Source organism: Juglans regia, chromosome 13 (assembly GCF_001411555.2).
Source record: "Juglans regia cultivar Chandler chromosome 13, Walnut 2.0, whole genome shotgun sequence".
Classification (NCBI taxonomy): Eukaryota; Viridiplantae; Streptophyta; class Magnoliopsida; order Fagales; family Juglandaceae; genus Juglans; species Juglans regia.
This window is the reverse complement of record NC_049913.1, coordinates 19053509-19125597: the sequence shown is the minus strand read 5'-3', so window position 1 is coordinate 19125597 and position 72089 is coordinate 19053509. Positions and strand designations below refer to the sequence as shown.

The window sequence follows — 72089 nt, the reverse complement described above, 5'->3', positions numbered from 1 at the left end:
AGATTATAAAATAATTGATGCAATACGAGCTGAAAATTGAAAAGCCGCAAAATCACTATTCTAGGGTTCAACCTTGTATTCAAATCACAAATTCTCAAAATCAATCCATAACCATTGTAATACCTATCTAATGGAAGCTTAAAGGAGCAAGAAAAACAGCTAACATCAAGTTAAACAAGCCTGAAATAAAATGCCCAAACCGAATAGTTCTAAGCCAAAGATCTAAAAAATACACCAAAAACGTCAAACTAAAATTAAATAACAAGTTAGGGAATGGAAAGAGCAAGCTAAACAGTTGGAGATGGAGGTGTCAAGTAGTGGAGGGGGGCTAAGCAGCGGTAGTTGGACCCCTCAAGGTTCTTCAAGTTGTGGTATTGGAGCTTCCCTTTCCGAAAAACCCTTCTTTTCTCGGTCTAAGAGCACTAGTAGTGGGCTCAACAAAGTTAAATTTTGGCCAAGGAATAGCTAAGGTGCAAAATTAAGTGCAACAATGGACTCAACAAATAAACAATGATTTTAGCCACACATTATATATTGGCCAAATTTGTTGAGCCCAAGGGGCTGGCCAAATATTATTTTTAGACTAAAAACTTATCTTCCTGCTGCTTCTCGCCTCACTTTTCCCCCGTGCATGTTCAGTCGTTTAAAATTCTTTTACGTATGTGAGGAGATTAGTCCACAATTTGCCATTGACGTTGAAAAGTCACGTCTGTCGAAGGAACCATTTTTCTTTTTCTTTTTTTAATCTTTTCAAAACTTATCAAAAGAAACAAATGAGAAAAAACATGATCAAAAGCAACTTGTACTGCTTTAGCTAGGTGCTAAACAGTCCAGAATATCTGTAAAGAGTAATGATACTACTTTAATACAACAATAAACTTTAATACAACCATAAATTTTAATAAAACCATATATCAGTTGAAAAAATATGACTGTTGTAAGAAAATGACCGTTAGAAAATTTTATCCGTTGAAATAATATGAACGTTAGAAAATTAATGTATAGTTTTTTAATAACGAATAAATATTCAAATTACAATTAGAATTAAAATAAATGAAAAGTTTAAAATCAATATTTTAATTGAATAATGACAGATTTGTTGAGCCTGTTATTTGATGTTGTTGAAAAGTGGCTAGTTAAATTTGTAAAATGAATTTTCTAGTCAAATTTAAGCCAAAATTTGTCGAGCCCACTATCAATGCTCTATCGTCATCAAAACCCAAGAAGCTCCCTGTTCTTGGGCTTCTCTCTTTGGAGATGGAACTTTAAGATCTCCAAAACATAGAATATCAAGATTAACATCTTAGAGGTTCAAAAAAGCACACCCGAAACTTTTGACAAGAAAAACTTCATACTCAACATCAAATCTTATCATCAAACACACACAAGAACAAACCCTTAAAAGCTTGAAACATGAAGAACATATGAGAGTAGGGTCATACCTTCAAGGCCCAAACTGAGAGTCCCAAGTCTAGAGAAAGATGAGAGGTTCTTGGGGTGATGATGTTCTAAGTGTGTTTGTGTATGTAAGCTCTAGAGATTGACAGAAAGTGTTTGATAAAGATGAACTTGTGAGTGGGCAAGCAATGGAGAGAGCTTGAGAGTGTGAGAGCTTGTGAGAGAAAATGTGAAGAGGGAAATGAAGTGGACAACGGGCAAGAGAGAATTTGAGAAGCATGGATTAAGGGAGCTTTGAGGCATGAAAGATAAAACAAATAGGGATGTTTTTTTTTTTTTTAAGAGCCGGAAGCCACTAAATCCGAAGCCCCGTCCCAATTTTATTGAAGAACAACCTCACTTATGGCGGAGGAATACCGTGGAACAAACAAAAAAATATCCAACACCAAAAAACAACAAAACACAAGCCCAACCCCCAAAAACCATGGAAAACTAAAGATAACTTTGAAACCATTACTTTCTTAAGAAAAGGACATCCCAAAGCATCTAACCTGATAATGCCCCTCAATAGCCTCGGTATGCACTCACCAGGTAAGAAAATCCTAGTGAGACCCTTCTCACCTTTCCTTGCCAAAAAATCCACTGCTTTGTTACCTTCTCTAAATTGATGCACCACTAAGAATTGAACTCCATCTAATTCTTGAAGGAGAGAATCCCAATAATCCCAAAGATACCATAAATTACAACCTCCCTTCTTCACCCAATCAACCACTACCTTAGAATCACACTCGAAAATAACATTTAGACAATTCAACTCTTTACAAAGCTGGACCCCTTGAAGTAAGGCTCTTAACTCAGCCTCATTGTTCGTTCCATAACCGTAGTGAGCAGAAAATCCTGCTATCATCCGCCCCCTATGGTCCCACAACACACCACCCCCACCACAATTCCCTGGATTACCACGACAACTTCCATCCACATTTAATTTCCACCATCCCATAGGTGGTTTTAACCAAACAACTTGCAGTGGATTACGTGCTACCTGTTCTGGACTATTCATATCCAAAGCCTTCAAGACCTGTGCATCAACTTTGGAGACCTTTGCATGCAAACCATTAACCAAAATACCCAGCCATATCTAAACAGCTCTCCAAATTTCCATAGCACTAGAATGAACTCCCTCCATCCTAGCTTGAGAGCGTCGACGCTATAATTTCCAAGTAATAACACTTGGTAACAAGCCCACTAAAATGCCCTTCTGCGTTCCTCCTTTAGCACACGCCATCCAAGCCTCCACCCGATGCGCCCAGGTCCTGGTTTGTACACCAATGCCTAGCGCTAGTGAAGCGCAACACCAAACCTGCTCTGCAATCTCCCTAGTAGCAAGCACATGGTCTAGAGTTTCGGTCTGTGGAAGATGACAGCAGTTACACTTTGAAGCCATAACAACTCCACGGGTCTGCAGCTTAGTGTTCGTTGCTAATAAATTAACCCGTGCCCTCCACATGCAAACTGATATTTTCTTTGGCAAATATTTACTCCATATCCAATCCATCCAACCATGATAAACTCCTCTCACACGGATTAACTCCCATGCGCTAGCTATTGTAAACTCTCCCCCCAAAGCAGGTTTCCAGATCAAGATATCTTACCCAGTGCGCCCTGCACCAATTTCCCTCATCACCTCCTCTGCCAACTCCTCACCAATTAGCTGCTGAAGCATGTCACCGTCCCAAGTATTCCCAACCCATACATCTTTAATTTTTAATGAAGGTGTATCAACAACCCCCACCAAATTGCATAAAGTGCCATTCGAAAACCACCTATCAAACCAGAAAGACAAATTCCCCTTTCTCACTCTAACCTTGGAAGCTTCACATACATCCTGCATAACAGAGACAATAGAGCTCCAAATTCTTGAACTGTTGTTTTGAGCTACCATCAACGAAGCATGCTATCCTCTTATGTACTTCGAAGCCATGAACCGAGTCCACAATGAATCCACTGACAAAATACGCCAAGCCAATTTCATATGCATCGCTTTTTAAATTTCCAGAAAATTTCTCAAACCTAACCCACCCTCTTCTGTTGGCTTGCTGATCCGAGACCACGCACACCACTTCATTTTTGCTTTCCCATTCTTCTCTACCTAAAAAAAGGTGGCTAGAATTGAATTAATTTTTTTAAGCACAACTTGAGGGACATTCATCACAGCCAAACAATGGGACGCCATACTAGTAAGAACATGTTTAAGTAGAACCAAACGCCCCCCTTGCGACAGAAGCCTTGCCTTCCACCCCGCCACCTTAGCCCGAAATTTTGCAACCAAGTGATCAAGGTGAACAGCTTTTAAACGGGAAATTTCCCAGATGCAAACCCCATAAGATGTACCAACCCACGCTGCCTCGCAACACTAATTTTTGGCGAGAAAAAAATTGCCGACTTCTCTTTGCTAACCCGTTGGCCAGACCAACGCTCGTAACATGATAAAGTATACCCCAGTCGTCTTAGAGATCTTTTTTCGCCATTCAAAAAAATCAGAATATCATCCGCATATAACAGATGAGACACCAACGGTGCCCCTCTAGGATGATAACACTTCCCAATACGACCCTCATCAAATTCTTTCCGAAGAAGCCTTGAGAACACTTCTTGCATCACAATAAATAAATAAGGCGACAAAGGGTCACCTTGCCGTAGGCCTCTCTTGGACTTGAAAAACCTTATTAAGCCCCATTCATCATCACCGAATACCAAGGGGACGATACACATTCCTTCACCAAGCTACATAATTTTTCTGAAAAACCAAAGCTAGACAGAACATTTAATAAAAAATCCCAATGCACCCTATCATATGCCTTTGCCATATCCAATTTTACCATCACATTGCCTCCAACTGTCTTCCTCTTCAACGCATGAACCATTTCTTGAGTAAGAGTTATGTTTTCAAAAATACTATGACCCGGAATAAATGCCCCCTGTTCAGCCGAAATTAGTCTAGGCAGAAAACCCGTCAACCGCTTCACCAAGATTTTCGAAAAAATCTTGTAAGCCACAGAACATAGACTTATTGGCCTGAATTTCTCAAAACTCTTGGGATCCAACACTTTCGGAATTAAAACAATATATGACGAAGTATAGTACCTTGGTAACAGAGAACCCGCAAAAAAATCCCTTGCAGCCTCGACCACCTCTTCTTTTACAATATGCCAACAAGAAATATAAAAAGAGGAACCATACCCATCCGGACCAGGGCTACTATGTTTTGGAATCGAAAAAACGGCCTACTTCACTTCCTCTTCCGAAGGCCTGCGGCACAAACTGGAGTTATCTTCCTCAGAGATTTCCAATCCCACAAGAGGAGAAAGATCTACATGTTCAATCTGCAGCATATCTGTAAGAAAATTAGTGAAATATTCCACCGCCCCCAAGTGCACCTTCTCTGCTGAATCCAACATAGTCCCATCTGCCAACCTCATCTGCGAAATAACCGAACCACGCCTACGCTGCGATACAACCGCATGGAAAAACTTGGAGGTCTGATCACCTTCTTTTAACCACTTATTCTTTGTTAATTGGGCTAGACAACTCTCCTCCCATTTCTCCCAAATATCAATCTCCAATTTAGTGACAATATAATTGGCTTCAATTTCTTCTGAGAAACCAGACTGCAATTGGGCTTCCAAGACTGCCATCCTCGCTTCTAGCTCCTGTATATTAGTATCCACTCTCCCAAACACAGATTTATTCCATATCCTCAGCTCCATCTTAAGTCGCTTCAATTTAGCAGCCAGCTTAACCATTCCCGATCCCAACGTAGGCTGTTTCCATGTTTCCTCTACCAACTTTTGAAATGAACCATGAGAGCACCACATTTTTTGGAACCGGAACGGAGAAGGCCCGTACCTAGTATTAACAAGGGTTAAACGAATCACCATGGGACTATGGTCCGAAGTCCTTCGTTTAATATACTCCATCTATGCCAAGTTAAAACGATCCGAGAAGGCCACATTCATAAGAATGCGGTCAAGCCTCGCCCACTTTCGTGCAACCCCCTCCTGCCCATTATACCATGAAAGAGGATTTCCATGATAATTCAGCTCCACTAGACCACAGTGATCAATACACAAGTTAAAATCATCCATAGCTTGAGCAGCTCGGGGACAACCCCCCTCACGTTCCCGGTCCTCTTGTATAATGTTAAAATCCCCCATAACAATCCATGGAGCTCCAATAGCCCTACAACCAACCAGATTCTCCCATAACTCTCTTTGATCCAGTTGAGTACATTTAGCGTAAACGAAAGAAACCAGCGTTCGTGTCCCATCTAACACAAACCACCCCGTAACCATCTGCATTGACACACTAACAACCTCAAAATCATATGGAGCTCTCCACAAAATCAAGATTTTTCCCCTTGCACCCTCGTTTGAATAATAACCATCAAATCCCAACGAACTAACTAAACGTTAAAGTTTATCTAATCTCGCAAAAGGCTCGAAAAGAGCAACAATATATCCATTATTTTTCCGAACCAAACTACGCAGCACACGCCGAGAACTGCCCAACCCCCTTATATTCCATGCAATGATGGACTCAGTCATAGATTAAGTTTATTGAGACGGGAAGACACCCGCTGAGATTGCCGAAGCACAATATTTTTTTTTTTCTCTACCTTCACCCTGTTGCGAAACAGAGTTAGAATCATATCCTTTATTTTTGGCCAAATCAAGAACATTCTCTTCCTCTTCCATATCAGTACCATACGAATATGGTGGCTCTTCTATTGTGACCGGCTGTAGATGACACTCCATATCAAGCACTGCAAAGACCATCGCAGCTTGACCACGACCCCCACTACGCGGCGATTTATAAGCATCAACTAGAATCAAGTCCATATCAGAACCATCCCCTCGAGCAGCCTCAACCACCCGCAACATTTGGATTGAAGGTTGCTCGACCACCTCCTCTTCCTCACATGGCTCCTCCACCATTTTCATCTCAATATTCACTGGCTCTCCTCTAGAAACTGTCTCTGTTTCCTCCCTAGGAATTGCTACCTCTTTCCCATTCACTACTTCCACTGCAACCCCATCTTCCTTCTGGACTTCCTTCAACCCATCTCCTGGAACCACCTGCAAACTCTTCTGTTTAGGAATCTCTTGCCATATTTTTCTCCCCACCCCTTTTGCCACATCACGTCCCTTACGCACAACCTCTTCACTAGATCGACATACAAATGACGTATGACCCTGATGGCAGCACTTGTTGCAATAGAATCCAGGTCTTTCATACCGAACCTCCTGCCTAATTTTTTTCTTAGCCATTACAATAGGAAAACTCTGAACCGGTTCTCTGTCAACTCTATTTCCACACACATTCGAGCCCCCAAAGCTCTTGTTCTATGTAGCGTAGCATTATCAATCCCCAAAAACCGTCCAAACGTTGTTGCTAGAATTTGTAGGAAATCCGCCCAATACATATGAAGAGGCAAGCCTGGCAGAAAGATCCACTGGGGCGCTAGCGTTGATTCTTTCCGCAAATCAAAATCCTTTGTCCATCGAAATAATCGGAAAACCGATCCAGCAATCAACCGACCCTCTCGTGCCCAACCATGCACGAAATCCCTTTCAATCTGCATCTTCACCAAAACGTGATAGTCATCCATCACACTCATCGTCGGAATCTCCAGTAAACCCCATGACTTAATAATCGCCAATCGTATATCATCAATCGTAGGCCTCATCCGCACAAACTTCAGAACAATAGCAAAACAAAAATCCTCTCCAGCCTTCGACATCTCTGGCTCCGTAAAAATGAAACCAGGCTCCCCGTCCACATCCACAGGGTATCTCATAAGGACCTTGAACACTGAAGGTGTAGCCACCTTCGAAACAATCTAAACATATGACAAAGCCCCTCCATCAACTCCGGCATGCCCTTCCGATAAAGGAAGGGCAGAGGGCGCCGCCATGGGCTCGCCCTAGGCCAACCCCAAAAGCAGGTAATGTGAATCGCTACAAACTCTCTCCAATAGGGATGTTGTGTGAGTGGCAAGCCCAGCCAAAGATGAGCTATATGAGTTTTAGTGGTGGGCTGTCTTTTATGGCCAACCATCTCTTAGTGTGCAACACTTGTCCAAAAGTTTCTTGAGCTTGACTAAGGGTTGTTAGAGGTTGAGTTTTTGGGTGGTTATGGCTATGAACAGTTACTGCTCATGCTAAAGTGGATGATGACATGGCAAGGCCATGGTGAGGTGGTAGCTCCCTATTGGTACGCGTAGCGTATCAGAACACAAGTAGCATGTTTAAAAGTTAAGGGTTTCTAAAAGCTTGTACAGATGACCTTTATTTCCTAATGTGAGCATTGTAATTCATTGGTTATCATGATTGGCCTAAAGAGGAGGACATTCACGGGCGAGGGAAGTAGTTAGGGTTCCCTTAAGAAGCTTGTACGCTACTGCTAGGGTATGCATGGGAGGAAAGACACCAATGTGCAATATTTGTCATAGTGTGCATGAGAGAAAGTGTCGCCAGACCCAACTCTCATGCTACAGGTGCAAGCAGTCAGGACATTACGCCAAGGATTGCCCTCAGGCAGTGCCAGTGAAGTGAACCAGCCTTGGTGGAGGATAGGGAGACCAAAGGCAGGTAGTACAAGCAAGAGTATACACCCTTACTCCAGAAGAAGTGTACAAGGATGCCCCAAAAATTGAGGAAGCAGATGTCATCACAGGTACGGAACCTGACTTTGGTTAATTAGTTAATAATTTTGGGAGTGTAGTGTAAATAGCGAGTCGTTCGATCATTCCAGGTTGACTTAGAATATTGTGGTACCGTGCGAATGCCTTATTTACTCGGGTGCATCACTTGTCTACTACGTTCGCTAGGATAACCGATCTTCAGGAAAGACCTATGGAACAAAAGGTTTTGGTAGTGTTACCTAACGGACATATGGTATTTTGCACAAAAATGATTGTAGAGTGTCCTTTGGAGATAGACGTTGTTATATTGGAAGCAGATATGTTAGTTTTTGGGTTGTTGGATTTCGATGTTATTTTAGGCATGTATTCGTTATTTAGGGGTTTTGTGAGTATACATTGCCAGGAAAGGAATGTGACATTCGAAGTGCATAGGACGAAAGATAGAATATTCCGTAATAGTAGGTTGCGATCAATGTCAGGAATAATTACCTCAATATAAGCCAAGAAGGAGTTGGTGAGCGGGACTTAAGCCTATTTAGTAAACCTGGTACTTAAGGAGAAAGAACCTATGGAGTTATGAGGTATACTAGTAGTAAAAGAGTTCCCATAAGTGTTTGGAGAATTGGACTCACCTTCTAGGAAAGTTGAGCTTCCGATTGAGCTAGAACTTGGAATAGTTACAGTACATAAGGCACCCTATATAAAGGAATAGTTAATCGAAAGTTGAGCTTTCGATGGCCCCAACCAAGTTGAAAGAGCTAAAGAGTCAATCACAGGAGTTGTTAACAAAGGAATTTATTTGGCCAAGTATATCACATTGGGGAGCGCAAGTGTTATTTGATAGGAAGAATGATGGGACCCTTATGATGTACCACTCGGGGAAGGCTAATTTAGTCACTGATGCACTAAGTCGTAAGTTGAAGTTGAAGGGCGTGAAAGGTTCCATGGATAAGGATTCACTTCTTGAGGGAATTAGGCACCTGTTGGTGATGGACTCACCACAAGAGGAGATTCTCGCTATAATGCAACAATTGAGAGTGTGTGATTTCAATGAACTGAAGATCTAGTAGAGGAAGGATCCAAAGCTACTAGAGATCTGGTGAAGAGTCCAAAGAAGGAAATGACTTTTATAGTTCAGCTTGGGCAAGAATGGAACCTTGTTGTTTAGAGGGCAAAGCATACTTCAGGTAGATTTGAAAATTCTAGAACAAATATTAGCCAATGCCCATTCATTGCCATATTCGATACATTTTGGAGGCACCAAGATGTATCATCATCTCAAGAAAGGCTTATGGTGGAAAGGGATGAAGCGAGACGTCGTCAACTTCATTAAGAGTTGTGCTACGTGTCAAAGGGTGAAGGTTGTGCATCAGAGACCAGCTGAAAATTTACAACACTTACCCATTCTCGTGTGGAAGTGGGAAGACGTAGTGATAGACTTTGTGGTTGGGTTACCCAGAACCCCCATGCTAAAGATGCCATTTGGGGAATCATATATAGATTAACTAAGAGTGCCCACCTTTTATTGGTCATTACTACGGACACATTAAGTAAGCTCACTTGGTTGTACATAAGAGAAGTAGTTGAGAGATCCGAGATTTTCGTCTTATTTTTGAAAGAGTCTACAAGTGGCAATGGGGACTAAGTTGAAATTCAATAGTGCTTACCATTCCTAGACCAACAGACAGTCGGAAAGGACAACTCAAACATTGGAAGACATGCTAACAACATGTGTGTTGGACTTTAAGGGTCCATGGTAAAGCCACATCCTACTCATCAAATTTTCCTACAACAATAGTTACCAGACGACCATTCAGATGACCCTTACAAGCCTTGATATGGAAGGAAATGTAGATTGTTGATATGTTTGGATGATGTGGGAAAGGCATAAGTGATTTGACTAGAGTGGAAGATATTAAATTGTATTACTGGCAGAATATGAAGGGATTCATAACATGTTCCAAGGAAAAAGTTCGGAAACCAACCCCGAGTGGTTAACCCAAATCTAGTTCCATTGTAATTGAATCTCACCTATGAAGAGAGAACAATGCAAATCGTAGACTGGAAGGAGTAGATATTAGGATTTAAAATCATACCATTGGTGAAGGTGCAGTAGGGAGATGCGGGAAAAAGAGTTTATGTGGAAAAGTCCTCATATATCAAGTCCTAATAAGTGCATGTAACCCACGAGGCAAGGGTGAATTGGATAAATTGAGGGCAAAAACAAGTCTATAAAATTAAAAATAAGCCTTCGATTTACCCCTTCAAACTACAACACTTGGGGTCCGTTTGTCAAACACAAAATACTTTTCAATTATAAATCTTCAATTTTTTCATCAAATCATTACAACGTTCTCAAACTCAAAAAAAAAAAAAAAAAAACAATACTACTTTTTCAAATTTCAAAACAAAAATAATTTAAAAAATTATATTCAAATAATTTTTTACTATATAATATTTTTATTCAATTTGTTCTCTCTAATCTCTCAAAACTCAATAAAGAACCTTAACTCAAACCATTTAACTACTATTCACATATATACTGAAATATTTTGGATGTCCAAACGGGCCTTTAGGGTAAGGACCCGTTTGGATACCTAGAATATCTCAGAATATTTGTGAATAGTAGTTTTTTTTTTATAGGAAAAAACTTGATTTCATCAAGGTATAAAAACCTTAAGACAGGGTACAAGAGTGTTGATCAATGAAAATTACATTCTCAATGAAAAGAGGAACACTATTCCACCAAATATTCATGTCTTCAATGGACCATTCATGTCTAGCAAGTCGATGGGCAGCCTCATTAGTTGATATGTTGCTATGTTGTTGCCTGCACTGAGGAAGTCTTTGCATCAAACTTTTAATATCAGCAACCACTATTCTAATTGCAGCACATGATTCAGCTACATTATTGACTTCCTCCACCAAGAACAAGCAATCACTTTCAATAAGCAAATTAGGTATACCAATATTCAAGCAAAACTATAATCCTCTCAGTAAAGCCATTGCTTCTACTTGCTCTGGTTCTAAATGTACAGATTTTGCTCTACTTACTGTCGTAAAAACTTCTCCCACATGATTCCTTAATATATAACCCAAACCCGATTTATCAAATCAAAGAAGAGGGCATCATCAATATTAAGTTTGAGGAAATCCTCAGGAGGTGGTGACCACGTATACAGTAGGTTTTTAGTAATAAGAAGTCCCTTCTATTGCAATACAAAATCTATCTTCAATTTCTTCGAGAAAGCAAATCCAATAACTTGTTGTGGTGGTAAAGAAATCTAATCATGAACCATCTTATTCATTCTAAACCAAAAACCCCAAGTCATTGAGAAGCAATTTGTCAACTCATCAGTTGAACCCTTAAAGAAGATTTCCATTGTAGGACATGAAGGAACTGATATGAAAATCATGTTGCAAGACAGTAAATTTTCAAACCCAAATCTCATAAACAGGAGGGCATAGCAGCAAAGCATGAGTTAAATCCTCCATCTAGTATTGAAAAAAGCAGCATTGCTCGCTAATATCCAGGTTTCTATTAATGAGATTGGCCTTAGTAAGTAAACTTTCCTTGCATGCTCTCCAAGCAAAAACTTTGACCTTATGAGGAAGTTTTAATCTCCAAAGAGCATTCCATAGTTTTTTCATCATAGCAACATTTGAAAACTCACCACAATCAGATTCTAAGCAAGTTTTCAAGAATCTATAGGTACTTTTAATAGAGAAAATACCTAATTTTTCATGCTCCCACATCCACTTATCCATGTCACCTGAGGCACTAGGATGCAATCTTAGAACAACATCTGCAATTTTTTGATTGAATAGTGCTCTTACTTTTGATAAATTCCACCTGTTAGTTCTAGGATCAATTAATAATGACACCTGATCCTCCAATTGACAGACTTGTTCCTCACTTTGATTGATAATTCCAGTTCATATCTCAGATTTCGAATCCCAAGACTCCAGGCATCTCTTAAGGTATGAATAGATCTCCTGTTTCCCACATTCCACCTACCACATTTCACAAGCAAGTTCTTGGCATCCCATATTCCTCTCCAAGTATATGAGGGGTTACCACCAATAGGAGCTTCCAATAGGTTTCCATTAAAAAAGTACCTAGCAGCATACATCTTATGGAATAAGCTCTCTTTGTTATGCAATAATCTCCAAGCTTGTTTTGCCAGCATAGCCATATTGAAAGTCTTTAGATCCTTAAAACCCATCCTCCAATAGATTTTGATCGGCACATTTTCTTCTAGCTTATCCAATGCACTTTCTTTTCCTCATTCTTTTGTCCCCACCAATATCTGGTCATCATACTCTCAATCTTAGTACTAAGCTTGGATGGAAGCTTGAAGTAACTCATAGCATAAGATGGTATTGCCAAAGCTACAGCCTTGAGAAGAATCTCCCTTCCTCCTTGAGAAAACATATTTCCTTTCCACCTTTGCAATTTTTGCCAAACTCTAGGTTTAATATTAGTAAATGCATTAGATTTTGACCTGCCTACTAATGGAGGCAGCCCTAGGTATTTTTCATATTGCTGCACTTGAGATGAGCTCCACAGATTCATAATAGTCTGCCTCTTTCCCATGTCCACGTTTGCACTAAAAACCATTGATGTTTTATCTTTGTTTAACTGTTGCCCTGAAGCCACTTCATACTGATTCAACAAAGTTTGTAATCTAGCATTAGTATCCACATCTATAGCAGAAAAAATAAGCCATCATCTGTAAATAGTAGATAATTTAGTTTAGGAGCCCCATGACATATCTGGATACCAGGAACAGATTTTGATCACTTAGCTTCTTTCAAAAGGCTAACCAATCCTTCAGTGCACAAGAGGAGTCGGTAAAGAGAGATGGGGTCTCCTTGCCTTAAGCCTCTTGAAGGAACTATATATCCAGTTGGTGAGCCATTAATCAAAACAGAAAAAGGTGTCATAACACACTTCATCACAAGCTGGATTATTTTCTCATGAAAACCCAGCTTTCTCATAATAGATTTAAGAAAGCTTCATTCCACCCTATCATAAACTTTACTCATGTCAAACTTAAGGGACATAAAACCTTTCTTTCCATTATTTTTCCTCTTTAAAAAATGTAGCACTTCATAGGCCACAATCACATTGTCTGTGATAAGTCTCCCGAGTAAAAAGGCTAACTGAGAATTTGAGATTATAACAGGTAACACTTGCTTGATTCTATTAGCAATAACCTTAGATATTAGCTTATATATTACAATACATAAGCTAATAGGTCTAAAGTCATTAACTTTTTTAGGACATTTCTTTTTAGGAACTAGAGTGATGAATATGTGATTGACAAACTATGGAAAGTCACAATAATTCAAAGCATTTAACACAGTAGAAGTGATAGAACTACCAATCTCAGGCAAGAATTTTTGAAAGAATAGAGGTGGCATGCCATCAGGCCCTGGGGCTTTAGTAGTGTGTATCTCTTTTATAGCTTGGAGTACTTCATCAGCTATGTAGTCTTTAATAAGGCCTCATTCATTTCAGCTGAGACCTTCCTCTCCATTTTATCAAGAATAACTTCTGGATCTCGAGAACCTGCAAAGGTAAACAAGGAAGAGAAGTGGTTAATAATTAATCTATCATAGTGTTCCCCTTCCCTCCAACAGCCCCCATCATCCATCAACTTTGAAATTAAATTCCTTTTCTTTCTTTGGGAAGCTTTAACATGGAAGAGTTTTGTATTTTGGTCTCCTTCAATTAACCAAAGTGCTCTCAATCTTTGTTTCCACATTATCTCTTCTCTATCCATCCATTTCTGTACTTCTTCGGTAGTAGCACAAACCTCACTAGAATTTAAAATTGTTGGATCTTTCTTTTGTTTCAATGAAAGCTTATCTCTAGCCTCTTGTAGCTTGACATGTACCTTACCAAAATATGACTTATTCCACCTTTGTAATCTGGAACTACAACCAGAAATACAATTCATGACACCTTGCAAGCCACTGAGAGAATCAACATTGGTCCACTCAGCCTTGATTATTTTTTAACATTCAACTTCCCCAAGCCACATTGCCTCAATTCTGAAGGGCTTAGAATCTCCCCTTCTAATGTTTGCACCCTCTAACTCGATCCAAATTGGGAGATGGTTAGAGCAAGAAATAGAACCATGAGTGACTGAGGCCCTATTAAACAAATTGCACCAAGAACTATTTCCATCAAATCTCTGAAATTTGAGCTTCATCATGTCTTCCATTGCACCAAGTATTGCTTGGACCACAGAATCCAAGATCCTTTAACTCACAATCTAGAAACATTTGTTAAAATTCAAGCATTTTTTGGTTTGGTCTATCTCTTCCCCCCCCCAAATTTCTCCTCTAATGTTAGAATTTCATTGAAGTCACCAAAGATTAACCAAGCATCAGCAGGATCCTTTTTCAATATTCTTAACAAATTCCAAGTTTGCATTCTTTGTGCAGTTTCAGGTTGGCCATAAATACCTGTTAAGAACCATTGACTTGAATTTTCAGTTACATTAGCATTAATGTGAGAAGCTAAGTAACTAAGGATAGATAATTGCACTTCCATAGCAGTGCTAGCCCCCCACTTCTACCGATAGCTTCAACTGTTAGACAACAATTAAACCTTAAGCGAACTCTACATAATTCCATCTTTGCAGCATTAAGTTTTGTCTCTTGCAAGAACAAAACATCGGGATCTTCTCTTTTGATAAGATTAGAAAGAGTACGAATACCACAGGGGTTCCCAAGCCCTTGTGTATTCCAGCTTAAGACCTTCATTGATCTTGGTGGGGCTGTGTACCAGCCACCACCGATAACTGTTGGTTGTTTTCCTCACTCTCCCCATGCGTTTTTGCTTTACTTTTTAGTCTCTTGAAAGCTCTAGCCACTTCTAAAGCAGAATCAGAACAAAGAGCCTTTTTAGACCCACATTGTTCATTGATAGATAGAGAATTATGAACCTAAGGCCTTAAAACAACTTTCCATTTACATGTGAGAGTTGGGTTGTTGAAGCCCTCTGATTTTGCCTGCAGTAACTCCTTCCCACCAGTTTCTTTTGCAAAAGGCTCCCCAAAAGAAATGACAAAATTATCCCTCTGTTGATCACTATCCATACTGAGTCTAGTGTACCTTCGCTAGTTAACTCTCCCAATTTATCTCCTGGAATCTTGCAACACAACTGTTGGCCCGAGATATTTTCCACATTACTGCTCCCCTGTAATGGAAACTTAGGATCATTATCACAATTTTGAAAGTTAACCAATATCTACGCCCAAACATCCTTCTCACAGACGTTATCTGCATTAACTACCTTATTCATATGCACCAGAGAGTCGTCGGTGACCTGAACTGTCTCATGAACTGCCAGAATATTGCTATCTTTCTGGTGAAATTTTTTATCACGCACTGGACCCCCATAATCACCAAAGTTACCTGCACGGAGCCAGGGTCCACATGGAAATTCAGGAATTGATAACTTCTCCATCATTGGCTTCCAATGATTGCAATCCTTATGACTATGTCCAAGAGTACTGCATATGTAGCATAAATTAGGGAGATGTTCATATGAGAAACGAACCCATATAGGGTTAGATGATCCCACATAAATATTTTTACCACACAACAATGGCTTAGTCACATCCAAACCAACTCTGATACGCATGAATTCCCCCCAGGCTAATTCATCTTTCTCCAAATCCACCTCCACCACCCATCCTACTTCCTTACCAATAATATGCCCCATCTTCTAGTTCCTAGCTATAATTGAAAGATCATGAATTCTAACCCAAAAGAGTGCCTATGAAAATGACACTTGATGTACTTATTGAAGCCCTTCTACATCACTTGTCAACACCAAGTGTTTATCAAACGCCCAATGACCCTCTCGTTAAACATGTTGTTTATCCCATGGATCATCAAATTTAGCAATGAACAAAGTACACTTACATCCCTAATAGACATTGGCTTACCAGGATGTCATAGTCTCCTCATAGTACTCTTAAACGCTTCCTTGTTGAAGTGTTTAACAGTGAGAAGTTTAAACAACAAACACTTTCACCTCTATCCAGAGCACCATCTAAAGATGCTTCATCTACCACCAAGACTTCCTCTTCCTTTTCGATTAACGACAGTCACTCACACATCTTCTCCAAATTAACATACATAGCATGCACACACAAAAGGAGCACTCAGGCCTACCTGCAGCAGGTAGGGGAACCTCTACTCACCTCTGCTCAGGGGAGCCCTCGAGAGGAAAATATAGGATCATCTCTACCTAACTCTTAGTTACATATGTCAATAGTAGTTAAATTGTTTGTAAATAGTAATAAAATTTTTTAAATTAAGATATTTTATTGGATCTTGACTTACTATTTGCATATGACTTTTTTTTTTTGTGAAATCGGATGAGTTTACTTGGAGTATGCGATAACTATTAGTTTATATTCTAAGTGGTAAATTATATGGACTTGGATTTCGTTATTTGGATAAAAGCTTTGATGATAAATTGGTGCGCCTTGTACTATATTATTATTATTTTATTTGAAAAAAACTTCATTAATTTATTATTATTATTTTATTTGAAGACAACTTCATTATTAACAGAGGGATTGCAAAGAGTTCTTATCAACCCAGACAGCCTAGGAAATTGGCATTAGTTGCCCCCCACATTACAATATCTTCCATATTCTAAGCATAACGGGCAAGTCTATGGGCTGCCTCATTTCCTAACTTGTGAACATGTTGAATTTTGTACACACTAAACAGCTTAATTAGCCTTTGTGTTTCCTGAACCAGATTCCTTAGAATTGAAAAAGATCATGCAGCAGCTTCTTGTAGCTCTTTAATCATCACCAAACAATCACTTTCAAGAATACTTGAGAGATACCACTATGAATGCAAAATTGGAGGCCTCTGAACATGGCTAAGAGTTCAATTGTTTCAGGATCGGAAACTTCATTTTCAGCTTTACTTACTACCATAACAACCTCGCTTTTGTCATCTTTGAGTAGCACCCCCACCCTACTTTGTGTTGGTTGAAAGAGGTGGCTCCATCGACATTCAATTTAAGTAAACCAGGAGAAGAAGGTTTCCAACTACAGTGGGTCTTATGGACTGAACTTGACATAGGCACCAACTCCTTGTGAAGTTTCTACGATGTATTACATATTTTGATTCTGAGAGGAACTCTACTTCGATTTTACCATGTATTAAATTTGTTGCTATGGGCCTGGACGTTTTTTTTCCCCATTTTGACACTTTTTCAATACTTTTGGGCTGGCTTTAAGTGTTTTTCTTTTAATCTTCTTCTAGGCTTCATTTAATGCCCACGTCCATTTGTTGAGCATTTTTACCTTGTGCTTAAGTTTTCGGGCCTTTGAAGCCTTTTTCTGAATATAAACCACCTAATCTTGGGCCTTGTATATCAAGAAGTCGGAATTGTCTTTTTCTCTTATAAATCAGCTTATATTAACAAGGCTAATGTCCCATTTGGACAGTAAAAATATTTTATATTATTTTATCTTATTATTATAATTTTTTAAAATTTTTATATAAAAATATAATAAATAATTCAAAATTTTCTATTCTCAAAACAATAATAATATTAAAAAAATAATATTATAATAATATTGTATTCAACTTTCATTTCAACTCATCTCATCTCAACTCACTATCCAAACCATACCTAAGTGTCTATTTGAGATCACAGTAGAAAGTAAATATTTTTTATAGTAGAGCTTATAATTATAGAGTCTTACAAAAATATTTTACTATTAAGAAGTTATTTACTGGTTAATAAACATGCACTTAAAGCTCCTTTAAAATTAGTTATGATAACTTTTTTAATGTGTAGCATTATCTGCATAAGTTTTTCAGCAAAATTTTCTATTTGGCTTTTAAAATAGTGGACTTTTAGTTTATTCTAGGTGCTTAAATCACTTTTATAAATTTACCAAATATACAACTTTTTAAAAGAACTTTTATGATGTTTAAAACTCCTTTTATGCTTATAAAAATTAGTAATTCGATCAAATATATTATTTTTATTTAATAACTTCCACTTTAAAAGTTCAAATAAAACTCAAGATATAATTTTGAAATATGAGGAGGGGCTTGCGTATTTTAGCTAGTTAGTAAGGCAAAAAAGCAGGCATGAGGAAATTTAAAAAGCTTACAAAAATTAGTAGTTTAATCTACTATATTATTTTTATTTTATACTTTTCACTTCACATATTTTATTTTGAAATATTACTTTTTTTTTTTAATTTTCTAAGCGAGATATGTATATATATTATACAACACAAAGAAACATCATCTTTTTAACAATCATTCTTCATCAACCCTTAATTTGGCATAAATTGATTAATGGATAAATAAAAAGTAACGAATAATTATCCTGTCATTTTACGCCATGCCATGGGATAATGAAAAAATGAGCCAGAAGAACCCTATTCAAATTCGAAACAAACTTATTCATTAGATTTATAATCCTAATTTTCATTTAATAGTAATATAGTGAGGTAGTCGATGATATATCTTCATAGACATAAAGCTCCATACTTTGGGAATTATATAGCTATATTTACATATAAATTCTTTTCTAGTAACAATAAGCAATAACTTGAAAAGTAATAAGAACCAAACGGATTTGTTCGAGAGAGTCACTCTCCAGAAGATTAGGGATTAGAGAGAGAATAGAAGTCGAGAGAGAAGAGAGAGTTTAGTTGCATGAATGAATTCCAGTTGAGGACTTTCCCTATAATTGACTTTATGTATACTAAATGTTTACAAAATGCAGTGTTTTAACAAAGATCAACTAACAATTTAAAACTAACCAAAACGAACACGTTGCATTTAATAAGAAAGAAAAAATATTAAACAACAACGTTCTATTAAAACATGACCAATTAAAACTCTGTATCAACACGACATAGTTCCAAGCTTTCCTCTTGAGTGTAACTGCTAACAACGACCCTTCCCTTTCTGTTCTTTAGGCACCAACACAACAGCTGCCTCAACATTGCAGCACCTTGCCCACTGCAATCCTTCCACTCCAGCATCTTCTCAACCCATAACATATTACTTCTAAATCCCATTTTTAAGCATCATCTGCATGACCGCTGGTATATGCACAAAATCCCATTTTAATCATTTGATTGAACATTGTTGCACTATGTAGTGTTCACTAGCGAATAAGCTTAATCTAGATCAATACTTTCTTTGTCAAGTCTTCAATAGTGTATATGCCTAACATGCATGCCAAATAGCTAAATTCCATGTATTACTCTTAGGAAATTTAAAGATATATACATAATTTTGAAGGGTTTTGCTACACATCATTCTACACCACACGTCACATATATTTTAATTTTTTTTATTTTATTTATGCTAAACTAATTGAGTTCTTCTACTTATCATCCATATACCACACATTTGGAAAAAAAGCATCATGTATAATATGTGGCATAGGGATGATGATTAGAATTTTTCAATTTTGAATTGAATAACTTTCAATATTCAATCATTTAGATTTTGTGAATATTATCAACCCAATATTGTTCCTAAACGTGTATTAATGTAAGAAAATGTAATCACATAATCCCAATAAAATTAGTCAAAATCACAATTGAAGCTTCCTGAAATGATTTATGAGCCTAATTTCTTCTATGAAAATCAATTGTAAAGTAGATTTAACATGCCACATCAAGTCACGCCAATACATCGAGTTTATTTTCATAGAATCTCTTTATGACTAAAGCATTTTTCAAATTGAATCCCATACAATGCCTAGTACTTCTCCATGTTATCACAAATTCAAAGGTGGATTCAACAAAAATGATTAAAAAATAACAATTGAATAGTACCAATGAACAAGGATCACTATGACTGAGCTTCCCGCATCAACTAGATCAAAGAAAGACCAAGCTTCTTTTTATATACATTCAGAACTGGTTGCAGAAATTTCCCCAATTAATAATCATCTGACCACTCGTTGAAATCTACGAACTTGCCAAATAAGTCCATCAATCAATAGAAGCAGTCATTCCTTCTCATTAAGGAAGGCAATGTACAAAAAAGTGATGCTATAATGCGTGCAAAACAAAGCTCGTTAAATAAATAGGGAAACACAGCGAAAGTCATTCCTTCTCATATACACACACCGAAGCAAAGTGCATTTGAGATTTGCCATCAATGATAGCTTTTGTAGACAAGTACAAAGAATACCAAAACTTATTTAACACAAGGTCACAAGTCGAACGATTGGCACATGTTCAAAAAGCATAGGGAATATATTCCACACCCATTGTGGTGGTCTGGCATTTTTTAGACTCTAGATCCAAAAGCAAACATATGAGACACCAGCTTTGGAACTTTTGCTTTCAAAGGATTCTAATAGTATTTTAACAAAAAAAGAATGGAAATCAAGTTTATACCTTCCAAAAAGAAATGGATACTCAACCGTTCATGGTGGGCAGCTGGCAGAGGACTTTGAACACCTTGAGTGAGAATTTAACGTAATTGAACTAGAATAACATCAACTGATTTCTCTGCTGAAGATCGACCCATCTGGTGGCAAAATTTGCATGATGAGACAACAAAGGACTTTGAACAGAATACCAATAAGTTCTTATATATAAAAAAAAAAAAAAAAAAAAGAGAAACAGAATATCAGTAAGTATCAGCACCAGCCTATTTATCTAATCACGAACCATCAAATATCACTTTGCAACATCATCCCATCCAGTAAGAAACAAGTGAGGAATTATGTATACCTTGGGTTCTCATATTCCCATTTAGGAAAGGTAAACTGTGTTGTGTTTCTGATCCAAACACTGAACACAGCTCCGTCGAACTAAGGCTGGAAATATATTTCTCTCAAGTTTGTAAAGTAGGAACTGCGAGATCATCACTGCAAGTAATTAGACGCTTTTTGACCATCTCATTTTGCAATTCAATGGCTTCATCCACTTTTCCCAGCTCATAAAACTTCCTCAATAGACATATACACAGAATCTCATCAGGAAGGAGACCCCTCTGAATCATCTCATCAAACAGCTCTTTTGCTCGTTGCACCTCGCCACACCGAGAAAAACCCCAAATCAAAGAAGTATATGCCGGCAGATCAAACTCCATACCCAAATCAATCATTATGTCTCGCAAATTCAAAGCTTCCTGAAGATTCCCATGCTTTAAGTTCCCATCAATTAAAGCAGTGTAAGAACTTCTATCAGGAATCACACCCTTGTCCAGCATTTCATCAAACAGCTTCTTGGCTGCTTCAATACTATTATTTTTACAAAGACCATCAATTAACGCTGTATAAACTGCAACATTAGGTTGCATACCAATGTCGTCCATGCTATTAAAATGCTTGATTGCCTCTTCAACCAATCCCATTTTGCACAAACCATCAATTAGTGCACAATAAGTAACAACGCTGACCTCGATATTCAAGTCCTGTAACTCCCGCAGCAGATTGAGAGCCTCTGCAGTTTTTCCAGCCTTGAAATAAGCATCCATAAGGGTTGTGTATATAAAATGGTCAGGAATTACTCCAGCTTTCAGCATTGCCTGGAAGACTTCTTCTGCTGCCTTTATCCTCCCACCTTTACAAAGACCATCCACTAGAGCTGTGTAGGTGACAATGTTCAAGTGAACTCCAGCCTGCATCATCTCATTAGCCAGCTCCAAAGCATCATTTAGATTGCCTAATTTACAACTTGCATCAATAAGAGAATTATATGTGACAACATCGGGCATAAGGCCAGCTTGTTTCATTTTTTCGAACAATCTTCTAGCAGTTCCCAAATCTCCTCCTTTGCACATACTGGATATCATTAAATTATATGGGAAAACCGAAGGACTAATTCCAGCCCCAACCATATCTTCAAAAAACTTCCTCGACAATTTCCTCTTGCCTGTCTTTTCATATCCATCAATAAGAGAATTATATGTGATAACATCAGGCATAAGGCCAGTTTGTTTCATTTTTTCGAACAAGCTTCTAGCAGCTTCCAAATCTCCTCCTCTGCACATATTGTCTATCATTATATTATACGTGAAAACATCGGGCATAAGGCTAGTTTTTTTCATTTTTTCGAACAAGCTTCTAGCAGCTTCCAAATCTCCTCCTCTGCACATATTGTCTATCATTATATTATACGTGAAAACATCGGGCACAAGGCCAGTTTGTTTCATTTTTTCAAACAAGCTTCTAGCAGCTTCCAAATCTCCTCTTTTGCACATATTGTCTATCATTATATTATATGTGAAAATCGAAAGACTAATTCCAGCCCCAACCATATCTTTAAAAATCTTCCTCGACAATTCCCTCTTGCCTGCCTTTTCATATCCATTAATAAGAGAATTATATGTGACAACATCGGGCATAAGGCCAGTTTGTTTTATTTTTTCGAACAAGCTTCTAGCAGCTTCCAAATCTCCTCCTTTGCACATATTGCCTATCATTATATTATATGTGAAAACATCGGGCATAAGGCCAATTTGTTTCATTTTTTCGAACAAGCTTCTAGAAGCTTCCAAATCTCCTCCTTTGCACATATTGTCTATCATTATATTATATGTGAAAACCGAAGGACTAATTCCAGCCCCAACCATATCTTTAAAAAACTTCCTCGACAATTCCCTCTTCCCTGACTTTGAAAGTCTATGCAAAAGTTCATTACAAGACCGAGCTTTTGGCAAAACCCTGTACTTCTCCATCCTCAAAAAACACTCGCTCGCTTCCTCCAGCATTCCTAGCTCAGTTACAACACTAAATAAAGCATCAAACACACCAAACCCTGGAACACAAACACCCCTTGTCGACCACAATACGTCAAACACATGGCAACCTGGCAAAACCCACCTCAACAAAACTAACTCTCTAATAATCCTATTGGCGTCGAAGTACATTCTCGCATAAAACAAAATATGGACCAAGATACAATATGACTCCGTGGTGTGGCAAAACCCGATTCGGGTTCCCGCCCATTTGAAGAACCGCAAAGTTAACCTTGGATCCCCTTTCCATATGGGCGCCAGCGCCGAGTCAAACAAACAGATAATCCTATTGTCATCCCACTGCTCTTGTTGAATAATTTGAATAATATTACAAATTGATTCTTTACTAATATCATCAAAAATACGATTGGGGCTTGATTTGCTGACAAAAGGGTATCTGATAATGAAAAGAAAGCTGGTCAACCAAATCAAAGGGTAATGAAGTAAAGAAGGTTGCACGGAAAGTGCATGACAGAATGTCAAAGAGAAGAATCAGAATTTCAAGATTGCATTTCGTATTTGTCTTTTCCTCTATACAATAGAGCTCCAGCAGTGAGCTATTTATAGCCAACAGTACATACACGATTTATAAGAAATGAATACAAGATTAAATCTCCACTGTACAGCTCATCAATTTTCTGTTGTGCATAACAGATTCTAGAGCTTTCCGTGAGTGGGAATTGGTTATTTCTGTACAGAGGCAGCTTTCTGTGTTGATGTAGTGCGGACACAGCCTTCTTGCAAATCCGTGGAGTCTGATGCTTCAATTGTCCCCCTCGATTCTAGCGGCACGGGGAAGATAGTCAAGGATGAGCGGAGCAGGTTGAATCGACTTGAAGATAGTGGCTTAGTGAGGATGTCAGCCACTTGATCCTTGCTTGAAACAAATGCAACTCTAAGTGTCTTAGCAGCAACTCTCTCTCTTACAAAATGAAAATCAAGTTCAACATGTTTAGTTCTTGAATGTAAAACAGGATTTACTGACAAATAAGTGGCACCTAAATTGTCACACCACAGGGTTGGTGGATCAATTAAGGGAATGGCTAATTCTTTTAACAGGGACTGAATCCAAAGAATTTCACAGGTAGTGTTAGCCACAGCTTTGTATTCAGTCTCGGTTGAAGAACGAGCTATAGTGGGCTGCTTTTTGGAGCCCCAAGAAATTAAGTGTGAGCCAAAATATACGCAAAAACCACCAGTTGACTTGCGGTCATCTGGACACCCCGCCCAGTCAGCATCCGAGAAGGCAGTGAGTTCAAAGGAAGAAGATGATGAAAAGTGAAGGCCAAAGTGAGATGTAAGGCGAAGGTAGCGTAAGATACGCTTGACAGCTTGCCAATGAGGGACACGAGGGCAGTGCATAAATTGACACACTTTGTTGACTGCAAAGGACAATTCAGGTCGGGTAAAAGAGAGGTACTGCAGACTTCCTACAACACTCCTATAAAGTTGAGGATCTTCAAACGAAGGCCCATCAAGAGCCGAGAGTTTGACATTGGTACACATGGGAGTAGACACTGGCTTAGACTTGTCCATGTTGGTCTTATGTAAAAGATCAGAAATATAACGACTTTGGGACATGAATAAACCAGATGACATACGAGTGATTTCAACCCCCAAAAAAAAATGCAATATGCCAAGGTCTTTGACAGGGAAGTCACTACGGAGTGAATGAATAAAATCATGAATCAAAGAAGTGTTAGAGGCAGTCACAATAATATCATCAACATAAACCAGAATATAAATTGAATTAGAGCCATGTGAGAGAATAAATAATGAAGAATCCGAAACTGAGGCATGAAAACCTAAGGAAAGTAACTTGGAGCTCAATTTGGAGAACCAAGCCCGAGGGGCTTGTTTCAATCCATAAATGGATTTGCGTAACTTATAGATGTGATGTGGAAATTCAGGATTTACGAACCCAACAGGTTGATGCATATATACATCCTCCTCCAAGTCGCCATGCAAGAAGGCGTTCTGTATATCAAGCTGATGAAGAGGCCAGTTACGGGTAATAGCAATGGAAAGAAGGAGACGTATGGTTACGGGTTTAATCACAGGGCTAAAGGTCTCTGAGTAATCCAAACCCGGTTGCTGATGAAACCCTTTAGCAACAAGACGAGCTTTGCGTCGCTCTAGGGTGCCATCAGCTTTACTTTTGGTCTTGAGAACCCACTTAGAACCAAGAACATTGAAGTGAGGAGAGGGCGGTACCAAATCCCAGGTTCGGGTTTGAAGGAGCGCATGAAATTCGATGGCCATTGCGTCACGCCATAAAAATTGAAGCATCAGACTCCACGGATTTGCAAGAAGGCTGTGTCCGCACTACATCAACACAGAAAGCTGCCTCTGTACAGAAATAACCAATTCCCACTCACGGAAAGCTCTAGAATCTGTTATGCACAACAGAAAATTGATGAGCTGTACAGTGGAGATTTAATCTTGTATTCATTTCTTATAAATCGTGTATGTACTGTTGGCTATAAATAGCTCACTGCTGGAGCTCTATTGTATAGAGGGAAAGACAAATACGAAATGCAATCTTGAAATTCTGATTCTTCTCTTTGACATTCTGTCATGCACTTTCCGTGCAACCTTCTTTACTTCATTATGGTATCACGAGCATAGTCCAAGACAAACGTCTATCATTCCTGGTCTATTATGGCTCCAAATAAATCCAATTCCTCTCCTTCTCCCACCACTATCACCAACCTTGCCACAAATTTAGTCACCGTTAAGCTCAATATTGACAATTTTCTTCTCTGGAAAGCCCAGATTTTGCCCTTCCTTAAAGGTCATCGTCTCTTTGGTTATATTGATGGCACTATTTCCCCTCCTCCACCCACTGTGGACGGCAAACCCAACTCAGCTTACACTGACTGGGCTCTTCAAGATCAACTTGTTCTCTCGGCTATTAACTCCTCACTGACCGATAATGTTCTAGCTCAAGTACTCGAATGCACAACCTCGCGTGAAGTATGGAATACCCTTTCTTCCCTATTTTCGGCGCAATCTTCGGCTCACATTATGCAAACGCAATACCAGTTGGCTACCTTGAAGAAAGGCTCTGAAACCATTTCAGAGTACTTTCACAAAGCTACTGCTCTCTCGTCCTCACTCAGTGCTGCTGGTCGACCCCTCTCCTCTTCTGAGTTCATTATCTACCTCTTAGCTGGTCTAGGGTCCGAATATGAATCTATTGTCACCTCAATCACAACCCGTCCCGAAACACTCTCGTCTGCTCAAGTTTTCAGTTATCTGCTCAACCATGAGTCACGGCTAGCACATCAAACTCATTCCCTTCTCTCTGCTACCTCTCTTTCTGCCAACTCGACTGTCACTCAGCCCTCTCTTCCCTCCTCATCCTCTAACAGAGGTCGTGGCCGTGGAAGGCGAGGCCGTGGCAGAGGTCGTGGTTCTTTCACTCCTCATTTCAACAACCTCTCTTCCAACTTCTCTCAACGACCAACGTGCCAAGTTTGTCAAAAATCTGGTCACTCTGCTCTGTCTTGTTACTATCGTTTTGATCACTCTTATCAAACTCCTCCCCCTCCCTCTCTTCACGCCAACTATACTGCCTTCCCATCTGTTCCTCCTTCTGTCTCTAATTGGTTTCCGGATACCGCTGCTACGAATCATTTTACCTCTGATTTTGCCAATTTGAACATCAACTCTACTCCTTACATTGGTTCGGATCAAGTGAGCATTGGGGATGGATCTGTGCTCCCCATTCAAAACACTGGCATGGCTGAACTCTCTTTCTCTTCTCGAAAATTTTTTCTCAAAAATTTATTACATGTTCCTTTGATCACTAGAAATCAGCTTTCTGTGTTGATGTAGTGCGGACACAGCCTTCTTGCAAATCCGTGGAGTCTGATGCTTCAATTAAGGGCAATCAAGGAAAGAACCATGCGATGACGAAACATTGATAGTATTGAAAAATGGGATAATGGGGTTCAGGGTGTTCGGAGAGAGAGGGCTTACACGGTGAGAGGCTCTACGACCAACGTGGAAGAAACCGCGCAGGTAAAGTCGCATTGTTGTTCGGAGAGAGATGGCGTGTTTTTTTTTTTTTTTTTTTGAAGGGAGAGGCTCTACCGAAGAATTTTTCGAAATCGCCATTCGGCCTTTTTTTTTTTTTTTTGTCATTTTTTCATTTGATCTTTTTTTAAATATTTAAAAAAATAAAAAATTTATAATATTATAAAAAAATATTTTCTTAATTACTAAAATAAATGTATCGAAGCGGTGATTGTAAAGCCAAACAAAATAGAATCGGATTTGGAGTTAGGCAGTTTAATTTTTTGAATTGAATCATATTTTCTCCCATTCTGAATGAATATAAGAATGGGGAAGGAAATATATGTTTTCTTAATTTCAATTCAAAAATAAATAAGGTTTTAAATAAAGAGTAATGTTACATATAGTTATAAAGTACATAAATATCGCACAATCGTTTTAAAAAAAAGTATGATTTACTATTAAAAAATTAATTTTTTTTTCATGTAGATGTCTTTTTTTTTTTTTTTTTTCTAAAAAGATTGTATGGTATTTATATACTCTATGATTATAAATATAATTTATCTTAAATAAATTTGAGTCGATTTAAATTAATCTAAAATTAATTTGATGAGTTGTTGAATTGATCACGAGAGCGTTTAAAATATTTGATTTTTTCTCACTTCAAAATAATTGAGTTTATCTAAATGAATTGCTTTTCAAAGGTAACTTTCCGTCAAGAAAGATGGGCCAAATTTTTAACCAAGTGGTTCCATATATGCATAAAAGAATCACTTTGGCACACCATTTTTTGAATACTTTAAATACATTTATTACTAGCTTAAAAAAATACATTTATTATTAGAGTATAAATACATAGTAGAGAGAGAAATAAACGTAGTATATTTAAGAGAGAGAGAGGGAACGAACACTGATTTGTTTTTATAGATGAAATGAGATAAGATGTGATGAGTTAAGATAAATGTTAAAAATTGACTAAAATATTATTATAATATTTTTTTTTTAAAATTTAAAAATATTGAATTGTTTATTTTATTTTGTGTAGAAATTTAAAAAATTTATAATGATTAGATGAAATGAGATGAGATGTGTTGTGAAAACAAATAAAACGGAATTTTGTGGCATATTATCACTAGGTGCACAACGGGATTAACGTAAGCATAAGCATTCAAAATGTGCTTGCTTGCTCCTACTGTTAGTCTGTTTCAATTGTGGTGGGTTGAGACACTAGTGGCGTATGTTTGGATGCTAAACTTATTTCTATATATCTCAAGTCATTGATAAGATTTACTATTTTTTCAACTTTTTACAAAAGGTTAAGCATATCTCAATCTATTTTATATATTTAAACATTTATCAACCTACTTCATACATTTAAACACATCTCAATAGAATCTATAAAATATTATTATTCACAAATCAACTCAGATCATTTGAGATCACCTAAACACAACCACTTGCAAGGTTAGATTTAAAAATAAAATGAGCATGATTAATAATATGAAAAATATAAACGCAAAAGAAAAATCAAATAGAATAATAGAAAAGAGAAAAATGAATAAAAATCTTAAATTATATATAATATAATTTATTCCTAATTATATATAGTATAATTTAATCTTAAATGAAAATCTTAATTACGAGAGATCTCTCCCTTGCCACCACATACAAAGGAAAATGAGAAAGAAAAAAATGAAAAGAATATTATTTATAGCATGATTACTGGTATGAAAAAAAATAAAAGAAAATCAAATAGAACTTCTTATAATTTCATTTCCAAATATCACTTAATCACAAAACACTTTTTATTTTTAAATCATTCATTTAATTATTACATAAAATTATTAAAATACAAAAATAATACAACTTTTACTAGGGGTATAACCAATCCGGTTCAGTCCAGAGATTTGAAGAACTGATACTAAATCAAATAAATTCATAAACCGGTAGTTTCGATTTTACCGGTTCAGGTCTGGTTTTTCTAATTTTAGTATAGTATTAGTGGATTATATAGTGATATAGTACTAGTATAACTACTAATACTATAGTTATTTATATATAGTGGATTACTAATAGTACTATAAGTAATAGTATTAGTGTACATATATATATACACACATATATAATAGTATTATATAATGATATAGTATTGATTATGTATATTAGTGATAATATACTAGTGATAATATGTTAGTGTCTAACTTATTTATATATTAGTGGTAATATTATGTATGTTATACATAAAAAATATTTTATATAATATTAAAATATATATATATATCTATGAACCGGTCCGGTCTTGTTCAGTCCAATGTTAGAAAAAAGAAAATAAAAACCAGACCGATTTTTAGAAAAATGAAATCGTTATCGGACTGAACCGGTTTTGGAACCCATTGATTCAATCTGGCTCATCGGTTTCTTTTTTCACTCTTAACTCTTAAAAACTTTAAAACAAAACACAAAATCAATACAAGTGCTACAAACATTAAAACAAAATACAAAAATTAATACAATTTTTCTAAATTTCAAAACAAAAGATATAAGGTGATGCTATTGTGCCGTCCAGCTCTTATCGTTGGGCATGTCCCCTAGTGTAATTAACATTCTACTTCTTTTTTCAAACATTTTAAAAAATATACAAATCACTAGTGATAATTATAGGGATGTTACTCACACTCTTGGGGTAGGAGTGCCCCCATCTTGCACTCCAACCCCAACATGGGTAGGAGGGTGGGGTTTACCCATCGGAATCTAGCCTCGCGCCCTATGGGAGGGTCCCCGACCGGGTGCCAAGGGCGAATTTAGACCTCAGCTCCGTCCACCGCAAGCCTCCCTTGTTTGGCTCAAATGGGCCCATAACCTGTAAAATGGCCCAGATACCATTCTAAATTACCTAAATTAAAAAACAATGTATACATATTACATAAAATAAAACAAAACTTGTTAAAGCGTTAAACATAAAGTCAAAAGTTCTACCAATTAAGTAACTTCTAATTTCTAACTAATAATTTTAAACTATTACAATAATACAAATTAATATAAAATTATTACAAATTATCAAAAAATATTACAAATTTTTAAGTAATTTAAATGAATAATAACGTTTCAATGAAATAACAAATTGTAGTAGGATAACTTATGACTTATGAGATCATTTGACTTTGACTTTAAGTCTTGAGATTAGCATTTAGGGGTGGTGGGCAAGTGACACTGTGACGTTATAAAACCTAAAACATTAATAGGAAAAAAAATTATAATTACAATCAATATATGCATATGTAACAAGTTAGAAACTTAAAACTACAAGTACAAACCAAGATTAGATCATAAGGTTCTAGTTGTAGGCTTTTATGTCAAGAATTCAAGATTAGATCATTGGAAATTTGGAATTAGGGTTGGGCAAGTGAGACTATAAAACTGAAAAACAAAATAAGAGAAAAAAAATCATAAATACGAACATTATTTAGAGAAGTAAAAAGTTAAAAATTAAAAGTACAAACCAAAATGAGATCATTGAGATTAGAATTGGGCATGTGACAGTGAGACTATAAAAGTTGAAAAAAAAAACATAAAAAAATAATAATTAGAATTACACATTATATATATACTACAAATAATTAAGAAATTATACAAATCAATGGCAATAGTGGACCGAACTAGGAAGTCATATTGCGGCCGATGTAAACATAGCCCCATTTATTGGAGTTGTTTCTACAACAATTAAATTTAAAATTAAGACCGGTCAAATGAATATAAATAATAACACAATATCTTATAAGCAAAAGTAGATCAATGAATTAAAAGGGATTACTGAATCCATGTTGATCACCACTCACCTCCTTATCTGCCTCCACAAAGTCTACCATATCCGGAATATAAATTGGCTTCCATTTGATCTAATTTCGAGTTCGAATAAATGCCTCCATAGTAGTAGGAGATAATGAACTCCGGAATGGATCCAATATGTACCCCCAGTAGTAATAGGGGTGACCAAAATACTATAGGCTATGTCTCCAAGGATGAGATACTGACAAAATTAACCTTCCATGCATATAAGATATCAGACCCTAGCTTAACAGGTGCATCTCCACTACTAAGTATCTATCCAAATCCGAATGGCCGTCTTAAGGCTGATGAAGCTTGGAAACCTACTCCAACCTCTTATCCCACCCCAACGTACACTTTTTCCCCATTCCAACTTCGGGAGGAGGAAATGCGGTAGCTGTAGGTGTCGGAATATTACCATCCCTGAATGCGGCAAACTCATTAAACAATCTTTTATTGGTTTTCCTAATCCTTACCACAATATGATTCGTCCATGCCTTCACGTTCACCAATCCCAAGCCATATGCTATGCAATCAATTTTGTACTTGTGTTAAGGACAATAGCCACATATAGGAAAATGTTTATCCTAATGAAATATCTCCAATACTTGTCATATTTAGTCCTCATTCTCATTACCATTTCCCACAACTTAGTTTAGTCTCTTCCGTACATTAGATTCAGTTGTTATTTCATCTAATATACTTGTTGACAAAAATCCATTAGATATAACATGCAAAGAACCAAAAATGGTGGTTGTGACCTCATAGAAAAACCTAAATAATTCTATAAAGATCTCAACTACAACCTAATCATCATCATTAGGTTTACCCAATCTCCACATTAAAAAGGTTGAGTTCCATCATGAAAAAATATGACATCTCCAAACTCCACTTGGGATAGAACGGAGACTTGGAGAGTCAGGAAATGCAACACATGATTGTATACCCCCGATCATGACAATTAATATACAATGCATCATAGTATGCAATTAGTTGTATGCAATAATCGCTGCATAAAAGGGTGATTTCTAAAAATATTTGCGCTAGAATGAACTAAACATCCCAACACTCAAATTAAACATAAGAACATTCAAATTAAACATAATTAGTGCATTACTTAAAGAGGTCCAATCCGTAAGGCATAAGTTCAAACACAACTGGGAGATAGAATCTGCTTAATACAAACAACATCAGAATGGCTTAAATAATTTATCTAAGGTGTAGCATGGTAATCAAGACCATCTTTAAAATCATTATAATCAACTCCAACTTGTGATCAAGGTCGGGCTCATCCTTAAACATACGTATCCAGGGATTGGAGTTCATCACCATCTTGATCGTCGAAGTTTGGTCCTACTACAACTTCTACCATTTCAAGAAGAATGGTAGTTGGGACTACCACAGTGAGATCCATTGAAATGTCAGTAAGTTAAACAACTAACTTTCATAAAAATAAGATATTCATGATAGATGATAAACATAAGATGTATGATTGACATGTAGAAAACTGTATTTGACTTTCATCCAGATTCCTCAACATCTTTAAGAAAACTTTGATGCACATTTTCTTATAGAGACATCCCTTTTTTAAAGCATACTTTTAGTTATTAGAGTCATTATCACATAATATAAGGTATCATCATAGTTCTCCATTTGCATTGTGAGTACCTGTCGGTGACCATAACACAACTCATGTTGAGACTACGTTAGTAGAGTTGTGCAAATATATTTTTTAATGCATTGACCTCTTAAACATATCACCATCATCATAACATATGCACCCACCAGCAGTAGGTGTTATATACAATTTCACTCCGGTATTCTTTACAATGAATCTATTCGAAGATCGTAGATGGCTTGTTGTCAACCTTGGGGTTACCATTCAATTTTTATTCACTCCAGAATGGATGGAGGAGTTCCACTAGGATATTCCCTCATCCTAGCATTGGGTAATGCTAAAACATCTTCATGTTATGCTTTTTGAAAAAATATTTCATTACATGTGTTCATTTCATAACATGTAGTGTACTTTATGATAAAAACATATTTTCATGCTCCATACTAAAAGCAACATTCTTTCATGCTTCGTGAAAAAATAACATGACACATGCCATGTATACAAGTAGTCAAATGCTCAATGATGTATCATATGATATTTCATGATTAAAATGACATGTATAACATGAATGTGACGTTTATACAATAATCATTAATAAATTATCCAAGAGTAAGTTAGAAGCTAACTTACAAACTTCCTAAGTTCTAAAATCATTGCTTCTAAAATACAATACGTGCCAGAGTTATGAAGTATGAACTATCCAGAATCTAACAAACAAAAATAGTATTTGCAAAATTTCCCTCTAGTTTATCCGAAATTGCTATTTGGGCCTTAAACTTTTACTATTTGTATTTTGACCCCAAATTCCACCAATTTGCACAAATTTCATTTATTTCATATTCTTATTCTATATATGATCTTAGAATTTCATGAATCAAACATCCACCATGAGAATTTCATCCAATTTGTGGCATGCATGTGGCTTGATTTACATTATGTGTGATTGTAAGCCTATAATCCTTAAGAACTCTTTATGACCAATAATTGGATATGAACTTATTAACATGTTAATAATTTAGATTTAAGCAATATGGAATCATATCAACATCCATGTGATGAACAAAATAAGCCATCATGAATTCACCATAACCTAGTACTTAGCATTATGTATCTAACTTCTCTTTAACATATGAATCCTTATACCTTCAAAGAATCATGCATTCTAACTCATGATATCACAAGATAACCTCCAAACAAGTCAAAGTTGAAACATGCTAGATGATCAACCCAAGATATAGATTTATGAACCTACCATGACATATTGTTTTCCTTCAATAAAAACCTTTGATTAATTAAACAAGACATTAGCTAATCTTACTAAATCTTCTCAAGACATTTCATGACTAAAGCTTCACATCAAAATAATTTATGCATGAAGAACACCAAATTTGAACCAAAACATGCTTTCCAGAGATTAAACTCATGTAACTCAATCCAAATCTCATTCTCATACCATAAAACAAAGCCTCATATGTGATTCTAACTTCCAAAAAAGAGATATGGTAGATTTACTCACTAATTCATGGCTTTAAGACAACCCTATCACCCTTCAAGGACTTTAATCTCACCACTCAGTTTCACTCTCCTCAACACTATGGATGTTTTGCTCTCAAGAAAGCTAAAGAAATGTTTGAGATTTCCAGTGGAGGAAGTGAGGGAATAGGAGTGCTATTTATAGAGTTTGAGTGAGTAAGCAAAAGGTGAAGAGGCGCTTAGTTTGGCTGAAGTGTAGTGTAGGTGGTTGGTGTAAGTTTCAGTGGAGTGCATGCATGAATTTCCATATCTGTACAATTGAACACATCACACTATTGACTCATGGACAAGGACCAAAGGATGGTGATAGGTACAAGGGTTGAGTGGTTTCAGAAGTTAGGACAAAATTAATTGTTTCCTCAAGGGAAACCAAGTGCAGGTCGACGGTTTTAGTATTTAAAATTGTCTAGATATGATCAACTCTAGTCCTAATCCTTGTGGAAAGTTTCTGGTCTCTATTTCCATACTTTTTGAGTGAATTTCCTAGAGGTGTATTTGGGGCATGAATGTTGGACACTTGGTGTTTGATGTGCAGCAAAAGGAAGTGGGTGGTTGAATGGGGAAGGGTTTATCCTAGTGTTTGCACATGGTTTCCCAACATTGTGTCAATGGTTTTGATCATTTTTGGGGTGGTTTCTTAAGGTGATTTGATGATACATATCCAAAGCTAGGTGTGGTACTATAGGCATGTGAAGATGGTTGGATTTATTGCAGAAAAGTTTTGAAAGCAATGGTGCAGTTCAGCTGAAAACAAGTTCTATTTTGCAAGGTGAGATAGTTTGGTTTTTAATGTGACCATGGGGGCTGTTCTAGGCTTCATCTTAGCCCTGAATCTTCCAGAACTAGGTATCATGAGAGTGGGTTAATCAAGTGAAGAAAATCAATTGATGAGGTGGTTGAAAGATGAAGGTTTTGTCGGCTTGTTCTTGGAGTGCACCAGTTTGCACCTAGTGCATCCGATTGGTTTGTTTCTTGGCATTGACATGCCTTCCCACTTCATACATGAGCTGCAATCTAACTATTGTTCTATAGTTGTGGAAGATTGATCCAATGCAAGTGAAGAAGATGAAAAATTTAGAAAAAATGATAGAATGAAAAGCTAGAAGGAATTGGCATGCATGGTGTCAAAGTTACTATTCAATGGCACGATGAAGGGTTTTGGGAATATGAGCGTGAGGTCATGATGGAGGGCTGGCCATGATTAAAAAAATAACCTTAGGGGCGTGTGGGAGATTTTGCAAGAAAAGGAAAATGATTTGCTAGGTGGTTGTATTTACTATTTGAAACAATGAGGGGAATCCTTGGCTTAAACTCCAAGTAGTGCATTCTCATTGGGCATAAAACTTCTATTGTGCTAAACCTTAATTTAGGCCTTGAAATGGGCTTTCCCTCGAGCATCATGTTCAGTGTGATAGCCCCAACCCCCGCTTGGGATTGAACGGTGACTGAAGTGTTGGGACATATAACACGAGGCTACATACCCCTTGTATATGACAGTTAAGATGCAATGCACATATGGATCTAACAATATGCAGTATATCGCAACGGAAAATTCTACTTAAGTCAATTTAAACAAGACAAATATCATGGTACCAAAGCATATAAATCCCAAAATAGAAATTTCCAAAATAGTCATCAAAGACTTAATTGTTCCGAATGAAACTCCCAAAACATGGGACTGTCATATCAAGTGTCATCAAAATAAGTCATCCATAAAAAAGGTCCCATAACATAAGTTGTTTAGTGAGGTCGATCCTGCTTTGTCTTGTCCTGATTCATAATCATTCTCAGTTGCTCAAAAAGATACAACACCTCAGTGATGAATTGGTCGGCAACTTCCAACCTCTCCAAAATAGACGGCTCCTAAGAGACCTCACTTCTCTTCGGAGTCTCCTTAGGGATCTGGGGAACTGGTCTCTTGGGTTTCCCCATGAATATCCTTTTAGGATCCTATCAAAACTTCTACCATTATGGGTAAGGGAATGGTAATGGAAATTATAATAGTGAGATTTCGAGAAATCTTAGTAACTAAACAAATAACATGTAACATATATCGAAAGCATACGTAAGCAAACTCAAAATGAATGCATGGACATAAAACTTTACTTTTGCATTTGGCTCTTGAAAATACCGTGTGCATCATGACTTTCATAACCATTTTCTTTCATAAAACATCTTTTTCATCATTTCATACTTGTTCATTTAACATACTTGTAAGCTCGAGTTCTTGTTCATATAACATACTTGTGAGCTCGGGTTCTTGTTCATATAACATAACATAGCATGACTTAGAGCTTAAGGCCTTTCTTTGGCTTTTAACTTATAAATGTATAGCTCATGACTCCCTATGCACCGTGTGTTTCCCGCTAGTTACCGCATCAACCATTGATCCTCTTTGACCAAGGTGACTACGTCTTACTTATAATCATTCTTATTAAGGCAGTTCGCTTTTTGCCTTCACCGTAAGGCACCCACTAGTTACCCCACTCCGGTATCCTTCTCTTTTGGGAATCATTTGAGGCCCGTAGACTATACTTCGTCGACCCAGAGGCTAACACTCCATTTTAGACACTCCTGAGTGGACAGAGGAGTGCCACTAGAACAATCCCCTGTCCTAGGCTTTGGGGTCGTTGTAAAACTTTAAAAGACTTTTTTTCTTTTTGAAAAGTTTCACAAAAACTCAATGCATGTCACATGGACTATGAAACTTTGTGATTTCATGGGATACATGCAAATACAAAAAACTTATCATGACCATATAGCAATTAATCATACACATCCATGAACATCTCGTGTTACGGCTTGAAAATATTAGAACATGCGACCATGTTCTTATTCATAAGTTCTAAGACATTCGATTACAAACAAGAGGTGAACATACATAACTTCACACACATCATGCAATGGCCGAATCACATCAAACACTAACATGCAAGAGAATTAATTTCATGCCTTCAAAACTTTTAATCAAAACAAGCTAACCCCTTCATCTATGGCCATGGATGAAACCTCCTAGTCTTAAAAACATGTTACATTCATTTTCATGAACTTAGAATCTTCTAATGTGTTTAACAAAACTTTATCCACAATTTCCCATGCATAACCGAAACATACAAGTGAGCATGCTTTGGAAAAATAAGCATTTCTTTGAGTTTAATCCTTAAAAAATTAGGTAATAAACATTCTAGAAATCATGCAAAAACTGAAACCCTAATCATGGCCTTCCACTTCATTTTCATGACATAAAATAACAACAATGAACATGACCATGTATGGCCGATCATATGAATAGTATATTCATGAAAAAAATCACTTTCTTGGTTAGCATCTTATAAGAGACTCAATAATACAATAACCTTCATAAGCATAGAGAAAATCATGCAAATTTGAAACCCTAACATGGCCTTTCCTTCCTTATTCGTGATATAAGCTAACATAATAACTACTTCAATCATAAGTTGAACATCCACATGATGGATCCGATTATAGCACATAGAAGAACATCATCAAGCATAACCGTGCAACCAAACAACAAGTAAGTTCACATTGCATATACATAAAATATCAAGTACAAGTTAGAAGTTTACTTACAAAAATCCACAATCGATAAACAAGCAAGCTGAAAATATATACACAAAAATCATTAGGTTTGGCTATTTCAACCCTAACCCTTGTGTGTGTACATGTAATCTCATGTCATTTAGTTTAAGGAAAAAGCTTCCAATAGTATGGGCCTCCATTCCTCAAGTCCAAAACTTGCATGAACTAAAACCCTAGTCTAAAACAAACCCTAAAATCGTGCGTATATAGGTGTGAGTTCATGTAGAAAACTTCTCAAAACATGAGCTAACTTGTTCTAGCTCAAATGTGTGTGTGAAAGCATGAGTTCATGATGAACCTGCTAAGAACCAAAACTTGCCTCTCAAGGCCGTGTGTGTGTGAAATGGAATGGTGGTTTTGGCTTCATACCTTCATGGTTCTCTCCTTAGAAGTATCTACTAGCCTTGCTTGCCCTCAAAATGATGTTTGGGTGAGAAAAGAGTAATGTGAAGGGTGTTTGTATGGTGAGAAAGTGATGGAAAGTGGAGAGAAAGGTGGTGGCCGAAACTTTACAAGAAAAACCCTCCAAGTGACTAAAAGATTATGTTTTTCGGCACCCTCCCCTTTTTATAGACACAAAAAGGCTTCTTGCACAAGCCTAGCTCATTTGCATGGATGCCAAGTGGCACCTCATCCTAAGGTCTCTTTCTTTTCCCCATCATTTGGAAACACAATAGAACTTTTGGACAAGTGGTGCCTCCTTCCTCAAAACCGAAACCCCATTCCACTTTTGCCCTTCATCTCATGTCTTCGTTCAATGAATCTTGAGGCAATATGGTCTTTCATCAAGTTAAGATCTTCCTCAATCTCTTACATGTGTGCATGTGTGCTAAGTGGCATGTGAGGAGTATGAGTATGTGCATGGTGGCCGAAATCTCCATCTCTTCCCAAAGAGTTTTTTCTTCCACCAGTGTTTTGGACATTGTGTGATTGGTCACAAGGGTGGCAAAATGCACTAAAACCCTTGCCCTAGCCTACCACCCCAAGGGATTCTCTTACAAAATTCTTTCTAGGAACCCAGGTAGGCATGTAGCCCCTAACTCCATGGGCTCCAAACCCTATTTTTACTACAAGGTCAAATTCTACTTGGTCTTGGGCCTTCCTCAAGGCCTTTCTATTCCAACCAAATTCCTCAATGGACTATTCCTCCTCTCTTGGCCCAAATTAACAACACATAATAAAATGCATAAAAAACTTATCAAAAACCTTGGTCGTCACATTCAATTTTAGTTGGGCCTTTCCTTCAGCCTAAATAGCTTACTAGTTGGGCCTTAGCCTTAGGCCTCACATTGGGGCTTGTCTTGGACATATCTTTAGCCTCTTTATCTTATCAAGTGTGGACCCTTACTTTAACAAATTCTTAGGCCTTCTTCAAATCCATCTAACTTCCATGGCTTGCTATGGACCAAATACCAAGCCCTTTAAGGTGACAAGTCTTCTTAATGCCACTTGTCATCCGACTATTGGCCTCTTGGCAACCTATTTTCACAAAAATTTACATTGCTTTAAAAGTCAGCAATGCTGGAAGTCATTTTGCCAAATCATGATCCAAAAGCTCTCTCTTCTTAAGGATGATAACTTCCACTTGACCAAAGTCATGGGTTATTATGATGGCCCGAGTTTTTGTCTAGGCTTGACCCTTAGATTGTTCTAGGTTTCCATGGTATTTTAGGAGCCTTAGTTACTTTGAAAGGCCTTAGAAGCCTTTGATGTAGTGACTTAAGCCCAAGAGAAGAGTGGCTCTAGTTTACCTTAGAAGTGTTATGTGACCCAAGAATGTTATACTTTGAACCTACTCTTGAAAGTAGACTAAGGGGAAAAGAGAGGTGTAGGAAAGCATCAAGATGGGCTTACATGCCTAGCCTATTGCTTTTTGTCCAGAATTCAAGTTCCAAGGTAGGTTTCTTGGAAAGGGGAGCCTAGGGAAGTGAAATGGTGACTTTCTAGAAGTTTTGCATAGGAAACTGAAGGGAGGCCTTTGGGATTTCGAATTTTGTTAGGTTTTATCATGTGTCAAGCATGCACCAAGTTTCTAGAAGACTTTTGGGATGAGACTTTTATATCAAGGACAAGTTTGCCCCTAGGGTTTTCAGCTAGCATACCCCCCAAGTTTTGGAGGATTTTCACTGGGCAATGAGACCACTTCTAATAACATGAGCATTATTTACAGCCATGAAGCTAGGAATCTTTGTTGGAAAGAAAATGGGGAGATCAAAAGTGAAGAAGCACGAAGGCATTTCAAAAGTGAAAATGGGTAGCTGTTGTGCTTAGCTTATATTCCCAGATATGTTTGGCTTATTCTAATTTGTAAAGATTCACTTATGCTAGTCAACTAATTTGTTGTGATTATTAGTAATGTTGGCTAGTTTAGCACATGATCGTGCTCTGTTTTAGACTCTGGAAAACCAAGTCCTTGAACTTGGATAGGTTATGAATATAATGGCAATTTGCAGGTATTTAGACTTCTTGATTCTTTGTTGGGGTACTTCCAACGACATTAGACTTGGACGGGTACAATTAACATACACAAGCAAGATCAAACCATGTGCACAAGCTATTTTCATTACACATGTTAATTTAATATCATACAATTTACATACATGGGTTTCATCAAATCATGTGCACAAGTTGTTTCCATTCAAAAACCATCTACATCATGAAGGAGCATTATTGACCTCCACTACTAACCTAAAAGTAAAAACAACTAAAAATTCATTACTCAACAAGAAACCAAAAAACTCATATGCCCATAATCATACTCAACAATGGATGAAGCTCAAATTACCTTGATATTCCATTGAAATTAACCACATGAGTGCATCTTTTGAAATTAACCACATATTCATGAAATAAATGCCATCAAGTACAAGAGCAGATTCCCATAACTTTAGGATCATTCTGGTTATACAAATATTGTGGCTATCTAAATACATAACATGAATGGATATTTTGACCCATCACTTTAGGATCATTCTAGTTATACAAATACTGTGGCTATCTAAATACATAACATGAATGGATATTTTGAGATTCAATCAAAATCTTTGCAAAAAGAGTAACATCTTGAGTGAATCCTCTGTCATTCCAACACCATAGTTAGAGTTGTAGCCACCCATTGTATAGCCCTAACCTGTACATCAGGGGGTTATTGTAACAACCCGAATCCTAAGATTAGATCATAAGAAAAGTTTTAGGTATTTTTTCATATAACTATAAATATTCTATTATTATTATTATTATTATTATTATTATTATTATTATCATCATCATCATCATATCGTACATTGTTCATTTTAATAAGATAATTATCATTTTATTATTAGTATTTTATTATGACTCAATTTTTGCAATAGCCATTAGAGTTTTGTTTTGAATTTGAATCTTATTTCTCCCTATCTCCACCCATAAGCCTCATTCTTATCTCTTGATTGGATAATCCAAATCTCATCTTTGTTTTTACCTCCTAGTTGATCATCCTAATGGGAAGCCAACTCTGAAATCCTATCATCAAACATTCCTTTTCCCTCTATAAAAACCCATGAAGCCTCTGTTATAATAACAAAAACCTTTTAAGCCTCGTAACAAATCCCCTGCAAGCTGCCAATCGTGAGCCTTGTTCTCCAGCAACAACCGCAGCCTCCCTCCCAACAACCAGCAGCCACCGCAGCAGACCACCTCTCCACCGCCACAGAAATAGCCAGCTAGCTCAGCCCCGTTGAGCCCTCTCTTCTCTAATAAGCCCACTTTCGTTTGCCACTCTCACCTCCTCTATTTTTCTCGATAAGCTTTTCTCCGTCGCCACCCTTCTCCCTCTCCCTATAACTTTCAGTTCTCAGTCTAACCCTTCTAGTTTGTTTTTATGTTTTTAACGACCCAGGTAATGATGATGATTACGAGCAGACAGGCCGGGATTAAAAGGAGCGGTTGATTTAGTTTCAGAATTTCAAGAATAAAATCTATTTTATGACATAAATTTATTCAGTTTATTCATTTAAGTTTTTTGAAGACATTTTATTAGATAAATCTTTTAATGAAATAAATAATAATTTCATGTTATTAAATATGATATCTCTTGCCGGGTTTATTTTATGAAAAATACATGACACTCCATAGCCTACGAGAAGGGGGGTTACAGTTATTTTTCAACTTCATTTAGAAACAACCATAAGAAAGTGAAAGGGAGTGAAAAGGAAAAGTTTGCAGGCACAGTGATCAAGTGTGATGCAGTGAGCTTCAGGCCTGCATGGTTCACTAGAGCTACAAAGCTCAACCGCCTCTTTGGTTACCTGAAGAGACTTGGAAGACCAACTCCAAGACAATGCAATAAACACCTTCGCAAGCACAAGAATAAAGCCATACTTGCAGTAGAAATTAATTAAATCAAAATGGGATTTCCCTTAACAAACTAGTCACAAATGATCATATTAGGCGCCAAGTGAATAGAGGGGCAATGAAGCTTAGATCTAAGAACCAAAAGAAATACAAACAAGATTTCTTGATCATATGACTGGTTTAGTATTACATAAAGAATAAAGAATAATGAAGAATGAATCAATGGTCCAGTTCTTCTATGTAATGATCAACTCCAACATAACTTAATAGCTAAAATCATCCATGGGAATGATCACAAGAATAAAGCCATACTTTGTGCAAAAATAATTAAACCAAAACAAGATTTCTCTAAACAAACTATACACAAGATCATTTGAGGTGCCAAGTGAAGAGAGGGGTGTAACAGCCCGCAAAAAATTCATTGGTGGAATTTCTATTGACTTTAGAAATCTCGTGAAAACCCCATAAGTTTTTACGAGTCGACCAATCGCATAGGTTTTAGTCTGTCAACATAGTCAGTGTTATCACTCACTATGCTGCTAGAAATATGAGTTTTATTTATTTGAGGTGGTTAGAAGTGTCAGAATGCATTATGGTCTACGCCATTAGACTCAGTGGATTATTTAGAATTTTATGGCGCAATATCCTATTTTCATAATTCCAGACGAAACGTCTGTTGGAAATTGTGAAATTATTTTTTAGGGGCACTTCGAGGTTGAATTTCGGTATAATATTTTCATTACAGGTTAATATGAATATTTAGGAATTTTTAGTGTTAAGTTTATGATTCACTTTTTCGGAGTGAATAGTAATCTCGGTAAGCGCACCAATTGCAGTGTTTCAAAATCACAGTGTGAAATGTCCAAATTAGATTAGAGAAGTTTTATTTGAAAACTGGGCAAGATCTTAGCCACACTTAGTGAATAATATTAGACACTTGGCACCATGATGAACATTTGTTGGATTTGAAGGAATCAAGGTGTGAGATCATGTCACTTAAGCAAAACTTTGTTTCACCTACTCAGCCAAATGGTGGCAGACCAAAAAAGGTTTCAATCCTAGTGAAACCCTAAATGGTGGGAATCCAATTGAAAGCCCAAAAGCTTGGCTGAAACCGAAACCCTAAACGGTTTCCCCAAACCCTAAAGTTGGCCTCTAAACCCTTTCTAATCCGATTTCTAGCATTGTGTTTAATCACTTGATTAAATCACTTTCACATGCTATTAATCCTTCAAATTTGTGTTTGAACATCATTATCCAACCTTGCTAACCTTGAAAAATTGATTGGACCAAGTGATATTGGATTTGGGCTTGATAGCAACCCAAACCCTCTTTAAACTCCAAATTTTAGGCCCATTCGGTTTAGGCCCATTAAGGCCCACGAATTTGGTCACCATAGGATTGCTTCATGGCTAAGTTTTGTACCCCCACTTGTCTGGCCAGATCTTTACAAGAAGGGCCTAGAAGGTTCTTGAAAGACAAACCTAAAGGGCCACCTCACTCTTTCACTCTCACACTCCACCTTGAGAAAAGATCTTGGTCTGATTTTTATGAGAAGAAAAGGCCAACACTCAACCATTCCTTCAGTCCTATCACTTTACATAGCTTGCGTAAGAAGCTCTCCAGTCCACTTCCCATGAAAAGCAGCTCTCCTTTACACTTTTCCTTCATAAAACACAAAAGACACTCTCGGACAGTTTTTCTTACCTCTTTTGAATGCCTGTTTCGAAGCTTTTGTAAGTGTTTCCTCGCAATGTTTCCTTCATGAAAGTTGTTTATCTTGTAGTCTAGTTTACGTGTATATCTTATTTGTTCCATTTGGAGATCATTTGATTGGTAAAAAGTTGTTTAGACCCCAGAAAGGTCATTCTGGGCGATAAACTGGAGAGTGTGTTATATTTTGGAGTTTTTGACCAAGCTAATGAATAGATCTTGGTCCAAAATTTTTATGGAGTACTGTTAACATGTGTATATGATTATTGGTTGAGGATTTTTTGCATGATTAAAAGTTTTGGTGAAATATTTTCTTAGGTCTAGAAACTTAGAAACTGGAAGAGGCAAAACAATTTCTGTTTTGAGAAAGTTTAAATCTTTTATGGTTTAATCTTATTCCAATGGCTTTGATATTTTTATTGGAGGATCCTAAGCCTCTTATATACATGTTAGAAGGTTATTTTGAAGATATTTGATGTTATTTTCGAAGATATGAAATTTTATGCAATGAGATATTCGGTTAGGCCAAAGTGATCATGTTCTTGGCTAAATTTATGTTTTGGTTGATGTTTACCCATGTGATCTTGAGTTTGAAGCTTGGATCTGTTTTAGGACACCTTTTTGAACCATGTGATGTTTTGGTTTGAAGATCACTTCTTTATAAGTCATGGATCAAGAGGTTGATCAAAATAAGTTAGAAACAAAATTCTGTTTTGAACTTAGAAGAGAAACCAAAAAGTTCAAGTATGGTTTTAGTGATTTTGATGACTTTTGTTCATGATTCAAAACATGATTATTCTTAAGAATATGTTATGAGTGTAGTAGAAGAAAAATTTTGGTTTAATCATGAGTTTTGAGATTTGAAAGAATTACAACAAAAAGCAAAGGAAATAGCCTTGTAAGTTTCGGCCATATAGAGTTTTGATGGTTGTGTTTAGTTTTAAATTTTTCTGAATTGATATTTGAGCTTAGGATAAAATTTACATAAGGTATGTAAATTTTGGTGATTTTTGGAGTTAGGATGGAAAATCCTTAAGTTATGAGTAAAATGATCATTTTCCCACATGTAGAGGGTAAAATGGTAATTTTACTCTAAGTTGATATTTTTCCATATTCTTAATTGTTAGTGATTAAGTTCTAATTTTTAGAAAACACTACTTTCAGTTTCCCGTGATCGCACTTGAGTTTTGTCTCGAAGCGCGAAGATCGAGGTAAGTTAGCTTTTAATTTACTATCAGTTTAATGTGTATGAGTGATAAGTAAGGGAACTAAATTGTATATATACATGTTATCATATGTGCCATGCCAAGTCAGTACATATTTATCTGTTATACAGAATTTATTCTGTCATGAATTATTCATATGTTACACAAGATATTCTGTCACGTATTGCTGTACATTGCAAGTATGTCATGTTAAGTTAAGTATGCCATCTGTTACATGTATTTCATGTCACGTAATATTCACTGTCACATGTTACGCCATGTTAAGAAATATTGTCTGTTACATCGTATGCTATGTTACGAAATGTTGCCTGTTACATGCATGCCATGTTATGAAATGTTGTTTGTTACATTTATGTTTCAAAGTATGTCATGTTTGTCGTCTTACGTTCATTTCACGTTACGCTACGTCATGATTTCTGTCTTTTATGTCACGTTCATGTTACGTCACGTTACAAAATGTCATGTCTGCCAGTTAAGTCATTCATGTCAATCACGACCCTAAGCGCTAGGATGGGGTAATATCCTAGTAGAACTCCTTTGTTCACGCTGGAGTGGCTAAATAGGTGTGAAATTCCCTGGGTTGACGAAGTACGGTCAACAAGTTGCCACATGGGGCCTAATTAGCTGGTCACCGGAGCGCGCCAGGCACTAATGCCGATGGTGCCACACATTATGTTACGTGTGTCCACAGCAAGTGTGGCACAAACAGATAAGTCATGTGGCCACAACAACTGTGGAGCATAAAGTATGGGGCCACAACAACTGTGGAGCATACATTACTTGAGACACAGCAATTGTGACACGTAGAATACGTGGGGCCACAACAACTGTGGAGTACGTATTAACGTACTCACAGCTGGTATAGACACCTGTGATGTGATGCGGTAATCGGCAGGGACACACGGCTCAAGGGGACCTGTGTAGCACCCATATGGTCACGTTAATGATTAAGTCTATTGGATAAGATTCCAAGTTCAAGTCATGTTTCACGTTATGTTATGTTCAAGTTTACGTTCACGTAATCATGGTAATCCCATGAGACAAGAATATGTTTCAAGTTCATGTTATGTTATGTTCATGTTTACGTTATGTTCCAAGTTCGCATTTATGTTATGTCATACTCAGGTTCATGTTATGTTTCAAGTCCATGTTATGTTTCAAGTTCACGTTCATGCTATGTTTCAAGTCTATGTTATGTTTCAAGTCCATGTTATGTTTCAAGTTCATGTTCATGCTATGTTTCAAGTCCATGTTATGTTTCAAGTCACGTTCATGCTAACCTTCAGTTTTAGTTTAAGTTATGCCAGTTATGTTATGTTGTATGTTAAGTTATGCTATGATTACTTATGATTTGATTATGCATTCATGCTTTTACTGCCATGCATGCATAATTAACTTGTGTGGAAGTTTCCTGTTAACTTGCTGAGATTTGTAATCAAATCCCATTGTGGTAGTCCCAACTACCATTCCCCCCGAATGGTAGATTTTGTTACAGGATCTGAAGGAGAATCGAGAATCGACCAACTGGAAATGATCGACTAAACAATGGTGTGACGTAGATGGTGGTACAATAGTTACCTAGATTACTACTTGTATTTCTGGAGTTCAATCTCCAACACTCTTTTGACCACAACCATTTTAGACTAGTGTTGTGATCTCAGTTGTTTAGTACGTTATTATGTATGAAATATGTTTTAAATATTTGGGATATTTTGGTTTGGTGCATAGTATTGCTAAAGAAAAAAATTATCCTCTGCGAATATTGCATAATGCTATATGCATGTTAGGAATATTGCATCTTATATGTCATGAACGGGGGCAGGTAACCTTGTGTTGCATGTCTCGACGCTTCAAATGTCCGTCCGATCCCAAGCGGAATTTGGGGGCGTCACAAGGGGAGTTGAAGCTTAGATCTCATAAACAAAAAGAAATAGAAACAACAATCACAATCAACTAATTGATTAAATATTGGACAGAAAATAACGAGATATTAATCCATGCTCTAGTGTTATACTTCCGAATGCAAGAAAATAATGATGAAAGAAAGACTAGGCAGTCAATTTCAGAAAGACTAGAGCATAGGAACAATTATTCACAATATTAACACAACCAAATAAAGATAATAACTTTTGAGATTCCCATTGAAATTAAATACATTGAGCAAGAGTAGTTAAATGGGATGTCCTCTAAAGAATTCAGGATTTTCTCAGTAAATAATACATTAAATGATGCAATGTCTTTTATTGAAATTGCAATCACTAATGTAGAAACCATGCCAAAGCTAGACCATAGATAGACCATACAGGAGCAAAAACTTCAAAATAAAAGGTCTAACAGATTCATAAAGAAAGCAAACGGACTTAAACATACATCGAGGACCGAAAACAGACAACACACATGACAAAGGGACAAAAACATATAAAAGATAAGAAAGATCAAAGGTGAGAGTTTGAAAAAAAAAAACTCCAATAAATTACATATTTGATAAACAAGTCAGAAAGCAGCAAGATCATTGTCACAAACCAATTTTCTTATTTTTATCAATCTAATAACGCAAGTAAAATCACATTAAACAACTTTATTCTCTAAAATGCTTCAACAATAAACAATTAGGGCCTCAAAGTGCTTGTTGTCATATGTGAGAGAGACAGAGAGAGAGCTAAACTGAGGATTAGATCAAACTATTGATAACTATGGAGTAGTATTTCTCCTATTTCGCCAAGTGAAACCTTCAAATGATAGTGAAATCCCAATTAGAAGCAATGAAACCCAAAAGGAAGGAAAAAATCATCTTAGGATCGATAAATCTCAAAATCTGTACAATAAATTCATCGAAAAAAAAACCATGGCTGATAAAATTTCTCAAATCCTATAAAACTCAAGCATATAACCACATAAAAGTGAAAAATCTTGGTTTATACATTTGAAGGTACTAGAGAAAAGACGCGAAAAACATATGGAATAAGGAGCCATGAATATGAACGACTATCTAAAACCAGAGAAATCAAGTATATTTTGAAGTAAAAATCGTAAAAGGCTAACACAGAATTGCATGAGATCCATTAAAATGCAAAAAACTGTCTTTGAGGCCTACAAATCCAAAGGAAAGTGACACTCTACATGCACAAACAAGAATGCTCAGAAAAAGTATATACGTAGCGAGAACAAGAGAGAGAGAGAGGCTTACAGAGAAGCAAAGTCATCAGCGAAATCAGAGACAAGAGAGGTGGAGCCACCAAGCTTCAAATGAGCAGAGAGAATGAGAGGGAGCTCTTGATCAGCTTTGCGCTTGAGGTGCATAGTACGGCCGAGCTCCTCAATGCCAACGCAGCATTGTAGAATTGAATGGCGTCGCTTGCCTTGGGAACCTCCACAAGTAGCTGCAGCTTTACCGCAGTGAAAACCAAGGCGTCAGTGACAGCTCCCTTAGCGGCTCCTCCGTTATGGACCTCCTGCTGCGCCATTGAATCTTTGAGGGACAAAAAATAAGAACCAAGCCTCAGAGAGAGATAGAGAGAGTGTGAAACCCTAGCCCTAGGAGAGAGAAAGAACCAAGCCTTTTAGGGAGTGGTGGTGATGGGCAGACAGTGTAGTGTAGATCGGTGTCGTTAGACAGAGAGACGGCATCACCGGGAGGTACTGGGCAGAGGAAGCTGAAGCTGACGCAACACGGACGAGGGAGGAGGTATTTTGCAGGGCTCTAAAATTTAAATGGGGCTGGAGGTACTGGGCAGAGGAAGCTGAAGCTGACGCAACACGGACGAGGGAGGAGGTATTTTGCAGGGCTCTAAAATTTAAATGGGGCTTTGAAATTTGAAGGGGGAAGAGAAAATCAGTTGAGAATCAAAATTCTCATTTTGTTTTTTTAAAAAAAACAGCAACCATGTAGGTGTGTAATGTGTGCACTGCCACAACGGCTGCTTCCTAGAAGAATCTTTTCCAGTCCCCTTTCTCTCTCTTCCCTCCAGCTAAACTCATTAGATAAGTGCTATTTTTTTGTGATTTTTATCACCCTTTTATTTATGAAAAGTGTCATTTTCCCTTCAACATTGTTGATTTTATTTTATTTCTACATATTTTTATTTATTTTCTTTGAAGGAATGTGAAGATTTAGAGCAAAAGGAGAGCATTTTGGGTATAAAAGAGGAGACTACGGATCCAGACCGATGAAAGGCAGCAAGATCTGAAGAGAGCCGATGAAATTTGGGCGAGGAGCCTTGTCCCATGGGCTGTAAAGAGATTTCTCTTGCCTAAAGGTGAGAAGACTTATCTCTCGGTAGTCGAGGAGACACACGACCAGAAGACACGACCAGAAGGCACGAAAACATGGCGACAAGGCTCCAGGCGGTCTGGTTTGGGCACTAGTCTAAACGACCAACTTAAAAGGCTAACCTAAACGAAATCGTGGACAACAACTAGAAAAGGCGAGATGAGTTTTTCATCCCGGTCGGGAGTCTTTCCACTCGGTAGGCGAGGTGAGGGTTGTGTGGTTATTGTGGCCTCCACGCCCGTTCATTTGTAACCTCCACACCCATTCACTTGTGACCTCCACGCCAGTTATATTCATCGAACAAGGAAACTATTCGATGGGATAATTCCTCCCGATCGGGATTAATCTACAGCTGACCACCGAATCCGAGTTCCGCAATTCAATCTGCATATCACTGAATCTTCCATTTTAGATAATCTCATTATTCATGGGATAATTTTCTTTTATGTTAACATCTATTTTTGAAAACTATGTTCCAGATTCTTAGGCGAGATGGTTGCCGTAGTTATCTTGTTTCCGCGTTTGAGTTTGGACACCTATTTAATCCCATCTTGTGGGATGAAAGGGGAGTTATGAATTAGAGTCGAGAATCTGAGTTTTAGAGTCTGAGTTTAGAGTTTCAGAATTTATTTCTCAAGTGTTATTTTGAGAAGGCGGAACTGGAAGGCAGAGGCGAGAGCCGAATGCTTCATCAACCGACTTAACAAAGAACACCGGCTTTATTCATTTTCTTTTTAATTTCATTATGAACTAATTCTATTTTCTACAGCTTTGACATAGCCTAGCATTGAACACAGAGTTTATATTCTAAGTTATTTTATTTTTAATATTTCCATGATTGAGTGTTTATTCCTTATTCTTAATGCTTACACTTTTCTAGCTAACTATTGTTCGATTTTTTAGACTGCAATGCGACCGAGAGGTGATTTGTGATTAAAACTCTAGAATTAAACACCATTAGTTGAGTGAAAAGAAAGATTCTTTACTGCGACTAGTATGATTTTCAAGAAAAATCCAAAGAACTTAATGAGTTTCTAATTAGTTAAATTCACATAGAGATATGAAGTTATTAGTTTGAGATATTTTTGGTATTGTTCGAGAGAGAATATTGAATAATTAAGGGATTTTTATCATCAATTTTAGATAATTGAGATTCTATAACAAGGAAGAATAATCTATGTGGGCTTTGCTAGGTAAAGTCAAACGCTCTAAATATATTCTTATTATTTTTAAAATCTTAATTTTAATATTCTTTTCTTCAGTTTAATTGAGAAAAACCATTCTTCAAATTTTGGTTTTCCAAATAGTAATTAATTTAGTCAATTTCAGTACTCAATAGCATAATTATTCCCTATGGGTTCGATAATTGTTTTCTTTAAAACACTTTACTACTTGTTACGATTATGTGCACTTGCAGATATATTTTTATGCAAACAAGTTTTTAGCTCCATTGCCGAGGAATAGTTCTTTATTATTGATATTGATACCAGTTAAATTTTATTTTATTTTATTTATATAACAAAATAAAGAATTAATTTGATCTTTTTCTTTCAAGAATCAGAAGTGCATGCGTCGATCTAAATCGTTAGAGCAAATGTCTTTCAACACCGAGATTGAAAGGACCTTATGTCGGATCAATAAAGAGAAAAATGAAGAGGTTGCCACCTGTAAAGTTAATATGGCCGACCAGGAGCACAAGACGTTAAGAGACTATGCGATGCCCTACGTCAATGGGGCGAAGTCCAGTATGTGGCGACCAACTATACAAGCCAAAAACTTTAAGATCACGCTGGTCATCATTCAAATGATCAAACAAACCATCCAGTTTGGGGGGCTGTCACAAGAGGATTCTAACGTCCATATTGCAAATTTCCTTTGTGATATTTTAAACACAACAGAGTGATAGATGATGTGATCGAATTGAGACTTTTTCCTTTTTTGCTTAGGGAAAAAGCAAAAGCTTGGCTGAATTCTTTGCCGCTCGGCATCATCACCACCTGGGAGAAGTTGGCACAAATCTTTTTAGCAAAGTATTTCCCTCCAGCCAAGGCAGCGAAATTAAGGAATGATATCACTACCTTCACCCAATTTCAGGGTGAATCATTAGATGAGGCATGAGAGAGATACAAGGATTTATTGCGCAAGTGCCCACATCATGACCTCCCTGCCTGGCTTCAAGTACAGACATTTAGAATGGTCTGGTGTGACGCCCCCAAATTCCGCTTGGGATCGGACGGACATTTGAAGCGTCGAGACATGCAACACAAGGTTACCTGCTCCCGTTCATGACATATAAGATGCAATATTTCTAACATGCATATAACATTATGCAATATTCGCAGCGGATAATTTTTTTCTTTAGCAATACTATGCACCAAACTAAAATATCTCAAATACTTAAAACATACTCCATACTTAACGACATACTAAACAACTAAGATCACAATAATAGTCCATAATGTTGTAATCAAAAGAGTGCTGGAGATTGAACTCCACAAATACAAGTAGTAATCTGAGGTAACTACTGTACTACCATCTACGTCGCACCGTCACTTAGTCAACTGTTTCCAGTTGATTGATTCCCGGTTCTCCTTCAGATCTTATAACAAAATCTACCATTCGGGGAGTAATCTGAGATTTGATTACAAATCTCAGCAAGTTAACAGAAAACTTCCACACAGGTTAATGATGCATGCATGGCAGTAAAAGTATGAATGCATAATCAAATCATAAGTAATCATAGCATAACTTGACATACAACATAACATAATTGGCATAACTTAAACTTAAACTGAAACTGAAGCTTAGCATGAACGTGACTTGAAACATAACATGGACTTGAAACATAGCATGAACGTAAACTTGAAATATAACATGAACGTGAACATGCATAATTTGAACATGAACTTGAGCATGACATAACATAAATGTGAAGTTAGAACATAATGTAAACGTGAACATAACGTAAACATGAACTTGAAACATATTCTTGTCTCATGGGATTACCATGATTGCGTGAACGTAAACTTGAACATAACATAACGTGAACTTGAAACATGACTTGAACGTGAAATACATGAACTTGAAATCTTATTCAATAAACTTAATCATTAAAGTGACCATATGGGTGCTACACAGGTCCCCTTGAGCCGTGTGTCCCTGCCAATTACCGCATCACATCACAGGTTTCTATGCCAGCTGTGAGTGCATTAATACGTACTCCACAGTTGTTGTGGCCCCACGTATTCTACGTGTCACAATTGCTGTGTCTCACGTAGTGTATGCTCCACAGTTGTTGTGGCCCCATACTTCATGCTCTACAGTTGTTGCGGCCCTATGGCTTATTTGTTTGTGCCACACTTGTTGTGAACACACGTAACATAATGTGTGGCACCATCGGCGTCAGTGCCTGGCTCGCTCCGGTGACCAGCTAATTAGGCCCCATTCGCAACCTGTTGACTGTACTTCGTCAACCCAGAGAATTTCACACCTATTTAGACACTCCAGCGTGAACAAAAGAGTTCTACTAAGATATTACCCCATTCTAGCACTTACGGTCGTGATTGACATGAATAACCTAACTAGCATACATGACATTTCGTAACGTGACGTAACATAAACGTGACATAAAAGAAAGAAGTCCTGATGTAGCATAACGTGACATGAACGTAAGATGACAGACATGACATACTTCAAGACATAAATGTAACAGAGTACATTTCATAACATGGCATACATATAACATGCAACATTTCGTAACATGGCATACCATATAACAGCCAACATTTCTTAACATGGTGTAACATGTGACAGCGAATATTACGTGACATGAAATACATGTAACGGATGACATACTTAACTTAACATGACATACTTGTAATGTATAGGAATACGTGACAAAATATCTTGTATAAGAGATGAATAATTCATGATAGAATAAATTCTGTGTAACAGATAAATATGTAATGACTTGGCATGGCACATATGATAACATGCATACATACAATTTAGTTCCCTTACTTATCACTCATACACATTAAACTGATAGTAAGTTAAAAGCTAACTTACCTCGATCGTCGTGTTCTACGAGAATAAGTGCAAAACACGAGGAACTGTAAGAGGATATTCTAAAAGTTAGAACTTTAATTACTAACAATTATAAATGTGAAAAGAGACAACTTAGATTAAAATTATCATTTTACCCTCTATGTGTGCAAAAATTACTATTTTACCCCTAACTTAAGGATTTCACATCCTAACTCCAAAAATTACCAAAATGTACATTCCTCATGTAAATTTTGTCCTAGATTCACATAACAACTCAGAACAATTTAAAACCAATCACAATTATGGAAAACTCACAATGGCCGAAACATTCATAGACCATTTCTCTTGATTTTGGTTGTAATTTCTTTCATCTTCAAAATACATGATTAAACCAAAATTTTGTAACAAGGATCTTACTATCCTAAGTTTAAAAAATACACTTAAAATATCCATTAAGAAAAGCTAATCATCAACACCAAACTTTTTGTAAAAAGACCCAAATTTTTAACAAAAAGTATACCCTTAAATCACAAGTTTTGACCTTAATAAAAACATCTCTAAGAATTCCAAAAAATAAAATCTTACTACTAACATATTCATAACATCATCCTAAGATCAACCATACTTTAAAACATCAAAGAAAAGCCACCAAAAATCACAAAACAACACTTGGAATTTTTGGTTTTGAACTTAGTCAAAAACAGAAACTTTTCTCTCCGCTAACTTTGATCAATCTATTGATCCATGGCTTATACACATGTGATCTTCAAACTAAAACATTGCGTAGTTTAAAAATGTGTCCTAAAGAAGATCCAGCCATGAAACTTAAAATCACATGGGTAAAACTCAATAAAACATGGATCTAACCCACAAACATCATATCTTAGGAAAAAACCGAAATCCTCTTGCATAGAAAATCATATCCTTAAAAATAATATTAAATATCTTCGAAATAACATCCTAACATGTATATAAGAGGCTTAGGATCATCATATAAAAAGATCAAAGCCTTTGGAATAAGATTAAACCACGAAATATTCAAACTTTCACAAAATAGAAACTGTTTTTCCACTTCCAGTTTTCAAGTTTCTAACTCTAAGAAAATCTATCATCAAAATCTTTATTCATGCAACAAAACCTCAATGAACATTCATAAACACATGCTAAAAACACTCCATAAAAGTTTCGGACCAAGATAAGTCCACTAGCGTGGTCAAAAATTCCAAAACATATCATACTCTCCAGTTTCACACCTAGAATGACCTTTCCATGGTGAAAAATACTTTTTACCAATCAAATGGGAATGGAATGAGACTAATAAGATATCTACGGAAACTACACTCAAAGACGAACAACTTATGTGGGGAATTATCGTGCAAAAATACTTACAAAGGGTCATAAATGACCACGCAAAAAGACCCAGAAATCTGCCCGAGAGAGCTCTTTTGGGTTACTCTCTAAGAACGGGGGAAAGAAGTGATAAAATGGAGAGAAGTGTGTCTTGCACGACTTTAGACTTCTGGAGGGGGAGGTTGTGGGCTGGAATGAACCTTGATTGGAGGTGGCTATGTGACATTAAGTGGAGAATAGTGAGGGGCAAAGACTGCCTGCAGCGGCTGTGAAAGATGGAGGTTGATGGAGTGGATTTCTCCTTCACATCAAGGCACTATTGGGTGCAGCCAATGGCAGTGGATGGTCTGCCATGTGGGGGAGGAAACTTCTCCAAGAAGCTTTGCCAAGGTGGCCAATTTCGTGGGCCTTGGTGGGCCCCACCAAGTGGGCTTCAATTTGGGGTTTAAAGGGGGTTTGGTTAGGGTTTTGAGATGCTATTAAGGCCAAAACCAATTTTTCTTGGTCCAATCAAATTTTCAAGGTTTAAAAGGTTGGATAATGATGTCATAACAAGGATTTGATTAATTAATAGCATGTGGAAGTGATTTAATCAAGTGATTAAACACAATGCTAGAAATCGGGTTAAAAAGGGTTTGGAGACCAACTTTAGGGTTTGGGGAAACCGTTTAGGATTTCAGTTTCAACCAAGCTTTTGGGGTTTCAATTAGATTCCAACCATTTAGGGTTTTGCTAGGGTTGAAACCCTCTTTGGTTTGGCACAATTTAGTTGATCAGATAAAACAAAGTTTTACTTAGGTGACATGATGTCACACATTGACTTCCTTCACAAATCCATCTATTGGTTCCTCTTTGTACCAAATCTCTAATATTATTCACTATGTGTGGCTAAGATCTTGCCAAGTGTCCAAATAAAACTCCTCCAACCTAATTTGGACATTTCACACTGTGATTTTGAAAACACTGCACTTGGTGCGCTTATCGAGGTTACGATTCACTCAAAAAAATTCATAATAAACTTAGTACTAAAAAATTCTAAATATTCATATTAACCTATAGTGAAAATTGTTTAACGAAATTCAACCCCGAAGTGCCCCTAAAAATAATTTCACAATTTTCAACAAACGTTTCGTCCGAAATTATGAAAATAAACTATTGCACCATAAAATCCTAAATAATTCACTGAGTCTAATGGCGTAGACCATAACGCATTCTGACACTTCTAACTATCTCAAATAATTAAACTCATATTTCTAGCACCATAGTGAGTGATAACACTGACTATGTTGACTGACTAAAACCTGTGCGATTGGTCGATTCGTAAAAACTTAAGAGGTTTTCACGAGATTCTTAAAGTCAATAGAAATTCCACTAATGAATTTCTAGCGGACTGTTACAGATGTGATGACTAAACAATTGCGGAGTGGCAGGATGCCACTTGAAGGGTTGGGATGAGCCATGTAGTTTGAGGAACAGTGTAAAGTGATGGGATGTGGAGTAGCTATGACATGGTTATACATCATGTAGATCGAGGGAAGTGTCGGGGATAAGCCAACTGGTTGGACGGGTTGTGTTAAAGGTTACATTGGTTGGATTTGAGTTGGGTGTTGATGTTGGTGTATATGAAGGCAATATGCACAAGTGGGCGTTTTAGTGAGTAGTTAGTCTTAGGTGATAAATGGGTGAGGTACATGTGTAAACTTGTTGGACATATGTACGGACATATTTACCATAGGTAATGGATAGTCTTTCCTAAGCATAAGCACACGAAGCTAAGCCTCAGGGTTGGCTTAAAGTTGTGTATTAGGCATGGTTAAGGTTACGAGGAAGTGTCAATTAGGTTATACATGGATGGAGGAAGGGATGTGTGTATTGCTAAGGTTGAGATGTGTAACTTGGTTGGTCCAAGTTATGCATTGAAGTGGATGGTTCGGTATGTAGAGAGAACAATCAAGGCAACTGTGTATCTTATCCTTTAAAGTGAATCAAGGAGGTTCACTTTGAAGGATAAGAACAGGGAGTAGAATGCTATGTATTGAAAAGGTGACCTCAAGTGGGTCACAAGTTACAATCTTGAGAAAGAGGAAACGTGATAAATGAAAGTATAGAAGATGGAATGGAATAAAAGAGTATGTCTAGATGAAGGAAGTACGAAGTCGAGTGTAGTTTATGTATTTTCTAAGTATAAGTTATGCACTTGAGGAAAGGAATAAAGTGAGTTCATGTATGTATGTAGGTTGCCATGTAACACGAACATGAATGGACTGCATGCAATGGAAATAGCATAGAGTCCAGGTTAGTATTACGTTCATACTTTTTAGAGTTTTCTAAATGATATAAAATGAAATGTTTGTTTTTACAATGTTTTTATGAAATGAATGATGTTTTATGAAAATATGCTATGTATGAATGTTTAAAGGTATATGTATGTATGACTTTCCTTGGCAGCCTCTATTTAAGCATCCCAAAGTAATATTTGTATGCATGTGAATGGATGATATACATAGTAGCTATTGCCTTTATTTTTATGAAAAGAAAAAGGTTTGTGCTCATTGCTTTAAATGATATTTGAAATGACGCAATGAAGTGTATTTTTAAAATGAAGCTATGAAGAGGATTTTAAATGAGGCTATGAAATGGATTTTAAACGATGCCAGGAACTGATGTTTAAGGATGCCATGAGCTGATGTTTACGATGATGCTCATGCTTATGCTTTTAAAAGATGTTTTAAATGTTGAGGTTTAAGCTTATACTTTTAAATGATATTTATGAAATGAATGGACTGATGAAAGGAATGAAAATGAAAGGACTGAATGAATGAAAAGAAATGACTGAATGTTTTAATGTATGAAAATGCGTAACGGCCATGACTGAATGAATGGGATACCAAAGGTCTGGGCAGATTGCAATGCTGGGTAATTAGTACTGGCAGTACACCCAGTGCTACCCCTTGACTGAGGGATTCCCAACTCACGGCCATGGGCAAAATCATGTCCAAAAGACTGCTAACCCCAACACATGGGGAGTACATGTACCGGCCATAGGAAAGTAAAGAATGAATGAATGTATGTCTATATGTCTAGTTTCTTTATAAATGAAAGTGCAGGGAGTGGGAAATGTTTTATGAAAGGAAAACCTTTTTAAAGAAAAACCCCACATTGTAATGTTTTCAATGAAATGTATGTTTTTATGTAAAGTATGTAGATGAATGTGAATGCATGACTAAAAATCTATGTTAGTATATTTTGACTGTATGAAGTAATGCTTACTGAGTATTCTTGTTTTTATGTATGTCCCTCCCCTCTCAGGGAAAAAGTGAGGAAGAAACAGTAGGACAGACATGGCTCAAGGGAAGAGTGACTGTAGCCTAGGCGAGTTTTGTGTAACGTAGGAAAGGATATTTTGTAAAAGGCCTTTTCATTTAATTTTATGAGTTCTGCTGCAACTCTCTTTTAATCCATAGAGTAGGTTTTATTTTAAACTTAGAACTCTTTCATATCCTGGGAAGGAAAGTGAAAAAGTTTTAAAATGATCAGTAATTCCCGTCTCTTTTTCTAAAAATCATTTTCTAAAAGTCTCACCACAAGGACACAGGCATTACACCTCAATTGGTTTCTAAATAACTCACTATGTACTCTATATAGTTTATTAATTTCCCTCGCCACTATGTGGTGAGAATGGAAGTTAAACATAGATTCCAAGTATTTAGAATATGCTTAGAATCCTTCACCCTCCACAAACTCAAGGCTTGTCTGCTATGACCATACAAGCTAAGTGTTTCTTAAGCTCCTCCAGATCATACTTTGTATGTAACGTCCCGATCCCGAGTGGGTTGGAGAGTTACTCATTGTCACTTAAAATCATATCTTAACCATACAATCATAAACTCCAAATTTTCAATGACGCTTAACACTCACTATTTCAAATCAACTACTCCAATATGATTAATCTAAATACTACAAAATCTCAAAATAAACAACAACCTTCCAGAATACCAAGTCGATATAACAAAACCAAACTATTGAATAAAATCTCCAATAACCAAAGTACCATCTTTGTACTTAATCCATTATGCTCACATAGCCTTATACCTGCTTTCTATTCTTGATCCTCAGCTGGAACACCCAAAACATCTAAAAATATTATAGAGATAAGGGGTGAGTTATCAACAACTTACTAAGCAGAGAACATATACTAGTACGTAAACATGAGCCTTTTCAGAGACTTCAGATTACAGATCTAAAAAGGTGTTATCGGAAAATCAGAGCTATAGTTCAAACTGTTCATATTCAAAAATCAACTATTCATATTCAAAGACCCTTTGTTCATATTCGAAAACTAATTGTTCATATTCAAAGACCCTTTGGCATAACATGATTGAACATCTTCATCTTATCATATCATTTCATATCGTATCGTATCATATCATATCACCATATCGTAACATGTACCATGTTTAACTCCCATGGTAGGGTTGTGCTATCCTTGGTGCCAAGCCAGGCAATACAACAATGTGAATCTTTCCCTTATTCATCCTCGGAGCTCCGAGTGTGCAAACAAAAAAGAACACGTAGAAAAAGTACTTTATTTCCATAGTGGGTGCACTCATATTAGAGATGTTGGTACCAACCATATAACAGAATTAGAGCCATTGCATGAGAACTAGAAACATAATCAGATGCAGAATCAGAAAGTCATGTCAAAAGTTTTTCAGATAAATATCATATCAAACAGAGTGCTGAAATATGCATATCATTTTCACATAAAAAAAAATGGATTAAGAACATCTTCATATAACATGTACAAAATTTCCAAAGTCCATATGCTCTCTTTTGCACATTTCAAAAAATAGCATGTCAAAATATTGTTTATATCTACACCAGTCATGTCGGAAAACATTTTCTCTTTTACATAAATTTCATGAGTAATGCAGAATGCATATCTGAGATTGTTTTCACATTTGTTTTCGAAACATATCATGCACATTTTTATAAATTACCTTTAGTTAATTTTCTTTTTATGCAAAGTCTAGTATAGGAATCTTAGACTCTTCAATTTTTCTAAAAATCTTCACAAAAATGTCAAGTAAAATTGATTGTCACCTAAACATAATTAATACAAACTATTATTAACACAAATAAACTAACACGTCTAAAATAAACCACTGCACAACAACTATTTCCATAGTTCCAATTCTTCTAACCGAGTTACTACAAAACCACAAAGTGACTTTCCAATATCGACTGTTTAAGGCATTTACACTTAAATTCTCTTTTGAGCCTAGCCTAATACAAAATATTATTGTTGTGTTCTGCCTTAACTAAAATTAATCCAACTTAAAATCTAACCCATTAGAAAAAATTGGCCCACTTAAGAGATATATATATATATATATAAATAATATAAAACAAAGCCCAACTTAAAATATATTCCAAACTTGATAATTTCTTAACATAAAACTCAACTCAAACACAAGTCCAATATTACATCTAGCCTAAAATCAAAAGTCCATGTGAACAACTAGTAAAAGAAATTGGCTAAGACACTACAGTGGGAAAGATAATTAAAACTTCAAAGCTTACCCTTTGTAAAAAATAAGTTTTATAAGACTCTTTTTAATTGAGAGCAACATAGGCGAGAGGGAAAACAAAAAAAAAAGTGTTGGCAGCAAAGGTTACCTAGAGAGGAACAACGCCTTGCGTTGGGACAGTCGCTTGATCCAAAAATCACGGTGGCGCACTCCGCTTCCCACATGAGTGGTGGAGAAACTCTGGAGAGAGAGAGAGAGTTAACGTGAGGGAGAGACCGAGACTTAAGAGAGATTTTTACCAAGGGAACAATCGAGAAGGGTGGAGGTACCCTGTGTTGGTTGCTCACGGTGGCACAAGATTGGGTATGGTTGTTTAGGGTGGTGCAAAGGCACCATGGCTTGCCGGCTTCTTGATCATGGCATTGCTGAAATGCTCTGTTTCTGGTGTAGTAAAACAAGGACTTTTTGGTTTGATTTATAGTGGGTGGTGCACTGGCAGTGGTGTGCAACGGGGCTTTGGCTTACAACTGGTCTATTCTAACCAGGCTGGTGTTGTCGCAGGGTGGTTTACGTGACCTGCTGCGTGTGGGACAACTACTAGTGTGGACGGAGGGCTATTGGCGCATACAGGGGTAGCGCTGTGGGTGGAGCCTTGCGAGTTGGTGTTAGGCGGTGCTCGGGTGGCATGTGTCTATGGTGGTGCAAGGCAAAGGCTTGAGTCAGTGGCTCTGGCAACTTCTATCGTGCAAGAGACGGGTGGTTTTCATGTCTGGCGGTTGAGGAGTGTAGATGAGGGAGGAGGTGAAAATAAAACAGAAAGAGAGAGACTAAAAGGAAAAAAAAAAGGGGAGAGAGAGAGCGTCTGTTGAGAAGATAATTTGAGTGTGAAGAAAAGAAAATTAAACTGAATGGGGTGTGGGTAAAAAAAAGTGGGATGCATGGGAGAAGAAATGGGGGAGCAATTGAAGGGAGGAGAAGATTTTGGCGAGAAAAAAAGAAGATGGAATGGAACATGGGTTCGGGGAAGAAGAAATGGAAAAGAGGAGTCTTACCCGAAAACGAAATCATGTGGATCTTCTAGGCTGGGCTCTTCCTGGGCCTGGGTTGTGGGCTTGGGCCCTGGGTATTACATTGTATATACCCTTCCAACTTCGTGGAATGGGTGCAGGGGTAGGGGTTTGGGTAGGGGTAGGGGGCTAGCACCAACGCTAGTATTTGAATTTGACTCAGCATCCATTCTTGTTGCTCACAAATACCTAACATGTTGTAAAAATCACACAACAATTAAAATCATACAATCATGAACATCACAATAATTTGGAGTTTTAGTTTTGAAACCCCAAAACAGTTTTGGGGTTTCAATATTGAAACCCCAAATCATATTAGGTTATGTTTTCAATTAGAAACCCTAAAATCATCTAGGGTTCAAACTGAACCCCTAAACTAATTTAGGCATCTAATCTAAAACCCTAAATTTACATACACAATTTGCAATCATAAATTCACAATCCAATACACAAATCAAAATCCAATCTCCATAGCACACATAAGACATTTCATCTTCCAAAGCCATTGATCATACACATCCTCCATAGTCCAATTGATTGAAAAACTCAAAAAAATGCTCAGGATAGTAGGATACTTATAGAAAGTAAGAGAAGTTGAGAGAGACACTTAGGGCAGGTTTGGGGGGTGAGATGAGAATTTTGTATTTTGTTTTTAAGTTTAAAATATTATATTTTAATATTATTATTGTTGTGGTATTTGAAAAAGTTGAATTGTTTATTATATTTTGTATAGGAATTTGAAAAAGATGTAATGATGAGATGAGATGAGATGAGAATTTTGTGTTTTATCTTGTGCCCCAAACCTGCCCTAGAGACAGAAAGCTACAGCCAGCAATTACGAAGGCAACAACAACGGCGTGAGGGTGCGAAAGCGAGCGAGAGAGAGAGAGAGAGAGAGAGAGAGGGTAGAGAGAGAGAATGGGTCTCGACTTGAAAGCGGAGTTTTAGGGAATTATTGAACCACGTCGTTTTAATATTAGTATATATATTGTTTTATGAATACACACACACACACACATATATATATATATAAAGTGGAGCGAGGCGGGGTGGGGCAAAAATGGGCAGCCCGCTAGGTGCTAGGTTGTGGGTGGATTACCTTGCCACCAGCATCCGACAAACGGGGTGGACGGGGTAACTGGGTGCAGTTTCCTGTCGCTCGGCTCTAAAACTACATTAAAAAATTATATTGAAACAATTTTTTGATTTTATAATATCTTTATTCAAATTCTTACCTCTCAGTTTTCAAAATCCAATAAAATATTTTCACTCAAATCATTTTATTATTATTTACAAAATTCTGAAACACTTCAAGTGTCCAAACAAACTCTTTGGTTTGCAAATTCCGATGTAACGTGGTTAGTAGATAGGCCACCCAAGTATGCTTGGGATCGGTTATATTTATTTATTTATCTCTTTTAGTTTTTGTGTTTTCTTATTTTTACTTATTTTCTTTTATTTTTTTTAACTGTTAAGGTTTACTTATAACTGTTCTGGAATATTGGAATATTTGTATTCCATTTGTTTTTCTACTTTTGTGGTTTATGTTTTATTTGTCTTGTTTCTTGCATTCTCATATATTTTTTTTTACGTTATACTAATCAATAATATTTTTAAACCTAAGAAGCGAAACAATAAAATTGAAAACTCAAGAAGCAAAACAAATCCTTAATTATATTTTCAGTTTGCAGATGTTATTTTTTTTTTTCCTTTTCTCTGACATCAATTCATGAAAATCCTTCGATGCATGTCGTTCCCAGTTCCCAGTTTGAGCCGTTTGAATGGCTTCAATTAATTTGGCTCGCACTTGATTTCTAGGAATTTTCAAATAATATGTTGAAATATGATTGGATTCATTTAAATGTATTTTCTATTAGTTATTATTTCTTGATAAATACACTGTAAAGTTATTAAAATTTAAAATAAATGGCTAGCATATAACAAAAACGACGATAAGTTTATAAAATTCTTAGTATTTTTATATTTCAATAAATTTCATATATTAAACTATCTAAACCATTTTATTAAAGAGATTGTTGAAATGTTAAAAAATTCACCTAGACTTTATCTAAGAAATCTAGAACATCTCAAATAAGGCAAGGATACATATAAATGTTGTGTAAATTTAACTAATCAATAGCTTTAAAGAAGATCTTTTTTAATCTAAATACAATTTGAGACTACTTATTTATATACTCCACTCTATACATATTAATGAACCACAAGATAAAAAATCCATTTTTTATTTTTTTTTATTTATTTGTTTTGATATATTTGACCACAACAATAGGATTCAAACGTTAGTTTTTACATTGTGGTTGGCAAATGCGATGCACATACTTGACTCCCTTTTTTTTTTCTTCGCAAGTAGATATCTAAGGAGGATTTGCACCAGATTCCTTAACACCTTCGATTTCAAATAGACTCATTGTCTATATTAGCCGTACACCACTACCTTTCCTAAAGATACACCACTACCTTTCCTAAAGATTCATACGCACGTCTTTCCTTTGTCACAACTATGAGTAACATCCGTCTGAGTGATTCGTCTGAAGGAGTACTTAAGGCTTTGCATGATCATCCTTTACCTGAAGTTTCTCTAGCCTCTGCTATCCAAGAGGCAGTCCGTTGACCCAAGATTGTTACATTATCGTCTAAGGTCGTTGATAGCCCAGCATCAACAAAAGAGATACCACTACATTCTTAAATACTCCAATGTGGCAAAAGGGGTTCCACTGGGAGATAATACCTCATGCCAACTTGGGGTCATGAAGCAACCCTTACTCCTAATTTGAAAATAGTGTAATTTTACACAAGGAAAGACATGCCATGTTATGAAACATATAAACAATACAATTAACATGACAATGTACAAAATTTGTAACACGAGGGCTGAGCATTTTCATAACTTACAATCATAGACTAGATATTTATAAGAATGGTCATAGAATAACTTACTTGAAGATGCTAGTGTTACAAAAGCTTTGTTTGGATTTTTGTTTGCAAGAGAATATCGTTCGGTTAGCCCATAGCATTAATAGTCAATTAGTAAAGAAAGGGTACATGAAAAATTGAGATTGACTTTGTGATTACACCCTTGTTGAAGGCCAAGATTACACTTGTACCCTTTGGTATTTACCTAGCACCTCTCGAGTTCTACCCTTTTCCGTTTTTACTTCTAATTCTTTGTCTTCTTAGCCATCTTACACAAAAAGACTAGGGATCCTTACTACTTCAAAACATAAGCCATTCCTTGGAGTCCCATTGAAACCCAAATTCAAGAGTCTTAACGGTCTATTCTTATACTTTCAAACCTCTCCTTGCAAGTGACTTCTAAGTTAAAGCTCATTTAACCATAGGGAGCCATGCCCGAGACTTCATAGGACTCAATCTGAGACTCCTCCACATGAACCACCTTCACTTTCATATACATATGCAATAAATCACATATGATCTGAGACATTCCAAGTCTTTGAACTTAGATTCTTGAGTCATCAAACAAGATCAAAGCACTCACACTTGATGAAACCAAAACACTTAGTATATTAAATGTGTTGAAACCCTATTTTTTTAAGTCATACTCATTTCAATAAAATTAAACTTCCTCGCACAAGGAGACAACCGATATCACCTTTTGGCACAAAATCTACTGGTAGTAAAATCTGTTCACCTGGACTAGCATATCCTCCACAATACCCCTCGGCACCTTGACTAATCTGTCAACCAACTGTAGCATGATGGAAGTCTTTTTCAGCTCACCCAATCCCAACTGCTCGTATACTGAGAACTATATAGTAAGTTCACACTACTCCCCAAATCAAGTAGAGCTCTCTCAATGCGTGATTCATCGATCATAATGGAAATATTTGGAGAGCAAGGAACTCTGAACTTCTGAGGAGTCTCACCTAATATCAATGCATTGACTTGCTCTGTTAGAAAAATTTTCTTCTTCTCATTCAGCTTCATCTTTATTGTGCACAAGTCCTTCAAAAATTTTGCATACTAAAGAACTTGTTGTATGGCATCCAAGAGTGGAATGTTAATCTTCACTTGCTTGAAGATTTTTTGAATCTCAGTATGGTATTTATTCTTGTGGCCAGCTGCCAATCTCTAAAGATAGGGGACCACAGGTCGGTACCCCTACTAGTTTCAACCTTTGCACTCACAGGCTTCTTCAACTCTGGTCTCATTACCTCTAGTTCTTTTTCAGCTTCAACAGTCTTTATTACATCTTCAAGTGTAGGAGTAACCACCTATCTATCCATAGTCATCTCTGGTTAGGGAACATCCTTTCCATTTTTCAAAGTAAAAACAACCTTCGTTATCTCAATAACCTCCCCTAAGATATTATGTACACACTGTGGTTGTTGCATGTATACTTGAGGATTAGGCTGAGATTGTGCTAGAAATTTCCCTCTCTCTAGAGTGCTCAATGTCGTGCTCATCTTATTTATGGTGCCCCGCAAGTCATTTATGGCCTGAGTGTTCTGATTGTTTGTGGTAACCTGAATCTGCATGAATTGCTAAAGTGTATTCGCCATCTGTGTCATACTGTCGTCAAGAGACTTCTTCATAGGTGATTGAGGTTGAGAACTTTGCAGAGCTGCATAAGGCTGAAATCTTGGAGGTACCCCAAAAGGATAGCTCTGGGAAGTTTGATATGGCTGATATTGGTGCTGAGTAGCACCCTGATGGAATGGCTGTTGAGAAGGTGGCGGAGACCGACTAGGTTGATCATTCCTCCATGAGAAATTTGGGTGATTCCTCCACCCCGGATTAAATGTGTTGGAGAAAGGCTAATTTTGTGCTCTATTAACCCAATTCACTGATTGCATCTGCTTAGACCCATTCTCCTGAAATATTGGCATAATTGGGCAGTCCTAGTTCTTGTGGTTCGAATCAGTGCATAAAGAACATGACCCTACTACTTTCGCGGCCTTTACTTTTTCCTTCTTCATGACCTCTAATCTTCTAATCAATGCAGCTATTCAGGCTTGAACATCAGTGTCCTCCTTAAGCTCATATCTGCCCCAACCAGTAATAGCCCTAAGTGGTTATGTTATCAATGAAACTTGATTAGTCTAAGTGTTCCATTGTTGTACGCTCTTAACATAATAGTCAAAACATTATAGTGCTTCATTAGGCTCCTTGCTAAAGCATTCCCCGTTGCACATCTTCTGAACAAACTGCTTGCATTCTTGAATGAGACCAATGTAAAAACTGTTCACCAGCCTCCAAGATTCGAAACCATGATGTGGACAGATGTTTACTAAATCCTTGAATCTTTCCCAACTGGCTTGAAAAGTCTTGTTAGGAGGTCTCTGATTGAACTGACTGATTTGCTCTTGTAAAAATTGAGTTCTTTGAAAAGAAAATGTTTTTTGTAAGAACTCATGCTACATATTAGACCAACTAGAGATAGAATTAGGCCTCAAAGAATTAAACCAAATCTTCGCTTTATGCTTTAAAGAGAAAGGAAATAAACGAAGTCTAATAAATTCATCAGTAGTGGCTCTATTGATAAAAGTAGTGCAAACCAACTCAAAATCTATCAACTGCTGATAAGGACTCTCAGAATCCATCCCGTGGAACTAAGGTATCACTGACATCATGCCAATTTTAATAGAAAAATTAAATGCATCATCAGGTAAAACAATACATGAAGGTATAGTGGTGCAAGTGGGCTGCAAATAATCCTTAAGAGTGCGTGGTACAGGTGCAACCATGGTTTTTTTAGATTCAATGTCCTCGTTTGTAGAAGAGCTATTTATCTTTGAGCTGTGTATACTATTCTCAGTACTTGATGTAACTCTAAGCAACCTTGTTGAACTATCTCTCACCCAAGACATGAAACATCAGTCCAAATAACATAAATAAGGTTCAAGCGACTGAGTAGTAGGTGACAAGTGAAATATGTAATCGGAGATAAAGATATTAAGAGAAACAATTGAGATAAGAAAAATAAAAGTAAAGATAAAAATAAAAATACGAGTTTAAATTGAAGTCAAGCAACCTTCCCCGGCAACGGTTCCAAAAACTTTACTTACTCAAAAATGAGTAGCACAAAGGCTATCCCAAGTGCTGGAGGGTATCACGTAATAATTAGGAATAAATTCCTAAATCATCTCCTCAGAGAAAATTGTTTAAAATCAACTCATGTAAATGGTGAAAATATTCAAAAAGAGAAAATAAAAGTAGTGATATGAGCAATGAATGAAAGAGTACAACCGGAATGTAAAGGGCACGGGTCATGGACCAGATTTATATTTTTAGATTTTTTAGTGTTGCAAGGAAAAGTAAAAGACTAAGATGCAAAGAAGTAAAAGACTTAGATTTTATCCAGAATAATATGAACGTTAGAAAATTAATGTGTAGTTTTTTAATAACGAATATATATTCAAATTACAATTAGAATTAAAATAAATGAAAATTTTAAAATCAATATTTTAATAGAATAATGATAGATTTGTTGAGCCTGTTATTTAATATTATTGATAGCTAAATTTATAAAAATAAATTTTTTTGTCAAATTTGAGCTAAAATTTGTTGAAACTCACTATTAGTACTCTAATGTGCGTCAAAACCCAAGAATCTCTCTCTTTATTGTCTCATGTCCGTCCAAAAACCAAAAAGCAAAAACTCCTCCCACGTGCATCCAAAAATCCCATGAAGACCCCTTGTGTTGCCTCGAAGAACCCCCAAGGCCTGGTGCTGTGTTGCATATCCAACGAAAATCAATTAATCTCGCGTGCGTCTAAGACCAGAAAAAACAAAAAACTCTACTGCCCACTCCAAACGCAGAAATATTGTGCATGTGAAGAAATATCGTGCATGCGTGTCTAGAAGAAAATAGAAACTAGAAAAATAAAAAGGAATAATAAAATATTAAAGATGTATTATATATGTGAAGAAATATTGTCCAATTAAATCACAAGTTCTAAAATTATGCATAAACCATACTATTAATCAATTTAAATCACAAATCGGATTTATGCATCTTAACCATTTTTTCATGGTATTTCTTGGACATGTAACCTTGTCTCTTTAAAAAAAAAAAATAAATAACTATTTTTCCATCTAAAACCAAATTAAACAATAATTCAGCTCAATCACACAGCCCTAACCAAACCGAGCACCCTTCATCTCTCTCATAAACTTAGATAAAAAAATAGATCATGGTTCTTATAACCATTTCTCCATTCGAGTTAAAATTATAAAACCTACACAACTCCATAATTATCAAAAGCATAGATCAAAGAAAGATGACACATTTTCCAATCACCACTTGATCCTAAGAAAAGCCACATTTCTTCACCTTTCAAAACAACCTTTTAATCTCACTCTTAAATTAAAACATCAAAACTTTAAGATCTCCAAAACATAGAATATCAAGATTAACATCTTAAAGGCTCAAAAAAGCACACCCAAACTTTTGCCAAGAAAAACTTTATACTAAACACTTTATACTAAACATCAAATCTTATCATCAAACACACACATGAACTAACCCTTAAAAGCTTGAAACATGAAGAACATATGAGAGTAGGGTCATACCTTGAAGGCCCAAACTGAGAATCCCAAGTCTAGAGAAAGACGAGAGGTTCTTGGTGTGATGATGTTCTAAGTGTGTTTGTGTATGTAAGGTCTAGAGATTGAGAGAAAGTGTTTGATAAAGATGAACCTGTGAGTGGGTGAGCAAAGGAGAGAGCTCGAGAGTGTGAGAGCTTGTGAGAAAAAATGTGAAGAGGGAAATGAAGTGGAAGACGAGGAAGAGAGAATTTGAGAAGCCTCTAGGGTTTCCTTACATTGTTGTGATTGGTCATAATGTTGGCCTTCATCCTCATGTACATGTATATGGTGGATTAAGGGAGCTTTGAGGCAAGAAAGATAAAACAAATAGGGATGTTGTGTGAGTGGGATGCCCAGCCAAAGATGAGCTATATAATTTTTGGTGGTGGGCCCGTCTTTTATGGTCAAACATCTCTTAATGTGCCACACTTGTCCAAAAGTTTCTTGAGCTTGACTAAGGGTTGTTTGAGGTTGAGTTTTTGGGTGGTTATGGCCATGAACAAATATTGCTCATGCTAAAGTGGATGATGACATGGCAAGGCCATGGTGAGGTGGCAGCTCCCTATTTTTACGCATAGCATATCAGAACATAAGTAGCATGTTTAAAATTAAGGGTTTCTAGAAGCTGGTACACATGGCCTTTATTTCCTAATGTGAGCATCGTAATTCATTGGTTATCATGATTGGCCTAAAGAGGAGGACGTTCACGGGCAAGGTAAGTAGTTAGGGTTCCCGTAAGAAGCTTGTACACTATTGCTAGGGTATGCATCGGAGGAAGGACACTAGTGTGTAGTCTTTGTCATAGGGTGCATGAGGGAAGTGTCACTAGACCCAACTCTCATGCTACAGGTGCAAGCAATCGGGACATTAAGCCAAGGATTGCCCTTAGGCAATGCCAGTAAAGTGAACCGACCTTGGTGCAGGATAGGGAGACCAAAGGCAGGTAGTACATGCAAGAGTATACGCCCTTACTCCAGAAGAAGTGTACAAGGATGCCCCAAAATTGATGAAGCAGATGTCATCAAGGTACGAAACCTGACTTTGGTTAATTAGTTAATAATTTTAGGAGTGTAGTGCAAATAGTGAGTTGTTTGATCATTCCAGGTTAACTTAGAATATTGTGGTACCATGCGAATACCTTATTTCACTTGTGTGTGTCCCAATTGTTAGTATCCATTGCGTTCGCTAGGATAAGCGATCTTCAGGAAAGACCTATGCAACATAAGGTTTCGGTAGTGTTACCTAACAGAGAGAAGGTATTTTGCAAAAATGGTTGTAGAGTGTCCTTTGGAGATAGACGGTGTTATCTTGGAAGTGGATCTGTTAGTCTTTAAGTTGTTGGATTTCGATGTTATTTTGGGCATGTATTCGCTTTTAGGAGTTTTGTGAGTATACATTGCCAGGAAATGAATGTGAAATTCGAAGTGCCTAGGATGGAAGATAGAATATTCCGGAACAGTAGGTTGCGATCAATGTTAGGAATAATTACCTCACTATAAGCCAAGAAGGAGTTGGCGAGCGGGGCTTAAGCCTATTTAGTAAACCTGGTACTTAAGGAGAAAGAAGCTATCGAGGTACGAGGTATACTAGTAGTAAGGGAGTTCCCATAAGTGTTTGGAGAATTTGACTCACCACCTAGGGAAGTTGAGTTTTCGATTGAGTTGGAACTTGGAATAGTTATAGTACATAAGGCACCCTATAGGATGGCCCCAACCAAGTTGAAAGAGCTAAAGAGTCAATCACAGGAGTTGCTAACAAAGGCATTTATTCGGTCAAGTATATCGCATTGGGGAGCACAAGTGTTATTTGTTAGGAAGAATGATGGGACCCTTAGGATGTACCACATGGGGAAGGCTAATTTAGTCACCGATGCACTAAGTCATAAGTTGAAGTTGAAGGGTGTGGAAGGTTCTACGGATAAGGATTCACTTCTTGAGGGAATAAGGCACTTGTTAGTGAAGGATTTACCAAAAGAGGAGATTCTCACTATCATGCAACAATTGAGGGTGTGTGATTTCAATGAACTGAAGATCTAGTAGAGGAAGGATCCAAAGCTACTAGAGATCTGGCGAAGAGTCCAAAGAAGGAAATGACTTTTATAGTTCACTTTGGGTAAGAATGGAACCTTGTGTATAGAGGGCAAAGGATACTTCAGGCTAATTTGAAGATTTTAGAACAAATATTAGCCAAAGCCCATTCCTCACCATATTCAATACATTCTGGAAGCACCAAGATGTATCAACATCTCAAGAAAGGCTTATGGTGGAAAGGGATGAAACGAGACATCGCCCACTTTATCAAGAGTTGTGCTACGTGTCAAAGGGTGAAGGCTGCGCATTAGAGACTAGCTGAAAATTTATAGCACTTACCCATTCCAGAGTGGAAGTGGGAAGACGTAGTGATGGACTTTGTGGTCGGCTTACCCAGAACCCCCATGCTAAAGACGCCATTTGGGTAATCATATCTAGATTAACTAAGAGTGTCCACCTTTTATTAGTCATTACTACGGACACATTGAGTAAGCTCACTTGGTTGTACATAAGAGAAGTAGTTGAGATATCCAAGATTTTCGTCTTATTTTTTAAAGAGTCTACAAGTGGCAATGGAGACTAAGCTGAAATTCAATAGTGCTTACCATTCCCAGCCCAATAGACAGTTGGAAAGGACAACTCAAACATTGCAAGACATGCTAATAGCATGTGTGTTGGACCTTAAGGGTCCATGGTAAAGCCACATCCTACTCATCAAAGTTTCCTACAACAATAGTCACCAGATGACCATTCAGATGACCCCTTATGAGCCTTGATATGGAAGGAAATGTAGATCGCCGATATGTTGGGATGAAACGGGAAAGGCCTAAGTGATTGGACCAAAGTGGACGATAGAGTTGTGTTACCGGCAGAATATGAAGGGATTCATAACGTGTTCCACGTTTCCTCATTGTGGAAAATTTTCGACAACAAACCCCGAGTGGTTAACCCAAATCTAGTTCCAATGTAACTGAATCTCACCTATGAAGAGATAACAATACGAATTGTAGACTAGAAGGAATAGATATTAGGATTTAAAATCATACCATTGCTGAAAGTGCAGTAAGGAGATGCGGGAAAAAGAGTTTATATGGAAAAGTCCTCATATATTCAAGTCCTAATAAGTGCATGTAACCCACGAGGCAAGGGTGAATTGGATAAATTGAGGGAAAAACAAGTCTATAAAATTAAAAATAAGCCTTCGATTTACCCCTTCAAACTACAACACTTAGGGTACGTTTGTCAACACAATTGTTCTCAAGTATGATCAGATATTTCATTCCCAAACATTAGTCAAACACAAAATACTTTTCAGTTATAAATCTTCAATTTTTTTCATCAAATCAATACATCGTTCTCAAACTCTAGAAAAAAAACAATACTACTTTTTCAATTTTCAAAAAAAAAAAAATTTAAAAGGTTATATTCAAATAATTTTTTACTATATAATATTTTTATTCAATTTGTTCTCTCTTA

The 72089-nt window shown here is 36.9% G+C and overlaps 1 protein-coding gene, 1 non-coding gene and 1 pseudogene across 2 annotated transcripts; all 3 read right to left on the bottom strand.

The window, feature by feature from the left end:
- Positions 1–20861: 20861 nt before the first annotated feature.
- LOC109006999 (putative pentatricopeptide repeat-containing protein At2g02150) lies at positions 20862–23311 on the bottom strand (the record flags this gene model as incomplete). The annotated part of the gene is made up of 1 exon (XM_035684345.1): positions 20862–23311. A coding segment is annotated over one exon (2337 nt), but the record flags the coding sequence as incomplete, so codon positions are not given.
- A 24621-nt stretch (positions 23312–47932) lies between these two features.
- On the bottom strand, positions 47933–48213 carry LOC109006596 (annotated as a pseudogene).
- A 2861-nt stretch (positions 48214–51074) lies between these two features.
- LOC118344370 lies at positions 51075–51181 on the bottom strand. Its single transcript, XR_004798143.1, has one exon. It is a non-coding gene; the product is annotated as a small nucleolar RNA R71 (small nucleolar RNA).
- Between the last annotated feature and the right edge of the window lie 20908 nt (positions 51182–72089).